A 69,537-nucleotide genomic window follows, 5' to 3' on the forward strand; every position below is an offset into this window, starting at 1 on the left:
CCGGATGATTGTTGTCATGCCAGCCATAGCGTGCATATATGAGCTGCACGGTCACCACTGTTCTATGCAAATCAGGTTTAGAGCAGTATATTTCGGCGATTGCTGGATTTGCAGGTCCTCGACACCAGCCCCCACCCAGAATAACTGGAGCGAGCCTGCCTACATCGCAATTGATGATCGTCCAACATCACTTACACGCATGGTCCTGGCATTCACTTACATGCATGGGTGAATGCCAGGACCATGCTCCTAATACGAGTTTTTTAACAGTCAAATTAAAAAGATTTTACTGTAGCTTCCATTGTAAAGAGAGCAAGCTGGCAGCAAGGTCAGGGGAAACTATTATCCAGTCAATCTTGCTGGCCTGTCATGTGCCTTTCCGGGGTTAATAATATTGGCCTCTTAGTGGGTTGCAAGCAAAAACTGTTGCATTTCTATGGTGGCCAGTGCTATCCATAGGTTCTGGGAGTGGGAATGCCTGGTATTTTGCTGTGTGAATCAGGACTGGGTTCCGTAAAGCCCCGGTGACTGTCTGAGGCTTGATGACTTAGGCCCATGTTCTATATTGGCCTTGGACCAGGTCCGTTCATATGATGAAGGGCAGTATAGGCCTCACTGTCGCTTCATTTTATTGAATTTTAAATTCCGACTTGAGAGGGAAAAAAAGAACTGGTTCTCAAACCCAAAACATGGATGTAATGAGAGGTTAACACTTCCTGTCCTCTTGCTACTTTTTTTGTTTGTACTACATGCAGCTAAAGGAAGGCTTGTGGCTCTGAGACGAATTTTTTGGACTTTCTATCTAATTTGCAAAATTTCTCACTGAGGGAAGTCGAGGGGTGCACCCCCTGAAATCTAGAAATTGCTTCTGCTGCAAGAATTGTAGGTGTTTAGGCCCGTAAGCTGAAAGTTATTTCTTTCCTTGAAATAATCCAAAGAGGTTAGCATTTTGTCTCATCTGCTTCCTTGCGATGGTGTCGCGGTTGTGCTACATTTCTTGTAAGGGCTATACAGACAGACTAGCCCACCGGTATACTGATTAGCTGAAATTACTGGGTGATTAATATGATGCGCCTGCCCGGTACAACAGCCATGCCGAGTGGTTAGCCTTCTTTTCGTGTCTGCCAGACAAAATGAAGCAGCAGCTTCGCAAATTGAAGCACTCCTGCTGGCAGCAGAGGACTGAAGAATGTCGAGAGCCCAAGTGGCATGCAAGTTCAGGCATTAACAAACTGCTTCTGTTTGCCATTGGCACTGCCTGCTATTCTTTGTTTAACTATCTCTTCTCTTGGGATGGCCCGAGATGGTAAGATTAGATATCACCAAATGGGATTTTCAAGAATGTTACTGCAACCGAGCTGGAAACCATTCAAAGCCACATCCTTTCTATTGGGGAAAAAAAAAGAAATTAAACTGCAGGAAAGGAAAGGCGCAGTGTCACACATTTTGGTGGACACTTGAACTGGAAGGCGGGTGAAGAGAGAGGTGATGTAGTGCAGGGTTGTGAAACAGTTTTGACCACCTGGGAATCTTTAATGTGCACTGAATTTGCACAGCACACAGATGCCTTTGCGTTTTGCCTCCATCGAAATGCAGCCACTACAGTCTGGTTCAAACCATGGTACTCCGGAGAAATAGCAGGGCAAGACAACAACTCAGCCACCTCAACGGCTTCATGTTTTTGGATTAAGGTTGGCATCTTTTGGCTGAGTGTGTGATGTGATGCAGGTAAGAACACTGGGGACCTTGGTTGAATACCACAGTTTGCCTCTTGTGTTGGTTGACTGCAGCGAGTCCACATCATCGCAAATGAATATGCTGAAGATTGCTACAGTGTATCTTGAAAATTCTTTTGTTCATTTGAGCAGCTGTGTCCACAAACAACAGTCCAACTTCCATAGAAAAATAATATGACAAAAATAGCAGCAGCTGTGCATGCGTTCCACTTGATGGAAATGCAGAATACAGGTTATATAGTCCATGTCAGGATGTGGTGATGGTACCTAGAGTTATCTGCTTTATGCCAGAGCATTGCGGTTCTAATTCCGGCCTTGCTGCAATTGTCCACCGGTTTAAAAGATGCAAGTGTTTATGGCATGAAATAACCAGGCCTAGGGTGTAGCATGACCCTGGCAACAAGATACCACAAACATGCCTTCTTACCAAAGCAGGATTTGGCCACCCTAGTGTAGTAATTGACCACCTCCCATATAAATGAATCAATAAACCCCAGGCCCTCAGTCCCTAAGCTGCTGCCGGATCTGCAAAGCAAAGGAGGTTACTAAGAATCTCTAGATCAAGACAGGCCATCACTGGAAACTGAATCCTGCAACATTTGACACTGGACCCTTATCCAATGAAATTAGGACAGAGGACTGCATGGGGTTCTTGATGAGTAAAGACATAGCTGGCAACACAGGAATTCTACAGCATATGAGAGGGTGGCAGTGACCTTAAGAAGGAGGCATAAATTGAAGGCGGCACACCCTCACATGCTTACATCAAGCCATAATGATCAGATAGTTGAAAGCTTCTACAAATATGTGGAATCAGCAATCGGTAAGGTAAAAATCAGTATGCTGTATGAATGAGCGACTCTAATGTAAAGGTTGGGCAGGAAGACAGCATGCAGAAGAAGGGGGGGAGTTGCTAGTAAAGTAATAAAATTATGAGATCTAAGATGCAGTCTGTATACAACTGGTGCATCCCTGCAATGCACACCAATTGGACTGAAACTTTGAGATCAACAGAATGGCTTGAAAAGAAACTGAACACAGTGCAGTGAGTAATTGAATATAAAATGATAGGTGCAACATAAAAGGGCAGTGTTATCTTGAAAATACTAGTCAACATTCTGCGCGACACAGAAAACGGAGTTGGGCAGTGCATGCAATGCCTGTAACAGGTACGCATCCATGTTCAATTGCCAGAGCTTGCACACAGGAAATGAAGAAACAAGCAGGGACACAAGAGAATTGGTTGCTGCAACGTAGTTAGTTCACACGTAAAGATAGCTTGGCCACACAAGTACACCATATCGATAAGCAGAGGCCTCGTTTTGAGCATTTGACTTGAATCGACCAGTGACCGTCATGAACCATTTAATCACGAGCCCTTAAACTAGTTTTTGATCGCAGTCCATACTCATGCTCAACCTAAAGCACAAAGTACTTTAAGTAGAACAGCAGCTTTGATTTCAGCTACGATTGGGTACGATTTGTCGACATTCATCCTCTTTTACGAACCGTCTACAGGATGCACAGTTCTAAAAAGCCCCATGTGTGCCTCACACCATGAACATAAAACATTGTATATTAGCAGCCCCTGGGCGACTAGCTCACATGCCAGTCAAAATGTCAGCGATGACCTCATTCATAAGTTTGAAATGACAAGATTTACCAATGTGGAACACTAGTGGCATACACCATATTTCCTTCATACTAAGCACCCTTTTTCGTCATGATTGCAATGCTGAAAGTGAGGAAAGAGTGCTTAGACGCTAAGAAAAATCTATCTCGTGTCAACATATTTACGACATATTTTAGTATTTGGCAAAAATCTTTGAAAACAAGATCCCAGTTCGCTTGTACTTTTAAGCTGAGGTGGACAACCCTCTTTAATCTCGTTCCGACTTCCGTTATGACTGTCAAACAGCTGGCATTGAATGAAGCAACACTAGCCCTCAATGTCAGCGATATGTGTCGAGCTTCACCGAATGGCAAAATGTTTTGTGAGGTGTTGCTTATGTTTGCGACAATATGGTACATCAAGACTTTCAAACAATGTTGAATTAAAGTGAAAGGCACACAAACTACATTATCATCATCATCAGCCGGACTATGCCCACTGCAGTGCAAAGGCCTCTCCCATATTACTCCAATTAACCCGGTCCTGTGGTAGCTGTACTGACTACACCCCGTAGTAACAAGAATGATGGCAATACGTGTGCATTTTCAATGCACAGTGGACGGCAACACTTTCCACAGTCTTGAGCTGTATGCTCGACCAAACCTACAGACTTAAGACAGAATGTAACCCACAGGCGTACTGCAAATCCAGCATTCTGTCACAGTTTGGGCTGATTTGGCATTAGGCCGCCCGATCAAAGAAAAGCCGCAAGGTTGTCACACATGCACATCCCTCGTGCACAAAAATCTTCGTTCTTTTATTCTCTTTCCAAAAGCACTGGCTCCTTCCGCCACCACCACCGGGGGTGTGGTGCACAGGTGTGTTCCGAGGTCAACCGGCCACGGTTCCTATACACACGTGCTGGGCTGACACAGAAAGTGGGGCTCTTTTTACTCATGTTCACTGTCTTTGGTCACACGGCGGCGGCCACCAACCGCTAGGGTAAAGAACCCTACTGCTGGGGGAATGGGTCGGCCAGTTGGGTGACCTTGGGGAACCGTGTCCGAGACACCCCCGGTGGCAGCTGCTCCAGCTGTTCCTGCGCCCACAGCAGCAGACGCAGCAGCACTGACAGCTGCGGCCGTGGATTCTGCTCATCCAGGAGCGCTGCGTTGACCTCGCTGGCCACCTTCTGTCGTTGCGACGGGTGCAGCAGATCCCCGAAGGGACTCGACTGGGGCTCCTCGAAAGCCAGCAGTGCCAGCGTCCGCTCCAGCTCAGACAGCACCTGCTTGCAACGCACGTGGGAGTCACGTGAAGGAAAGAACGGTTATGTTCTGTCTTATACCTCTGTCACACGAGCAGATTTAATGTCATTCGAATCGAATGTAATTCGGTTTCTTTCGGTGCTACACGGTAAAATACAATGTCATTCGCAAATGGTAGCGATTACGATCAGCTACAAAAAATGCTGCACAGAAGGAGCATCAGTGCGCATAAAAGGCGTTTGAAATCACTATGTAACATTTTAAAGCTGATCAAAACATTTCTGTACGATAATTCAAGCGAAAAACATTACTTTTGGCTGTGCTGTAGCACTTTAGCCATAAAAATCCAAGCCAAGTATCGAGTCACCCAGAAATCCGAAATATGTAAATAAACAATATGGCTGAACACAGCGGAGCGCGGATACACAGTGCGGAGACGCACGGAGACACGTAGAGCATGCAAGTGGCGTCCAAACTGTGAGGCGCTCAGTCAAAACTTTAAATAGTTCCGAGACAAACATACGTGGAGATGCGGTTACCAAGGAACACAGAGCCGAAAATGATCGTGAGTCGCTGCCATTACTGGACCACTGCTGTGACCGAGAGTAATGCCGTTCCGCGAGAGTCTGCAGTGCTAATAATTTTACACCTAAATTAACAGGTTTTAAAACAAAACTTTAGAAATATAATTTTTAAATTTCAATGTGCGCAGAATATGTTGTTGCGTTACTTGTTTCTGCTGCGTATCTGGCGTCAAGAGTACACATTCGGTTCGCGATCGAATGCGAATGAGTTCCCCAAACTCATTCGATGAAGAATGTCATTCGAACCTAATGACATTAAATTTTCTCGTGTAGCATGGGAATAATGACATTAGATGCTAATGTCATTCGATACGAATGACATTAACTTTGCTCGTGTGACAGGGGTATTAAACCCGCAGCTTAAACCTAGTAAAGTCGAACCTCGATATAACAAAGACCTACTTGCCAAGGAAAATTTCGTTAAATCACGAATTTCATTACGTCTGGGTTCCAATGTTTTCGCTGCCCAGTTAAAGTAAAAGGTTCGTGGAACACAGCTAATAGATAGGAACTTTTAAGTATGATTCAGAAAATAAGCAAAAAATTCAAGCAATAATAGCTCTTACAAGGGCACCAGATGTTCTTTTGTATATCAGGAGCATAATGAGTGTTAGTGAGCGAACACATAATTTTTCTCCGTATTTGCAAAGAGCGAGCACAGTGCCTAGTACTCAAAGCCGCCTCCAGATGTGGCCACTAGTATCATCATCATCCAATGTTTGCAAACAGAGACAAGAGTCCCTAGATCAGCTGGAACGCTTTCATATTATAGACTAGATTAGGCGTATGTTCGCACCGCCCAAGCAGGCACAGCTACCGTGGGTGCAGCAATCTTTTGCTCAGGCCTCACGTACGCGTACCGTATAGAGCCCACCTCCCAGTTTTGCTGCTGAGAACTTAAAAAAAAAAGTCGTTAGCGCTACCCTTCACATCGTCCCAGTCCATAGTGTATTTTTTGGCAGCGCGCCAAGATGCTGAGCAGCGAGAACATCACCGGTATGTCTCTTGGCATTAGCTCTAGTAGTGAAGTGAGGGGGGGGGGGGCAGCGAGCTTGGCAGAGTGCCAGCGGCCTTGAAAAGAGTGATCATGCAGCGAATGGGATGAGCGGCGTCCGCTACCACAAAATCACTGAACCGCGTGATAGCAGCAAACGCCTTTGAAGTGGAACGATGCTAAAAGGCTAAAAGCCGGAGTAATAATTGCGGGTGACCACGTGCCTTCTTTGATGATGGCTGGAAGGATAGCCGACTCGTAAAAAAAAAAAAAAAAAGATCAACTTTTTCCACATATTAAACCTTCCCCTCAAACTCTATTTTTCTTGAAAAAGAAAGAAAGTGGGTTCATTACACGTGTAAATATGGTACTTCCGGTCAGCACTTTGCTGTTCTGACTTGCCAGTAACATTATAGCATGATGCGTTCTAAGACTTCCGTACCGCGGGCTTTGTATGCACACAGCAGCGTGGCGGTATGCCCCCGTCAACATCATTTTGTTTCGCTCGCAGATTGCTGCCGGCAAAATTGGTGCGTAAAAGGTTTGGTTTGGTTTGTGGGGTTTAACGTCGCAAAGCGACTCAGACTATGAGAGACGCCATAGTGGAGGACACCGGAAATTTAGACCACCTGGGGTTCTTTAACGTGCACTGCCATCGCACAGCACACGGGCGCCTTGCTTTTCGCCTCCACTGACAAAAAAGCACGCGTAAGATGCGATGTGTCTGGACTGAAGTTCTAGCTCTCATTCAATTGTCAAGTTGGTTGCTCGTAGATACATGCAATATGCAAGAACTTTGGTTTGGTTAGTGGGGTTTAACGCCCAACGTCCCGAAGCAGCTCAGACTATGAGCAACGCTGCAGTGAAATATTCGGGAAATTTTGACCACCTGGAGTTTTTTAATGTGCACTGACATCGCACAGCACACGGGCGCATGGCTTTTTGGCTCAGTCGGCCGCCGAGGCCGGCCCGCATCCTTGGGCACAGTAGTCGAGCTCCCTAACCCCTGCGCAACCCTGGCGGGGCCTGCGAGGACTTCGTTAAATCGAATGTGCGGCATAAAATTACTTTGTTATATTATGAAGAAGAATACATAGTTTTAAATGGGGCAGAGATTGGGAAATTTTAGAAAATCCGTTACATCGCTAATTTCGCTACACTGAGATTCGTTATATCGAGGTTCGACTAAATACAGCTTAAGACCGTGGAACGTATCACCACCCAGTGTTTTTTCAATGCATGTGTATTGTCCTCACTGTCGTCTTCCTCTGTGTGAAGCTCAGGCACATGTGTCTATAAAGTTTATAATGAGGAGTGTGCTAAAAGGGGTTCCGTGACACATAGCAAGCATACCAAGGGGTGTGCTATGGCCTTCAATACACAAGAATGCATACTAGCAAGGAAAACATATTATCCAGACTGCCCATTCTGAAAAATGTAGCTGGTGAATGAGGTGCACAGACAACTATTGACAAAGTTTGTATACCAACTAGGATTTTCTGGCAGAATGTCTGAGCAGCTACTAATATAGTGATCAGGAATAGACTATATTCACAAAGTCATTGAAACTTTGGACACATCGCAGCTGTTCTCTCTTTGCTGCTGCGTTTCACTTATTGGCAAGTTGCGATCACGTGGTGAAGAGCTGCTCCCACCTGTGTAGCTGTGTCCTGGACACTTCTGTCTTTAGCAGTACCTGGCCAAGTATAAAGCATTGACAAAATGTGGCAAAAGTTCTCCATTGTTTTTAAAATGAGGAGCAGACTGAAGCAGTTAGAAGTTCATTACAAGAAGGCCCCGCATTTCGACCATACGGGACCCACAGCCCTAGTCTTACAGAGTACTGACAGAGTCACGCTACTTTAATTTGCATTCATTTGGAGTTTCTTGGAGAACGGCTTGATAGCATATCATTTGTCCGTTCAGTTTTTCAAGGGCTTACAAATACCTCCATGAGCACAAGAAAAGGCACCACAAGAAGGGTTCCACACCTGGGGGTTCTCCTCGCCGCACTCGCTGAGGTGGTCCTGTGCATAGGCGAGCGCCTCCTCAGTGCGGCCCTCGCGGATGAGCTCAATAAGGTGCTGCTGCCGCAGGTGGAACAGCAGGCACCGGTCGTTGTCCAGCAGCTCGGGCCGCAGACCGTTGAGCAGGGACACCGCTTCCAGCACACGGCCCTACATGCAAGGAGCCCTTCACTTCACCAAAGCGCAAGGCGTAGCTGGCCAAGAGGACAATTGGGAAAAATTTCATGACAGACTTATGAAGCTAGGGGTCTCAAACACTCTCACAGAATTGATTGAGGCTGCTGTTACCATTCAGCATCAAAGACTACTCAGATCTAAGATGGGGAAGAAAATTTTAGAGGTTGGGCTGTGAGCTTAAGCAGGAGCAGGTGCGCTCAAAACATATGCCGCGTCAAATAAAGGTCAAGATTAAAATCCCTCTGCTACCCTGAAACATGCACCTTGCCTTTCACGAAGGGAGACATAAAGACAAGGCAGAGGCATTTCAAGCGAGGTATACAGGTCAACAGAAAGTCCTATATATGCGCGCTGCAGTATAAGAGAGCAAACCAGCACACGCAGGCATGATGGTTAGGGAAGACAGAACCCTGGTGGCGTGCTGCACAGTCCGTGACGTCGAGACAGTAGAAACTGAGGTAATGGCCATAGCCTTGGCAGTCAGGCAAGGTCGGATCAAGGTGGTCATCAGCGACTCAAAAATGCTGCAAGAAATTACGAATCGGGGAGGGAGATGAAGACGGCCATCCATATATTAAACAAAGGGAAGACAGAATCCACAGAACTAGTTTTGGTCGTTTGGGCACCAGCTCACCAAGGACTTGGAGGAAATGAGGAAGCTCATTCGGTCGCCCAAGGTCTCGCTCACCGGTCGACCGCTCGACCCTTCCACAATACCAAAGTTGTAAACAGCCTAGAGGATAGGATATGCGTGCACACCAGGAAATCACACTACTGCAGATTGAATCAACAAATTTATCCGCTGCTGGACAGAACGCTAAATAAGAAAGAGGAGGTTATGTGGAAGGAGGAAATTACAGACTGAGTTTTTTCCCAAGACAGTACTCCACAGCAAATAGCATCCTCAAGTTTTTAGGTCAAAGCGCAAACTTTTTCACGAGGCAGCAACCTTGATCCACATGGAGTGGACATGTCTGACTCAGTAACATAGCTCACATACTCTAGAGTCCTGGTAGGCTTTGCTATGCAGCCCAGACCGTAACGTCGAGCAGGACATAATCCTTCAAGCCCTTGCTGCTGCTATGTCCCAAGGGATTCCGGCCGATAAGGGAGATGAACTTCTTTCCTGGTGTCCATCGACTGGTGTCTCAATAAAGTTGCTTTTCTCTCTCCCGGAATCTGCTTGTAATCAAATCACTGAGTACAGGTGCATTCAGTATAACTCAGCACATACAAAACATGACCTTTGTGCAAAAGACTTTTACTCGGTCATGCTCCTTATAAGTTTCCTGTGTGTTTGCCAAAATTACTGCTCTTACCATATCTAAACCAAGTTTCTGTATTGTCATGTAGATTGTGTCATGTAGATTGTGTTACTCGTAATTGTTTTTCTTCTTGAACCTGACTTCCTACAATCCGCTGAATGTACAGGACAAACATCTGGTGATGGTTACTAAGGAGGAGAGGCCTTAGGTGTCTTGCACTCCCTTTAACCTATCCCTTCTGGGTTCACATTGTTAATAATGCAAACGATAAGAGACAAGGAATATTGAGGTCAATGTCATCTTGTAAAACTTGGCTCTTCTCTGGCTATGCCGGAAGGTATTAGAAAAAGAGGCAGTATACGCCAACACCGCAGAAAAGGATACACACATGTGCTTCATAGCTTGTTTCTTACCCTTTTCTAGATAAAAGGGTAACCCCCCCTCCCTTCCATATATATTTTTTTTAACCACAGTTCTGTTACAGAAAGGTAAACTAATATAAAATGGACAATACTACAGCGCAGTGTCACTAATCAGGCACCTGGATCAATAGGTCGAAAAAGTGCTTTAATTGCTGGACAAGTGGTGCCATTTCTTGATAGATCTGCCATCAAATTTTTTGAAGTCCTTGCACTGAGCACCCGTTGCTGCAAAAAAGTGTCCATCATTGGCAGAGGTGTATGAAGCCTCGGTGTAAGAAAGAAAAGTGGAAAGAGGGAACCGAGAAAGAAAGAGGCAAAGCGGAAAAAAAAAAAGCATTTCCTTTCTGGTTTTCCCGCACCGAGAAGCAACGGTGATCCACAGTATGGTGGCTGTAGGGGGTAGTGTGACGGACGAGGGTATGCGTGCCTTGCTCAGGAGAGTGCGAAACCGCGATTAAAATTCGCGGAGCCTCTAGAGACGCTGCAGTGCGGCTGGTGTGCCACGGATGGCCACAGATGATGTGCGGCCAGGCCGCCAGGTCAGCCTGGCACAGTTGCCTTCGACGCCCACATGCGTTGTGTTTCACTCCGTGTCTCTTGTTCTCGCTAAGATACTCTGCTGGGCGAGTTAGTAAACATCCATTTTTAATAAAAAACGGCGCGAACAGGAAGACACAAGACAAGATAAAAGGAAGCTATAGGACAAGCGCTGACTCACAACTCAGCCTCAGCTTTTAATCCAAGGCCCAGACAAACACAAAAGCGACAAAAACGAAGCTTTCGCCTATTTGACCAGGTTAGAATTTTGTATCGGCACAAAGAAAAGTTGGCGAGAGAACTGGTTGAAGCATATTTTATTTCAAGAGACATCAAGTGCATCAGACTGCTCTAGAGGTTTCTTTTTTTAGTGACTTTTTGTTTAGCAGATGAACCCAGGAATGATTTACGCGAAAGCTTTGTTTTCGTCACATTTGTTTTTTCTGGGCCTTGGATTAAAGGCTGAGGCTGAGTTGTGAGTCAGCACTTGTCCTGTAGCTTCTTTTTACCTTGTCTTGTGTCTTCCTGTTCGCGCTGTTTTTTATTAACGATGGATCTTGTTCTCGCGTTTCTGTGGTGCTGGAATTTTTATTTATTGCAGTGATGTAGTATATGCGAAGAGCTTGTCATGGCTTCGAAAGCACGAACGTGCTTTGTACCGGGATGCAAAAGTGGATACTGATCTCGTTCACTGAAGGCTTTCCTTTTTCGAGCCCCGATGGAAGCAGCGCGGCGAGAACTGTGGGCTCAAAATATAAAGAGAGCCGACAAGGAGCTCGCTTCAGATTGTGTAGTATGTGAGCGCCACTTCAAGAAGAAGTTTATAGAGGACTTTTAAGCATGTGATCTGCGGAAGGGTGGTTGAAATTTGACGCGATCGGCCCCACCTGAAAGACGACGCTGCTCTCATGGTATTTCCGGATGCGCCCAAGTATTTTACAAAGAAACCCCGACCAAATGCAAAAAGAGAAACTTCTGTGAACAAAAAGCACCCCCATCAAAACGAAGGAAAGTGCACACAGCAGCCGCGCATATGCCAAGCCAGCATGACGCTGGCGTTTCTATCGCAGCCGTTCCAGCTGCACGGGACGACAATTTGTAAGAAGCAGAGATACAGTATTTTTATGAAAATCTTAACTTCCATGTCAGCTGCTGGAACAAGCTTCGCTTGACGACCTGACACTGTTTGCTTCGCTGTTTGTGAGCAGGATGGAGAGGAAACCGTACATGTGCTGCTGCGGCTGATCAAGTTTTACTGGCAAAGCAACCAGATGGGCTTCATACTTTGCTCTGCTTTTGTGCGAGGCAAACTGTACTCGGAGTGCGTTGCCACGTCATCAGCCAAGATGCAAGTGGTCGTTGATGAAACACATTCGCTTGTAATGTGTACAGGCAGTGGGATGACGCCGTTTTCTATCAACGGGGCCTTTAACGTTGTAGCGTTAAAAGGTAACTGTACATGCAGAACACAGGAACATGATTTAGCTGACAGAAAGCAAACGGGCTAAGCGAAAGCACAAAACCCTGCCCGCATCAGTGCGAAACACGCTGCCACCGCCGACGCTAACACACCTGCGTCCTGTAGCGCCATCTGTCATCGTCATCGCTACTCTAAGCAGCTCCTCAACGCCGGCCGTCGCACTACCCCCTACAGCCACCATTCACCCTCCGAAATTTGCAGGATATTTTGTGACCACATCAACTGCAAACTTTGTGAATCCTCGTGAATGCAAACATTTAACACACACTATGTCTAAGGCACATAGCTACTAAACCTATATGAAAAGCCAGAAGAATAACTTTGTAGTCCACTGCACAGATATAACAGAGACGTTACCTCTTGAAGACAGTCACGGATGCGGATACGTTCATCGAGCGTGTCTAGTGGCACGGGTGGGACCACGCCAGCTTCAAGCCGAAACTTGTCGGCAGCTTCCTTGAAGCCCTCAGTGACCAGGTAGTCCATGATGATCCGGTTCAGGTCACCACGATGCAAGTGAACCTTGTCAAGCCTCTCCAGCCACTCGGCACGGCATGTCTCCTCTGCGTTTGGACCCGTCTTGTCACCAGACCCTGCGTGTACGTGCCTCGTATGTAGTCACTGCTAGTGCAGCGAGAGTAGCTGCAGTCATTCGGTCCCAACAATCACACCTCAACCAGAGAAACACAGACAAAGTAATTCCATACCACACAGTTGTTTGTAGCTTGTTTGAGTGCACTCTAGCTGAAAGTGCTTTTATGTATTAACAGCAAAATTTTATTGTTGCTGCAGAAGAAAAATGTATTTTGGTGTTGTCCCACAAGTCAGTTGCTGAAATGTCCTAGGGTATAAGAGGACACATCTGCTCTATCCACTTATAACAATACTGGGCAACCAGGTAACAAGGTAGGAAAGGAAAAACCTTTTTGAACTTATTTCTAAATTTTTTGCTACCAAGGACATCTCCAGTAGTGAACCTTGCCACATGATACAAACCCTCTATTATATTCTCGCAGCTGTTTCTTTTCTAAATATCACAAGTCTACAGAAAGACTTGGTGCTTAATTTAATGCTTTAAACAGATTGTGACATTTGTGTTCTACTCTGTAAGAAAATGCTTCTTTCCAGACAGCTAACGTGTCCTGTTCAGTATCGATTTGAATGATTTTTTTTTTTTATAATGAACGATGCACAACACACCCTCTCAAGGGTAAAGAGCATCACTACTAAAATGGCACATGATTGTAAAAAGCCAGTCGTAGTAATTATGCTATTAGCCAGCACGCTATCCAGCTGAGAAAGATACACAATGAACCTGTCAGCCGAGTGCTGGGTAGCCTTGTAACCTGATGTGACGAATGTGATCCCATGCGGTGATGGGACTAAATTAAATTTAGGGGGAGGAGGGTAATGTCACCTTTTAGTGACTTCTGATATATTATAACCACATAGAACTCGGGAACGAAGTGGCAACACACCTCTCAAAAGAGGCCCTCCAGTCAAATGTGTCGACCGGGTATCATGACATAATGGTTAGTACCATTAAACCTGCTGGCATGATATTGTGGGGACATGCTAGCTAAGGGGACTGCCACATATTGAGCAGATCAGATTAACTGAGATGTCAGGACATCCAGTCGAAGCCATTCGCTGGAGGGCCTTGGGCTAAGACGAGCGCATTGCCACTTAGTTCAGAAGTACCTGACAAGAGTTGTTCGGTTTAACGATCCAAAGCGACTTCGGCTATGAGAAACGCCGTGGTGGAGAGGTCCGGAAATTTCGACCACCTAGGGTTCTTTAACATGTACTGACATCGCACAGTACCCGGCCGCCTTGTTTTTCACCTCCATCGAAAAGCGGCCGCCGCGGCTGGGATTCAATCCCACATCCTTCGGTTCAGCGTTCATGTGAGCGTTCAAGAGCCCTAACCCATAAGCCACCGCAGCGGGGCCCGAAAAGAGTTGTGGCATCCTGACTGGTATGTAAACGACCGTGTATTCACATATGCTCAGACTTGTACTAAAGCTGTTTGTATGTGAGCCTCTACTATGCACCCTGCCCTCCTGCTACTTTTGATTCAACCGGAAACTTTATTTATAAAGGTAAAACCGAACGGATTTTGAAATTACCACGCATAGTAGCTGGTTATGGACAGAAAATAAAGCAACTAACTGAATCCGCTTTTCAGAAGAGTAAGAAAAAAATATTGCAGCAAGAAAATATCTCGCAGACGTGGCTAGCTATATCGCGAATTTCGCTATTATGGGAACACCCTGCAATATTTTTTCGGCGGTTCTGAGCTACTGAGTCTATTCTGAAAGGCCGGGCCAAGCAAGGTCAGAAAAATGAAAAAAAGGAGTGAAGACATACAACACCGCTTCATAATGTTTCCACAGAGTACCGACGCTACCATTAGTGACGACGTCCAAGACCCTAACCAAGCGTTCAGAGTCCGTTTGAGCTAGCACGGGAGCTAAATTTACCAAGGTCCCGTAACTCGAAGCTTCGAGTAGGCGACCCAGCGATAGCCCGTGCAATCTACAAACGGGGCTGGAAGCAAAAGTTTAAGTCGCAGTTGTAACGGAAACCCAGCACAGCTAAGAAGAGCTTGAACACAGCCGGTTCTACTACATAAAGTGTGTGTGCGCAACGAAATTGCTTACGGACACGTTCATTTTGGGCGGCTTTAGGACTGCTTGCTCATCACGACCAACATGATGTGCACTCAGCTGTGGACGACGAATGCGGGAGGCATCGCATGTTCGGTTCACATTTACAGAAACTTACTCGATTTGCTAAGAGGCGCTGTGCTTTGACTCATGGTTACAGCCCTGTTACAGCTCAGCTGGTTCAGCTGCTTGACGCTGTGCGAAAAGTTGTGCGACAGTCGATCCGCTGCGTTCAGTTCCGTTGGCTCCAGCCCCTCAAAGTTACACAACGCGATGTAGGTAACTCGCACAACACTCAGCCACCTTCACAGACACCATAGCAGTACATCCAAAAGAAAAGCTGCCGTTCAACCACAATTACAGGCAAAATACACGGACTGCGCGACCAACACACAAACCGCACTTGCAAGAAAAGCACACAAACAGCAGCAGCACCTGTCCCAGAATTCCACACTCCTTTGGCGAGAGCAAGATGGCGGTTACGGTGTGCTGCTGCGACATGTCTGCAGACCATTTCGTCAAAGCTTAACGCTCGGCGGGCTGCCGTGGTCTTCGTTTCGCCATGGCCAGCGAAAAGTAAGCCTGCGCCTTTGCGCCCGTGCGTCCAGCGCATCGTTCTCGCTTCGTCTTCCGGGTTTGTAGAGCATTTGATCGGCGCTTCGCCTGGAGATCGCGGAAAGAGCGGAATAGATGCAGATCGCTGATCATCACTTCGCTCTCCCGAAGGAAAACGCGGTGACTGGTAGGAGCTGGGAGAAAGTCAGCGTTGTTCGCCCGCGCCGTGTCCACGACGCTATCTAGCGGTTTGGGCGGCGGCGGCCGCCGCGGTCCCGTTTCGACGGACCCGAAAGGCACTCCACGCCAGCTGGGCGCGGTGCCTTGAATTGGACCGGCAGTGAGCGTGAGAAACTGTCCCGTTGGTCGTCCTTGTGCTTGGATCGCTTCGATCACGGCGGCAAACGTCGACAGAGGTTTCCGTGCCAATATGCGAGCCACCACGGGGGGCTCGTTCGTGTTTCTGCTCTCCGCGTTGCACTTGTTGTTTACTTTATGTTCGGAGTGTGCCTCACTCATTGCGCTTGTAAGGAGACGTGCTCTGACAACCAACTTGCCCCATGAGCTGTCGTTGCTTTAGAATGAAAAAGCGTGCCACAACGGGACGCCTAGATCGTTGCGTTGCTTCGTTTCGGCGACGGTTCTTTCGGAGCGTCGAACGCGCGGCCCGGGCCAGAGGGCACGCTTGTTCGGGTCCCCTCGCATTGTAGAGTTGTAGACTTCGCAAAGGAGTCGTGAGAGTGATACACACAGTACGCCGTGATTCGACGTCCGGCCAGACGAGTGCAGTTTCGTTTGCAACTATATCCGCATGTGAATGCAGAGTTCTGGCGAATTTTAGATATCTTATTCGTCACTTACCTATCTTCAAGATTGACTGTGGATTCCGAAGTCATGCGTTCGCCCCTTGAGACCAACCTTTCGCACTTGCCTTCTTGTGGTGCCTTTTCGGAAGGCTTGAAGTAAAGCAGTGCGCGAGTATGCATGTGAGTGAATATACAACTACACGCCGAACTAAAGGGCCATTTGGATAGCGTATGCTCCTTTTATTTAATGGAGGGCTCTCCACAAGCATGAGATTTTGGTAGATCTGGATCTTTAAAATGTTGATCGAGGTAAATGCAGTGGTGACCCACTTTTTTCCCAGCAGTGCAGCCTAATGTGCAACAGCACATTCATTTTACACGTTGCTCCCCCCATCATGGGAAGCTACACTGCGGTGCTTCACATGAAAATTAGGGCATTGTTAATCCCATCTGGCTAATGTGGCTAACGCACATCCTACTACAGCCAAACTTGACATGATAGCAGTAGTTAATAAATGCACTAGGAAAAAAAATGCATGACTGCAATTTCCAACTATGTTACTACATTTTTAATGCACAGAAAGTCTTCATCCAGTGCAATACAAGGGTATGCTCGATGCTTGTCAAGGCTTTTTCACTCGTGTCGAACAAGTGTTGATTGTCGTGGCCATAATAGCTCTGTCCAGATTTGCTGAGGTCTAGTGTCATGGTGATGAGCAAAAAACGGTGACACTGAAGTCTCTATAAGAGTAGCTGATTCATTACACTCTTCACCAAAACTGAGCAGCTGCAGAGTTTGATTGTTAATTAGTCCACATTTGTGCTTATGGACTACTGCACAAAAAGTACACATAAGCAGGGGTCGCTCAAAATGCGGAGGCATGTTTCCACACAACCAGAAAGCATTGAAATGCGCATTCATTGTGTCTGTGGAAGTGGCAGGAATGGGGCTACCTAGCTGTACCAAGGCTAAGCGAAATTAAATTTTTAAAATTTTATTGATGACATGCTCTATGTTTCGAGGCTAAGTGACATTTGGCAAACTCCTTTGGTTGCCGTTAAATGTGATACATTTGCTGTGCTGCTAAATAACCACAACTTGAAACTACTCATGCGAGGGGCACGTTATTGTGCTTGCAAGCAGTGAGTCAGTGTCGCTGAGTAGTTTACGGTGTGCCTGGCACTGGTCCAGTGTTGACTGCAGGGCATGTGATGACTGGAGGGGATTGTGTAACCCAGTAGCGGCAGTGCGTGGAAGCCTTTCAATCTCGTGGAACCCAATATGGGAAGCCTTACAGCAGATCGACCCATTGAAGCTTCCATAATTTGTTGGTTGCTCTTCTATGACAGCAGAGTACGAGGCAGGAAATCTGACTGCCCAGCCTTTTCTGGTGGAGTGTGTTTGTATTCTCCTGGTCAGTGTGGGCTTCTCCCTTTGTCCTTACCCATTAGCTTTGCTCGCTGACGAAGATTGGTACTGACGGCATGATTAGCTTTTGTCATAGTAGCACATTATAGCTTTGTGTTTGAAGCTGTAAACAGTATGGGCATGAAAAAAGGTCACTGAATAGTTTAGAGCATAGTTTTGATGGAAGATGGCATGCTGACAGTCAGCTAACCATGCACATCTGGTTTCTCAGTGAATGAAAGCTCAGGGACGTGAGAAGTAGCTGAATTCTTTTGAGGGCACATAAGCAGTAACCGTGGTGCTGAATAATTGAGATCGGAAAGAGTGTTTCACCTTTATTGCTGTTGGTGTTTTATATCATAATAATTGATAACTCCTTACATGACTAATTTTCTGTCATCTTGATTCCACACATGGTGTTGAATAGGTGAGACATGAAAGAAAATTCCATCATTATTGCCATTGATGTTTGATATCTTAATAATGGATTTGTCTAATTTTTTTGTCACCTTGATTTTACATGCTCATTTTAACGCAGTATCGCATTGAAGTATTAATTATTGATTATCTTGATTCCATTTTTAGTGGCTATGAGGTGTGTGCATGGTTGGCAATCTGTAATGCATTCCTTTTCTTTACATGGCTTCCATGCAAGTGTGTGGGAAAGACAGCATTAGTTTTGCCCCCTACATTGTTCAAGTTGTCTGTAAATCTTCATTTATTTATTTAAATTGTGCCATTTGGTATAGCTGGGCTGTAAACTATTTTGTATCATTGGCACACACAAGTGTGAATGGGTCAGATTGGCAAAGCTTGTCACTGCCAGAAGGGAAGAGAGGATTGAGAAATAGTTACGGAGGTGGTTTACTTGAGTGCCGCTTGATTTATGCACAGCTTCGTGCAGTCAAGACTGTGGGCAAAATAGTCGGCTGTGGTGCTCATTTGACATTGCGCCATGATCTGTGCATCCTGATATGGGACCTCCTGTATCATTTCACAAGTGACAGGCCGAAAATTTTCAAATGCCTCTGCTAGCTGGTGTTAGCCTTTGCAACGTCTGCACGTACCACCTTCATTGAAGCATTTTCACTTGAGTTTGGTTGCTATTTGTGTACGAGACCTGTTTCAATAGCACGCCTTAGCAACACTTACATGACACGATTCTAAGGGCACCACATTTTAGCACAGATATGTCTTGCTACTCTCTTTTTACACTCTTTACACTCTCTCTCCCTCTCTCTACACTCTATCTTTTACACTCTTTGCACTCTATATTCAAATGGCCTCTTGTTTTTAGACTGGGAGAATTTTCCTTTAACCGCATATTCCTGTGCAGCTCTCTGTGGAGTTGGGTTGAAGCATTTTGTGCCTGCTTCTACTTCTATCCATTAGTTGAAGGGGAGTGTGTTGACTTATTCGTCTTCTCTGTTCGTGTCCGTGCAGGGTGGAATGGGTGGAGATTATCGAGCCCCGCACCAAGGAACACATGTACGCCAATCTGACAACTGGCGAGTGCGTCTGGGATCCACCCATTGGCGTCAAAATGTGAGTGGGTGGAATACTTCTTATGGCTGGAGCAGTAGCTGCTGGGAATGAGGGAGTTTAAGCTGCTTGCTAATCCGCATTTACATTTTCTTGCGGAGTAAGAATGTGACCCACTTGGTGGTGGTTCATTTCAGACACTGCGGCAATGAGGTACAGTTGGTTATTTGAATTTGTTAAATGCTGCTAGCATACACAGAGAAGTGAACACAATCAACAGCATGAAACATGCTTCACATTGCCATTATCTTGGGCTTTCTCTTGTGTGCAGCACAGCAGCAGTGCATATAAAAGTTAACTTCTTTACTTCTTTTGCTTATTTGAAGAATGCATATGGTTCACAATTTTGTGTACGGCCACAAATACCCTTTGGGCAAAGCAACATTGATGTCGCTAAGGAAGCTACATGGGAGGCAGTAATGCTTTAAAGTAGGCTATACTGTTCAGTATGTGGTAGACATCTGGATGCAAATGAAAAATGTGCTTAAACCTCAAAATGAGAGTAGGTACAGGAGAGAAGATGAAACAAAAGGTGGCGCCTCTTTTGTTATGCCTTCTGACCTGCCCCCCCCTCACTGTTCCTCTCATTCCATCACGTAGTGAGAAACCGCAGTCAACTGGGGTTAATTTGAATTTCTCTGTGCCGCACAAAGTTGCTTGATTCATTTGAAGTTTGAAGTGTTGATGCCAGCCTGTGTTTATACTTTTAAGCCTTAAGCCAGATTTGTGAATTAAAACTGAAACATATACTGAAAAATTCCTTTTTTATGGTTTTTATTATGCAGGTCTGTCTTCTTAATAATGTAGGCACGCTATTTCATTCCATGCCTGATGTCATGAAAAAAAGAAGCATATTGTAAACTGCTTGGAATTATAACTATGAAATTATGGAATACAACAACTGCAATAATAATAATAATAATAATCCTTTTTTATAGCCCTTTATTTTTAATGGTTAAATTTTTTACCACACCTGAGCATACATTGCTTGTCGGTGGGTAGACAGGCAGGACCCAGTAGGGACATCACAGTCCAAAAAGTGTTGCACAAAGAAGTAATCAGAATAGGAGCCAACACTGATGTGAAACAAACTTTTGGATACAAAAAGCAAGAGCAGCAATAACAAGCAAAACAAAGCACTTTTACAATGCTATCAGTGAACACAGGAGGGACATAAATACAAAAGCGGAAACTGAATTTGGAATACCATTATGAATTATTTTCTTATCAATTTAGAGCCTTCAAGGTTTTGCAAAAAGCACTATCATTTTGACAGTTTGTTATAAAGATGTAGCACATATTTGTTTCTAATTATTTTCCAATAATTGCTGTACACTCTTGGAGTATATCTTTCTGTTGCTCTTAATTAATATGCTCTCTCTGTTGACCACTGCCCTGCATTTACTGTCAGTGTTTTGTATTTTCCTTGTAAAATGAATGTTCATAAGAAGGCTGCAGAAAGAAGAGAGATTGGTTTATATTGAATAACAGAGCAACTGTAACTGACAGGGTCACAGGGACAATAGTGTGAAGTGTGATGTGAAATACTAACGAACAATGGCATTTTTATGGATTGTTCATTAGTTTCTAGGGTCTCGCGTATACTGTCTCCAGACTATGCTCACTATCTTTTACATATGTTTCAGTACACATTTTTTTATGAGGAAAGCACTTTCATTGATGTGGTCCAGTGTTTCTGTGGGGATGTGACATGTATGCTTAGTAACTGAATAGTTGCACCGAGCATGTAGTTGCAGAGACTTGGATTTTAAAACAATTCTTGGTTACATGTAAAAGGAGGAAAACTATAAACCATCTGCAAAACACCAGGGTATAAAAATGTGCTGGAAAATTGGGGAGCAAAGTGAAAGTTTAAAACGTGTTTTGAGTTTGTAGAGCGCCATCAGGAAACAGGACACGGACCAGTCAAATGTTGACTGAACGAAAGGGTCTATTCTTCCTGCCTCCAAGTACCAACACTAGAGCTGAGCTTTCCCAGCACACAGTACTCTTCCCTTCTTCTTTTGCGCTACTCTCATTGTCTAGAAAGGGCGAGCGAGGAGCAAAGCGACGAGTGATAAGTGTGTCGGGAAGTGGAGAGATAGTGGTAGAGAGATGAGCGGGCATGAAAAAAGAGGCATCGTCGCGGAAATAATAAGCAGGCTTCAGCCATCGATATCTATGATATACGAGGCGGGATGCCAGTCCAGAACACGAAACAACCTTAAGTAGTAAGGCTGAAGAGAGCAGTGGTGCTGCAGAGAAACATAGGTAGCATTCTTGAGGTCCGATGAGATGCAAGTTTGATGAGTCGGTCCAGGGTGCGGCGGTTCTGGTCGATAGCTGTGGAACACTGCACAAAGAAGTTGTATGTAGTCGCTCGGATGAGGGGCGAAGAATTCAGTAAGGAGGAGTAAGGAGGTTAAGTAAACGAGCTCGGCCGTGAAACAGTTGAGGCCGTGTTCGAAGGTGCAGTGTATGCCCAATAAGATGGTAGGCAGGCCCTGAACCCACTGCGTGGCCGACTTACGGACGGTGAGTGCTTCCTTGAGGTGGCGGTGGAACGTTTCGACCAGTCTGTTGGTTGCTACAAGCTCACTGCAAATAAAAGGAGTGGATTGCACATTTGGCATTGGTTTCAGTGTGACAAAAGGGAACCGTATGTTTTTATGGCAATGCAGCAAGCTGACGGATGACAACCAGTGGTGGGAACTGTTTGACCAGAACACCTCCCGGTTCTACTACTACAATGCCAGCAGCCAGCTGACCGTGTGGCACCGGCCCAAGAACTGCGACATCATCCCCCTCGCCAAGTTGCAGGTGGGTGCCCCACCTCTATTTGTTGCTGGGAGCTTGTTGCCTCCACTCAACTGCCACAAGACTAGAGTTTTATCAGAATAAGTAATGCTGACATTCTAAAAGATAATTCTGGCATTGATTCCCTGTAGTTGTTCAGCTTGGCTATTAATTATTTTAGCGTGGCCTTTGAAAAAGAATGAAAAAGACGCCTTCTTTTCACTGGGGAACAGTGAGAGCTCAACATTTGTTTTTTTTTTTGTAGGCTTTCATATGAAAGTATCTGGCTCTCCTTACATCATACATTTAGTAATAAGGGGCAGTGCTGGCAGCACTGTGTAGTGTGCATCCAGTTTTCTTGTGAACTCTTGGGCTTATGGTTGCACACACGCATGGCCACTTTTCCTACTGTCTTGAAAGGGTGGGTGTTAGTAGATTACTGGGAAATTGTAGCAGTTAGAAAAGGGTGACTGCAATGACTCGTGCACAAATGGTCTGCATTCCATTAGTACCTTGTATGCCATGGTAGAACTTTTTCTCTGTTCCTTGTGTGCCTTAGGTGATGCACACGCCGTTTATGGTGCCACACCGTGCTAGGTGTCTCTTGAGTAGTGCGGGTGTTGCAAAGTGGCTCCATCTATGGTCGCTTTCGGGGAACTGTGCCCACCGCAACAGCTGCGAGCGACGCAGTACGCCAACCCCATTGGCAGAGGCCACCACCTCTAGTTGAGACATCCCAGTGTCCAGTGCACCCTTCTGCCTGGTTCATTTCATGCACTGTTTTTCTGCTTTCATTTTTGCAAAAAGAAGAAAAAAAAAATACCTTTTGTGCATTCTTGTTATTTCTCTGTCCTGCACGCTCTTTGTTCAGTGTGTGCAGACCCTAGTTGGGGTCTTGGGAATGGAATAATTGTTATTTTTTTAATTTGTTTGCACTGCTTATTGGTTGCCCTGAAAAGGCCAGAGCACATCAAGTGATAGCACAGGTGCATGAAGCTGGGAATGAAAAGGGGAGAGGGTCTCAGGGGCTGGCTGTTGAGATGCTCTCTGATTGAACCTTGTTGCTCCCATGAGCCATGTTCCTCTAGTGTTAGTGAGTAAAGATGGTACTGCACGAGAAGGTTAAAAATAACTAGGGCTGTTTATGTTACTATTTAATTGTTGCATGTGAGTACCAAACACCATTCATCTTTTGTAAATTGATAATGCTGCTGAAAGGATAGCAGTAATTTAGTTTAGAGCAGAATATTTTCAAAGCAATATACTTTATATTCCTTCGTAGAAGGACAGGATGTCATGCAAATACCTAACTTGATTTAATCTATATTTCTACTGGGTAATTAAATCGGCTCTTAGCAAGCCTTGTGCTTCGACTTATTTTTGCGCATTGGCTATCATGGCATCAATGAAGGAAAAACATAAAACCCTCTTTAGGCCAGTACAATTTGGTGTTTGAACCCTAAGGAATTACCAGCTTTATGTACATTTTGTATGTAACTTGTAACTCTCAGGAGCAAAAGTAAGAGACCTGCTGTCACCATGTGCTGAACCGTCACAAACTGTGAGCTAGCACCCACCGACAAAGCAGTCTCGAGTTTGAAACCGGTGCAGTGGCCGGTTGAGCGCTTCGTCAGATAACCTCTGTACCGGTCTCAGCTCTAGGGACGCTTTAGGTGGCATGTGCCTGCAGTTCGTTATGGTTCAGCACACAGCGACAGGGGTATCTTACTTTTGCTCCCAATAGCACTGGGTAACTCTGAGGGGTGTCAGATAGTATGAATAACAATATCCAGCCTTACCAATTTCCTCTCAATGGCTGCTAGAGCTCTTTTCGATGCTTCGAAGCAGCCCAGTTTAGTGCAGTGTTCCGGCACTGTTAACACCCTGTAGCCTTCATTACATTGTAGTCCCAGCCACAGCTTTGCATATTGGGTCAACAGCACTGTGCCTTTTCTGGTCACCACACACGAATGTTGCATGCACAAGCAAGTTAATGTTGTTGCTGTGCTGCATCCGTATGGGGAAGATTGGGAAGAGAGGGTTTCCCCAGCTGCCTCTGGCTTGTCTCTTGTTTTTGAATGCCGTGCGCTGGGGGGCTTGCGGTGGGTGTTTCAGACGTTGAAAGAGAGCACAGAGCTCGAAGAGCAGGTCTTGAGGGCGCCGGTTAGGAAAGAGTCCGTGGGAACACAGACCAGAGTAAGTGGCTCCTTGGTTCTCTTATGTTTCTTCTTTTGCCCCCTTTTCTGTTCCGTTTCTCTTGGTAGCCTTTGCTGGTGATAGGGGGGTACCTCAGTGGATGCTTTACCTTCTGGTGCTAGGGTTTCGTTCAGAACTGCTACCAGTCATTTGTTTTTGATGAGTTATACTTAGTTCACCATATAAATAATCAGTATTTACCATCTTTATGGCCAGAGAGGGTTAGCTAGGACAAGAGCATGGTCTGTGACAAGTTGACGTTGTTTTGAAGCTGACAACTCCAACAAACTTGTGGATAATGGTTAACACAAGCCAGTCTAATTTTACCTAAATGGTGAGGTATCTGTATCCATAGCGTGTTGATTGCAATTGTGGTGTCAAATAACATGCCCAAGTGCTTTCTCTTGTGAGCCAGACAGAGTTGCTTTTCTTCACCTTTGGCACATTATTCATGTGCAAGAAGCGAGTTGTCGTAATTGTGACCAGCGGGAGAGAATTATAAGATTGAGCAGGTTGAGGGCATTGTGTTTCTAACTGTAAATACATTTCACTAATGAGGTGATGGGCTGCGCTGTCCAAGAATCATGACCTAATGAACCATGAAGGCAGCACATATTGAGGCATCCCCACACATACATGCAAGAAGCTGCTCCTTTGCTCAGACAGTGTGGTTATGTTTTGCTCTGCTGGTTTCTTTTTTCATTTTTTTTTAAATTTCTCACTTCTTTTCTCTTTCTTTTCTCATTCTGCCTAATTTTTGCATGAAGTGTCATGGTTTTGATTCTTGCCTGCCTTGTTTGTGGAGTTTGCACACCTTGAGGTCTGACGGCACATAGATTGCTCGTAATTCATTTCATTTGCTGGGTTCTGTAATATGATCTCAAAGGCAGCGACTGGCAATACAGAAATCTGATTTCTGTGGCTTGCTGTCCCTTGGGAACTCAGGATACCTTTTAATTTGAATCTCCGCCATTTTTAATTTGAATTTGTAAAGGGGTGAATTACAGCCTTGTGGAAGCATACCAGGAAAGTATATAACTGGTTTGCTCAGAATACAAAATCTAGGCTTAAAGTGAACAAATTTGAATTGTTTTTTTCATATGGAATTGCACTGGGCTGTCATTGGGTGTCTGATGTTCTGACATGAGAAACGAAAGCAACTTTGTTCTAAAGTTGCATGAGTAACTCCATTGGCAACAGAAGGTCCACTTGGAACTGGGTTGGACAGAGACCACAATTAATTTGGTGTCATTTTCATAGGTCACTGATAGCAGCGGAGGTTAAAAGTGTAAGTATGGTTGGTTCTTTTTCTATCTGTTGTCCAGTCTACCTGATGAGTCCTGTTTGATTGCGGCTATTGAGTATTTACAGCAGCACATTAACAGAAATATAGAGTTCTCTGTTTGAGTAATCCACTGTTCAGGAGCAGGTACCTGTTATTAATTATGAGATTTATAGAACAATCCATTTCAGTAGTACTAACACAGGTTTGAGCAGAGCGCTGTACAGGGTCATCACTTCTTTAGTGAACACAAATATACCATATATTGAATACAGTGAAATCTCGGTTAGATTTTCGGCATAATATATTTCTTTTCTTTTTTTAATTCCCTGCCGACACCCTGTGAGAGGTAATGCATTTTGACACAGCTAATATGATTGTATTTCTCTGTTGATGTGGATAATATTGTCGCGAAAATGTATGAAAAAACTTACATAGCTAATTTCACCTCCAAAGCCCTGTATACATGGAATCGGCAGAGTCGGGTCGACTAAGTCTGTCGAGTAAAAAAAACAGTTGTCGGGTTCATGTATACGCAGTCGGGTCGAACAAAATAGGTGCGGAGCGGGTCGCGTTAACTCGCTTGCAGGGGGTAGGTTAACTCGCTTGACCCGCTTGTCTGAAAGCATGTAGACGCTGTCGAGTCAGGGAGTCGAGTTATGGTGAACTCTGGGATCAAAAAGTCTCAGGAGCGGCGAGGAGCGTCAGCAAAGTCAAATGCTTTTTAGTCCTCATCAATGATAAAAAATAATAAATGAAGCTCTTGATAGTAAAAGGCAACGGAATCAATTATGAGTAGGAAACTTGCGCAATACTGCGATCTGGACGCTACCCGCCGCTGTGATACTTACTCGCTAGAAAGCGAGTTCATATAGACATCAACCGGGTCGAGTAATGGTGTCCTCGCTTACTCGACGCCTACTCAACCCGGTGCTGTCGAGTCTATGTACGCAGGGCTCAAGAGGCAGCGAAAACATATTAGCATAAGGAAGTAGTAACCGCAGTAATTATAGCGGTAATGGCCAATTATTCAGTATTTGCTCACATAATGACCACCCCCCTACCCCACACACACATTTTTGCCTTTGAGATTTTACTTTGTTTTGAAATTGTTGGCAGAGTGCCAAGTTCCAGATGGTCTTAGCGACTTTGTCATGAGTCCATAGCTAAGCGATGAAACTGTGGACTCATCTCTAGAGTTCCAGAAGAGCATGTTTCTGCACATCGCGAAACAAAATGTGCTACGTAGAGTATTTCAAACCGCTTTAATAAAGTTACGTTCTGTGTCAAGTATGTTTCATTCGCAATGTTTTAGGGTCTGTTTTGGATAAAACTGAGAGCTTCGAGTATAATAACTCAATTGTCCTCGAGAATCGTATCAACAAAATTCTGCTGTACTTGGTAACTGATGGGCAGACATTCTTGTGTTTGCAAAGCACTATCGCACTCAGGATGAGTTAGTCCGTGACAGCACTTCTTCAGGTGTTCCGCATGGCGTAGCTCATACTGAGCGCGACAGTACGTAATATGGACATTGGCATCATGTGACACTCTGCAAACCTTCTAATTCATCACATATTCCGGTGGTCACCTTTGGGCCAGTATTGATGCTACTCAGTATGTTGAACAAAAGTGTAGTCACTCTGGGATAGCTTTGTGTTGCGACTTAAAAACGTATGTCTGTACACTGCTAGCATGTCAAAGTATTCAAGGAAGATTGCTGCTCCTGGGTAATAACGGCCCATGGCTTCAAGCCCGAGTAGATGGTAGTCGCTTATCAGTGGCATAATTTGGTTGGTGTTCAATTAGCCCTGGCAACATTGTATGGTCTTTGAGGGAAGTCGGTCGTTTTGCTACCTCCTTCACTTCTGCCGCATAAAGCTGTGCTCACCCGACACCAGGGTGCCTCCCAGGCTCCTACCGCTTTTATCTCAAACCTCGTGTTGCTGGACGAATGCTGCAGGTGCGGGAGGAGCCCACAACATGCACTGTCTCCACCCAAACCAGCCCCGCCCCATCGCCAAGGCAACATCGCAAGGTAGGGGACGTCTGACTGAACGTTTAGCAGATATTCTTCAATGGAGAAATTTTCAGTAAATGTCAGCAATCCTGCGTTATTGAGATGAATGCATAGCTTTCCGTTGTGGTGGCCCCCAAAAGTAAAAAGCTAGAAAAAGATGAAAAAAAAAAGTTCACCTCAAGTGTAAGCAACCGTTCATCAGGACTTCCCTCTGTTGTTTGTGAAGCTTTCCATTTCACAGTGCCGTTAATATGCACAGCAGATTGGGCACAGACAATGTCTTCAGAGTTGGATCGTTTGTGAACATTGTATTACACCATTTTTGCATTTTTATTTTTTGGCTTTGCTAACTATGACACTGTCTCGTGTTATAAAAAAAAAGGCTGGGAAGTGCCAGTACTCTTCAGTTAGTACTAATAAATATGTTTCACCACAAACAGTATGCTGTAGCCCACAAAAGGTGTCGTGGCAAAGTGCAAGCACTGCTTGACAAGAGTGGTTCTGCATAGCTTTAGATCTCTTAGACTTCTGGAATTTTAGGACAACACATAGATTGATGAGAGGCCGAAAGAATTGGTCGAGTGAGCGAGTGAAGAAGCCTTATTGAACAAAATGTCCAGCGTCGGGCTGAGATCCGTAGTACAGGAATCCCATTGGTGAGGCTTTATTGACAGATTAACTGTTGGCGAGTGTCAGTTGTAGCAAATCGTTTCCACTGCATCCTCCGCTTGGCCTTGTATATGCAGCGGGAGGCATCACTGCGGTGTGGCGCCCAGCTGCCTTTGCACCACTACATCCTGGAGCAGGCCAAGCTGTTGGGCTATCGACTGGACCTCTTTGAAGATGGCTCCTCCTCGTCGGCCTCCTCGGCTGCCGGCGACTGGGGTCACGACAATGACGACGAGGAGGACTTTGCCGACGACGAGGCCATGAGCGCCCCTTCGTCACCCTCCTCCTCCCAGGATGAGGGAGACGCTCACGACGGGGCTGTCAGCCGTTTCTCAGGTGAGGACCCATGTGCACGTTTGAGGTGGTAGTTGTGCTGGTTGTAAGTGAATTCTTGACTCCCACATTCCGAGCATGACGAAATGTCTAGAGGCTTTATGTTCACTTTTTGGTTCGTTCGCTGCGTCGATCCTCTTGCAAAGTGGTACTGAAATTTGAGGTTCAGCATTTGGAATACACTCAACGGGTGCCATTTATATAGACACTTACACAATTATGAGTTACTCATAGTCTGCAGCATGAGGCCAATATTTATAATGAAAATGCACATTCACAGCTATCAACAGGGGATCAAAAGCATGCTGCAGCTATATGGTAACAATGAACTTATGCTGCAGAGATGGCCGCATTAAGTGATGCCTTGGAGCAGTGGAGAAAAGGGAACAAATGCTTTAACCACAACCTAAAAACTTGGATTTCAAAAGCAAGACTTAGAAGTGTAGTGCGATTGCGCACAGCTTTTCACCGCTCTGCACTTCCTCATTGGTGGGCTTCAGTAGACAGGGGTGGAAGTGCTATGCCAATTGCGCCATTCCTGCGCCAATCTGACCTATTGCGTCAAGTTGTGCTTTGGGCGTCACTGTCCTTTTGTTTTGGTATGGCATCACACTGTTAATACAAATATGTCCCTGAAATGCATCCGCATTCTGCTTCCTGCTGGTCATGTGCAGTTTCACAGCACTGAGCGCTTCGCCACAACGCTTCATCATGTTGTGCGGTAAAGCATCCTGAAAACGCAACGGGGCCATTAGAGGCATCAATACAACTGAGTTGCACTGCGAAAGGGTAGGGAGCTTTTAACATTTTGGCGAAATCCTTCAGCCTTGCCAGAAAGCAAAATGCTTGACAAAACTGGAAAGAACTCGTTTTCACTTAGGTTTCGTCTCAAATGCAGACAGCTGTCGTGCAAGTGTTCATCAGACAAAATTACTGCAGTGCTGTTATAGAAAATTGTTCGAGTCAGTTCGATAATTCGAACGTAAGGTTTATTTGAACATTTTTTTCGCTCCATATGAGGTCAAACTAAATAGAAATTACTGTAACAGGGAACAGAAAAATGTGCTTAGTAGTGTTTAATGCCGTCTGCCTGTTCCAAAGTGCTCCGAAATAGACCGTACATTGTTCCAAAAATGCTCTGGGACTTTGGCCTTTGTGCCCTTAGATTGCTGACACTCGGTGTGCGATGGGTGATTCCACGCACCATGCAGAATATAGGAAAGCGAATCTCTTCTGTTTGCCACAGTGTCGCACATGTTTTGTAAAACATGGAACCACTGTTATGCCTACAACATCTGGTGTCCAGATAGGCAAGTGCCGTCAGAGCCCGGTTGTGTTCATCCAATTGGGGTGGTGCTGCCACCTTCTAGGAGTCACAAGAAGTATTACATAGATAGATAGGGATGAGGGGGAAGGCAGGGATGTTAACTAGAAAGGCTTCCGTTTGGCTACCCTGCATTGGGCAAAAGGGACTAGATGATTGAAGAGGGTGAAAAAAGGGATGGGGAGCAATGTCACAATTTTACTCAAGCCTGTGGCTATCAGGTAACAAAACAGTGCCTTGTGTTTGCAGACAGCTGTCGTGCAAGTGTTCATCAGACAAAATTACTGCAGTGCTGTTATAGAAAATTGTTCGAGTCAGTTCGATAATTCGAACGTAAGGTTTATTTGAACATTTTTTTCGCTCCATATGAGGTCAAACTAAATAGAAATTACTGTAACAGGGAACAGAAAAATGTGCTTAGTAGTGTTTAATGCCGTCTGCCTGTTCCAAAGTGCTCCGAAATAGACCGTACATTGTTCCAAAAATGCTCTGGGACTTTGGCCTTTGTGCCCTTAGATTGCTGACACTCGGTGTGCGATGGGTGATTCCACGCACCATGCAGAATATAGGAAAGCGAATCTCTTCTGTTTGCCACAGTGTCGCACATGTTTTGTAAAACATGGAACCACTGTTATGCCTACAACATCTGGTGTCCAGATAGGCAAGTGCCGTCAGAGCCCGGTTGTGTTCATCCAATTGGGGTGGTTCTGCCACCTTCTAGGAGTCACAAGAAGTATTATAGATAGATAGGGATGAGGGGGAAGGCAGGGATGTTAACTAGAAAGGCTTCCGTTTGGCTACCCTGCATTGGGCAAAAGGGACTAGATGATTGAAGAGGGTGAAAAAAGGGATGAGGAGCAATGTCACAATTTTACTCAAGCCTGTGGCTATCAGGTAACAAAACAGTGCCTTGTGTGCCCTGAAGGCAGTCAGCTGTCTTGGCCACGGACCAAGGATCTTATCTGCCCTTAAGAAGCAACAATTCTGACGATCCAGCGCACAACGCAACTCATGCCTTTCACTCGCAAGTGCAGGGCATTCACAAAGATGATGCTCAACTGTCTCTTTACAGCCACAATTTTCACACGCAGGGCTGTCGGCGGTTTCAATCCGGGAAGCTTATTTGTTTGTGAAAGCAACATCGAGCCATTAATGGCACAGCAACGTTGCTCCTTGACATGCTGCCTAATCGGGAAGGCGAAGCCGCAGTCCAGGGTCCAGTGCCCTGAGGCATCGGTTGCAAAACTTCCCCGTGTTCCACAAGAAGCAATAGAAAACTTGCTTCTAAAACCATTTTGCTGAAAAAAAGAAAACTACCTAATTTTGTTCTTTGGCATGCTGCATGGTTTACAAGGATGCACTTTCATGCTGCTTTCAGTTTCTCTGCCCAATTGCAGTAGAGGTGTGCGAAAGTTGATTTTAATCTTTATTGGCATGCTCTCGCAAAGGCCCACAAATGCTTATTTCTGTCCTTGTTATTACTGATTTTAGTTTGCTTGTTACCAACACTCGTGGGGTATTAGTAAAATCTTGTTGTTACAAGAGACACTCGGTTATAAGAGACACTTCAAAACGGTTTGGTTGGTTTTCCTATGTTTGCCATGTTAGCAACATTACATACAAGAGACACTCTGTTACTAAGGGCAACTTCTGCAGGTCCCTAAAGTAAATTCTTCGCTATTTATAAGATACATCCAGGCACGCTCATGCAACACAGCTGACTTGTACCAACTCGTATGTGCGGCAGTTTAGATTTCCTTATATAAGTTCTGTTCCATATCAGTGTCCTGTTTTGTTGCAATATGTCAGGAATCAAGAAGGAGTGCCTCCTCTTGACTGGGAAGTCAAAATGTCCCTGTTGTTTCAGTCACACAGGAATGTGGCGACAGTGACTGAAACAGCAGGGACATTTTGACTTCCTAGTCAAGAGGAGCCACTCTGATTCCTGACATATTGCAACAAAACAGGACACTGATAGGGAACAGAATTTAGTGAAGGAAATCTAAAATGCCCCACATGCGAGTTGGTAAGAATTTTTGGTTACAAGAGACCTTACAAGAGAAATCTTTTTCGGGTCCCTTGAGCGTCTCTTGTAACGAGGTTTTACTGTATTGAGGTGTAGAGTTTATTCGTTTATTGCCGACCCTTAAGAGATATTATGAGTTGTTCAGATAGCTGGTAATGCGGCGTTATGGCAACGCGCATTGTTTCCTCGCTTTACTCTGGCAGCAATGCCTCTACAGACTTGGATTTGACTCCATACAATCTGAATCGGATGACTGCTGGTCTTCAGAGAATGATAGCTCATCTGCAGACAGCAGGCCACATTCTTTTAGTTCCAGCTTTGATCGTACTCTTGATAAATATTGGAACATTTTTGTGCTTCGGAGCGATGCCATAACCAAAACATTGTCTTACTCCTGTTGTTTGTTCAGAATTAGCAATAAAGGAAATTGACTGTATGAGAAGGGTTTTTTTTTTTTTTTTTCGATTCGACCATCGGATGGTTAAGGGGCACTGGGAAACACTTTCTGGCTAGTGTAGTCTGCTTGTTATAACTACGTCATTTGGTGGCATAACAACTATGCAAAGAGCGACACGCATGTCACAGAGTTACAGTGTTGAGTCTCTGTAGTCACCCTTGCCACTTCAATCCCTCTTGTGGCAGCTTGCGTGCCCTACCCAATTCTTGCATGCCATTGTGCAATGAGGGGAAACAAGCAGAGGCTGTTTGGTTCTCAGCAGAGAGCGACAATGGCAGCTGGACATCGGGCTCTCCCGTGGGCCACCCGGGATCCACCCAGCACGCTTCGCTACGGCGCGTGGGCCACTCACGGCCCGATGGCGGAAGCCTGCTGGAGAAGTCACAGGTACACTGCATTGACCCAGTAGGTGCAGCATTTAACTGCCGAGGCCAAGGTTGCTCATTCAGTATTAGCCACAGTTCCCGCAGTTTAATGAAGAAAGAAATACAACGGGACCTGTCCTGTTGCAGAACACCATGGGGTCAAAAGTAATCCAGAGCCCCCTGCTAGAGGAGGCTTCATAGTCCGCAATGTTAGCTTCGTACATGTATTTCTCAGGAAATTGGGGTGGTACCTCTGTGTAGCAAAGTGTGCAATGAAAGAATGGGTGTGGTAGAAGCGGTGCAGTCTCCTAGGCACTGTATCATTTATCGTTTAGTAAGATGAAGGGAATCTCCTAGTTCTTTTTTTTTTTGTGGAAAGCTGCTTGCCGTAGAACGTCTTTTGGCATGCATACCTTTTTGACTGTGTCCCCACAGCAGGCCAACTTCCTCCGGTCTTGCCAGCTTTGACTCAAACATGAAAGCCTGCTTTGTGAAGGGAATGCATTGACCGAGAAGGTGTGCGAGCTTTGCCAGTATTACAAGCCACGCACGAAATGGCATATAGGCTTGGTTGCTTGACATTTTGTGCCAGGTTTGATGCAGTTTCCTTCTTCTTCCTTGTCTCATGGAACATATTCACCAGGGGGTATTGGCCAGGGCTCAATGAGAGCAGCCAAAAGTAATCCATATACTGGATTAGTTTAATAAATCAGTGATGGATTTAGAAAACGAAATCTTATGTTTTAAGATTGTAGAATTGAATAAAAACAAAAACTACTCTGTGAAGTTTTTTACGTTACAGAGAAGGTGCACTGTTGGTGCCTCCGTGTGAATTGCATGAGCTGCATAAACGATTGCATGTACAGCTCCTGAAATTAACAATCTCCACATCTAGATTCGACCTCAGTCCCACTGATTTAGAAGAGGAGGAGCTTAATTATTCACTCTCATCATTTATGAGGCATGGTGTGGTGCGCAGTCATTCCAGGTGGCGGGCGGCTCCCGTGAGGCATCTCCCGCACTGCGACCACTGTCGGCCGAGCGCAAGCCCCCGTCGGAGAGCGACATTGTGCAGTACGCCCAGGACAACCTCAACAGGCACAAGCGGGGCCTGTTCCGACGCAAATTCTCCCTTCGGGACATGCTTTCCTGGTCCAAGGACCCCATCCGGCAGCCCATGATCATGACCACCGACAAGTCGCTCAAGCACGATGCCTGCCATCTCTTCAAACTCATACAGGTATAGTTGGCAAGCTTCGCCCCTGAGCAGTCATTTCTGGAAATGCTAGTCCAGGAACCGATAATCGTGGCATCTTGTTGTCAGGTTGCTACTTAGAGAAACATGTTGACGGTGGCAACTTGGCAGTCTAGAAATGGTGGTATCCTTCTGCTGCGACAATCGTTAGTGCCATTAACCTCCCGATCCGTGACAGTGGCATAGACATCTACACAACAGAGGAGTGTAAAGTGATTTATGTTGAATTCCTGTGGTAGATCTGGATCAAATTTTTCTGCTCTATTTGGAGCAGTCGTATTCCAAAGGCAGAATTCAAGCAAGAGTTGTCTGTTCCAGTAGCAGATTGGGATCTCGTGTCGATTCCGGATCACTCTGTGGAGTAGTGATATTTGCTCTACTAAAATCATGATTTGGCCAGAAACGCATATGACATTTTTCTTGTTTTCGCTTCTGCTCATTGCCACGACTGGCACATTCTCACTTCCTATCGTCGCTGCACGGTGGTCTGAGCAGCTGTGGATGACGTGAACACCTCGTCTTCTGCTTGCTGATATCCAAGGAGTGAACCTTCACTGCGATATTCTCGCAGAGAAAAATCTCGCATGGCTGGCTGCATTGAAATCAGCTGACAATCCTCCAAGCGAGGAAGGGGCAATTTCGCCGGCACGCATGCACTGCCATCAGGCCAATTGCAGTGGGCGGCTTGTGCAGCAATTAAAAAAAGGCAGCTGCAGTATACAACAGACTAACGCATACACGTCGACAGAACAGCAGCCGGGAAAAGTACCGCATGACCGTCAGCCATGAAGTAATGGCTGTTGTCAGAGGAGTTTGTTTACTATATAAGCTTTTTCTTTATGTTAGCCTTACAAGGCATGCCATGTGGGCTTGTGGGGGTTTAAAGTAAAGCCCGTTTAAAGGGGGAACGGTCTTCCGCTCCGCTCCTACTCCGCAGGTGCAGCGTCCTCGCTAGCGACCCGCGGAGGGGAACAAAGGACGGGCACGACACATAGTAAATACTCGAATCCTATTTATTGCACTTGCAAATAATACAGAGCATGCCGGCTAGCTATACATCAACAAGGTTTTCCTTGGAAGGGCAAGGCTACGTAAGAAGGACTTTTGACTCACCGGCTGAGGAATGGGGGTGCGATTTCGGCGGCGGACATTTGAACGCGCCGTGAATATGGCGGCCGGGATCTCCCGTGCGCGCCGCATTCTTCGGACGAAGCCATACCACGGCATTTGCCGCGGGAGGCGGCGAGAGCGTGCGGTATTTACCGGTCGCTTCGCCGTTGGGAACCAGAAGATGGGCGGTCGTGCACGACCGGTCCCTCCCGTGTGCGCAGCGTACTCCGTGCCCGCTATCCCCCAGCATTTGCCGGGAGAGGCGGCGGGAGACGACCGCTCTCGCTGCCGGCTGGATCCAGAATCTCCCTCTCGTGTTCTCGCGGGAGCCCGCGTAGACGTCTTGGTGGCGCACCCATCGCTGGTCTCCTTCCCCCAAGGGGAGGTATTTACCTCCTCTCCCAGCCGGCGCTGCCATGAAGCTCGTTGGGGTGGTGGTGGTCGGTCGCGTCGAAGGGGAGGAAACTGGTTTTCCACAGGCTATAAACATGGTTCTCAACGCTGTTCATGCATGCTCCTACAGGAGCAATGTGACAAAACCCTGCAACCAGCCATGACAACGTAGACATTCAAAGCATATTTTTTTCGCATTCGGATCTTTTAAATGGTTCCACACCACAACAGACATGAGGACAGCGTTTCTAAGCATTCTTTACATTATTTGCATTACGACGAGCAAGCCCCCGAATCACCGTTGGGAGGAAAAACTTGCATTCACTTCATTTGATATGCCACTGCACAAAACATAGCATCAGCAGCTTTTTGAAACAACACCTCTGCCACTTCAAGGATATGCTTTAGCTTCGATCCAAGATTTGATTATGCTTAATCAGAGATTCAAAAATTCATGCCATTCAATATGCTCGTTTTGGCAGCAGTAACAAACAGTATTATTTACACAGACTCTCTAAGTGTCTTGACAGCCCTTCACCACAAAAAAGCAGTTGCTCTACTACTTGGAGACATCATACATAATATAGCTGCAGCCTCTGCTTAAGGACATAACATTTTGTTGGGCCCTGAGTTTTGTCGGCATTGGAAGCAATGAGAGAGCGGATGTTAGCGCTGCTCAAGCCCATGACAAACAGATCAAGAACATAAATATTCCATACAGAGACTACATGGCACTACTGCGCTGTAAACTAAAGGAGGAATGGCAGTCTTCATGGTGTAGTGAGGTAAATAACAAACTGCAGTTGGTAAATCCGATTTTGGGGGAATGGAAATCATGCTATTATCAAGAACGCTTTATAGAAGTGATTTTATGTTGACTCCACATTGGCCACACACACTTCACGCATAATTTTTTATTGAGAAAAGAAAACAAACCATTGTGTGAAGAATGCGGAGAGCAACTCACCATAAACCATGTTCTACTTTCGTGCACAGCACTTGAAACACATAGGAAAAAGTATTTTACCACATTTTACAATGAGCACATTCCGTTCCATCCAGCATTGATTTTAGGTGAAAATGGTCTTTTTGATCTGTCATGTGGTTTTAGCTTTCTAAAGGAAGCAAATGTTTTAAAGAAACTATAGAATGAATACATATACTCCACTAAAATCAAGATATAACCTTGTGTCTGGCGCATGATAGCCTGAGCCGCTTGTGCACCATTAAACCCAATACAATTAAGTGCAGTACAAAAATATGCCCGCAACAGAGCGAAGGCAACCGAAGGTGGCGGCAGCCATTGCAAAGGGCTGGGCCATGAGAACCAGTTCTGCACGCTGATTGGCTTGCGTCCACTGGAGGTCATGCTCCTTCGGGAGCGGATGCATTCCAATGGAAATTTTGGAGGAAGAGATATCCACTGGAGTGATGTGCTCTGTTTGTGATCCAGCCAAGTGCTCGCAATCTGCCATCGGAATTCAACATTAGAAAGGCTAGGAAAGGGGTAGGTTAGCTCTTGCACTGTGCTGTATCTGTGCAGTGCTGAATGCTTTCACTGACCTTGTCACCATTTTCTCTTATTGCATAGGGCGATTGTCAGCTTTCTCTCTTGTTTGTGTGCTAACAGAGTTCAATCTGGCTGCAGCTGTTTCTTGCTGTGTAGGTTCTGTTGAATTCCAGCAAAAATTTCACTCATTTGCCCAATTCTGCTGGTTGTGTCTCAATCAGTAAAGTGGCTATTTCTTTGCTTTAGTTTGTGTCAGTGTATACACGGAAGTTTACACGAAGTCTCTCGCCACGGAATGGCATAGTGGCAGCTTCATAGCAGAGGGGTGTTGCTGTGTGCAGGCATACATGGGCGACCGCAAGTGGAAGGCGTCTGCGGAGCAGGTGTCGGTGGAGATTGCCACCCGGGGCTGGAGCCAGGCGGCCCTGCGGGACGAGCTGTACATGCAGATCTGCCGCCAGACAACGGACAACCCCCGTGCTGAAAGCTTGCTACGGGGCTGGGAGCTGATGGCCGTCTGTCTGGGCATCTTTCCCCCCTCGGCCACCTTCCGGCCCTACCTGGAGAGCTACGTCCAGCGGCACCGGTGGGTGTGGTCATGGTCTAATGGCAGCAGTTCCTGTGCTGGTTGGCATAGTGATATAATGCAAATCCAGTGCAAAGAAAAAAACATGCAAATGAAATTGATCCACAGAGACTGCTTGCGTGTTAGAATGTTAAAGCATTACATTGCTATGATACATGAATATGCATAATGTTTGTACGTTCTCTACACCTTACATGTTGCTAGAAAAGGGCCGAGTAATGCTACGTCGCACAGTGTATAGGAGTCATGACTACATAGTGTAGAGTGTTGTGCTTAAACATTCATAACTACACATGTCCATTTACATACGTTGTGGCACCGTGATCTGGCATGGCGACGTGATCTGAATTTCATGCCATGCGAATTTCTGTGCCATGGATGCTGCGAAATTTTCTACCTTGAATGACGCTGGCCAACCAGTCAGTGCCAGTTATGTTGAGTGCTAACTACCATCTGCCACCCACATGCTTGTGTTACGGTCCTTGAAAAGACTTGATAGTCCCCTGTCTCCGCACTCCTTCCTATGGAGAGGGGTGCCCGCTCTCGTAATGCATGTGGCTGTGGCACTGCATGATGTCAGAATGCGATCGGCTGCCTCGCCAACGGTGTTGCTCTCACCTGGCAATGCTGCCGGCGGTCATCGTTGCCGGTTTTGTGCGTGTTTTATTTTACTTGTCGCGGCTACAGCGCTTGAAACCACGCTTCTGATGTGTAGTTTTCTTAAAGTGCACTACTGTCGACAACAAAGCGAATGTTGAAGACGTAACCATTTCTGCAGCCAGCCCAGCAGAAAAAAAAAATTCTGTTCATTCACGTACAAACAGCGCCGACTACAGTACCAACTGCAGCGCATTGCCTGCTCTAACAAGATGCTTTGGAAAGTTAAAACCACACCTGACAACTACATGAACAACAAGAGATGTAGCTAGAAGCGAACACAAAATAATAAATTAATGAGAATGGAATCTTAGATGGTTTTTGAAGGAGTTTTTGTACTATCTATTGAAACTGGAAGCAAATGCCAAAAACAGTATTGGTGGTTTTCTTGCAGAAAATATAGCTGAAGGCCTGCGTGTTACATTAGAGAGCACGATTTCACTGTTCAAACTGACCTTTTGGCTTCAAGTATTTGCTAACAGCAAATCTGAGCCAAGATAAACTGGAAAATATATATTTGGAATAATAAGGCAATTCTCAGGCATCATTACCCAACTGCGAATCAATTTCTGATGCAGTAAATGCACTTGATGTTAGGAAGATAGTGAGAGACCGGAAAACGTGGCGTGACATGGTCTATAGGGTCACGAGTCGGACACGACTGAACGACTGAACTGAACTGAAATGCACTTGCATTCTGAAACCTTGCTAGCCCGAAATCTGGAGACTGCTCTTCACAGACTATAACCTCACTGCTGTCTGGGACTAAAATGCAGTCACAAAATCAACCTTTGATTGACATGATTGACAGGCTTATTGAAGGTGGAAATTTTTCTGGTGCAGAGGAAGCACTGACGACATGCGCGTCTAGTGACCACAGTACTTGCGTGGAAAGAAAAAGTCGCAGCGTGCTGACTTACTACATAGCTGGTTATGTTGCCAGAAAGACACTAAACATGACAGATTGTGTAAGGATAAAGACGGATAAGTTGTGTGGCGACAGCCACGGAGCTTCACAGTTTGTCGTCACATTTGATAACGGAGGCTCGATATATCCTTCTGGGACATTGAAAACCATTATCGTTACGATCGAAGACAGCTTTACAACATTTCTCAGTTGTTAATAAGCTTAATCGGATGAGTACTTTTGAACTTTGTACTTTCTTAGAAAAGACAGATTGGCTGTACAACCCAAGAGACATTATAAAATTTTGCATTCTTTTTTGGTTCCCTTTCTTCACGAAGTTGTTAAACAGTGACGAGGTAGAAAAGCAGGCAGGACTGAAGCTTCTGAAGCTTAAGAGCTGCAACTGATGCAGCTATTGAGACATGGCCTAAAGAATAGTGATCATTTTGTTTTCAATTGTCGATCTCATAGGGTGAATCATGTAGCAGTTGTGTATGTTGCAAATGATGTCGTATATAACCTTATATGTATACATTTATGAATCGCGTTTGTTGCTTTCAGCTTTATATAACCCCATTGCATACTTTTTTTTCTCTAGTCAATGTTACATATAATTGACGTATATAATTGTGCCGAATAAAAATTTTACTACTCCATCTTTGTATTACTGTGTAATCATTTCGTTTGGCGCACAGGTTGGAGAAAGAGTAGTAGTGGTAGAAGTGGAGTTTTACTAAATAAAAAGAAAGGAAGTAAAATATTGGTGCGGGCCGCAGTAACTGCCATTTATTCCTTGGATATCTGGTCTGCAGCCGTAAGAAATAAAGTTGATAGGATAGATAGCATAACATTAAAGATATATAGTAAAGGGTGCTCAAAGTGCTCCTCGGTATGCTGAAAGCTTCGGCGACGCTTGACTTTTTTTCACTATTTTCAACGCGGCGGATCACTTCCAATTTCGCAGCAAATGTCAGGGTCATCCGCTTCTTCGCGTTTGCAGCCATCACAACACCGACCACGCCGTGACAGGCTAAAATTCAGTCGCAAATATATGCTATAATCACACGTACACCGCATCTACACCACAGGTCATGACCCTCAGTAAGGGTTAACAGTATGAATAAATAAATAAATAAATGAATAAAAAGAACCACTACTGCGCATATGTCTTTCACAATCCCGTGCAGATGGGTTCGACTCCCATTTCAAATGTGCTTTGCAGGTCTTGCAAATTTGGCTGTGAGATGTGGTCTTGTGACGTTACACACATGCTTATGGAGAGAACTGGACAGACAGACTCATAGATACGTTACTTCAGGGCCTGCAGTATGTCAGCAGCCAACAGCACCTGCTAGGGGCATGCTCATCACATTTTGTACCATTGTTATACACACTGACAGCCTTTCTTGTAACAACGGGGCTAGTAAAACTTTCTGATTAAAAGAAGAAAAAAGAATATTCGACCAACACTTCGTTCCCTCTTCGAGTTATTTACCAATTCGTTCTCGCTCTACCATCTGGTCTGCTGACCGTCCTGGTTAGCTCAGTTGGTAGAGCGACTGCCCTGGAAAGGCAGTGGTCCCAAGTTGATTGAGGATTGAGTTGAGGATCTTTTTTTTTTTTTTTTTTTTTTTTTAACTATGAAGTTTTTGAAAAAGTTGTATAGCTTTCATGTAAAACTGATTGCTGGGCTATTTGGTGCACCTGAATTAAAAGGAAAGGTTCCACAGCGCTAACAAAAACGAATACACCTCGGTACCTCTTTTTAGCGGTGAAAGTCATCTAGTACTTTGTTTGATTACATACAAATGGTCTAAAGTGATATTCATATGTCTGCCGGTAGCGTGGAGGTGTTTTAGGGCATTTACTTTGTTAATTTTTTTTACGCATGTACAAAAAGTCTTCGTCCTTACTCGTTTTCAAGAAGTATAACCACTTGGAGTTCCATGCTCATCCTGTCCGTGTCTGTCTGTGTATTTGTCTTTGTTAGTGCTGTGGAACCTTTCTGTTTTGTTCACTGTATAGCTTTCTGTTGTAGCCATATGGCTGCACTTAGGTGGATGTCAGTGAGCAGTTACTTCCGGGATCAAATCCCAGCCTCGGCGGCCGCTTTTCGATGGAAGCGAAAAGCAAGGCGCCCGTATGCTGTGCGATGTCAGTGCACGTTAAAGAACCCCAGGTGGTCGAACATTCCGGAGTCCTCCACTACGGCGTCTCTCATAGCCTTAGTTGCTTTGGGACGTTAAGCCCCACAAACCAAACCAAACCAAACTTCCTTATTAAAGAAGAATGAACCACATGCCTCTTTTACAAGCACGAAGGGTAGGAACAATGCTCCAAAGATAACACAATCATGCCAACTAATTCACGAGGACTAGCTCTGATGTCTCACCTATGTCTGATTTCCAATATTAGGTTCTCCCAGAGTGTCAGTACAATCGTGTCCGCCTTTTGTGCAGGGACGATGTGGCGGTGGGTGCGTATGCGGGAGCCTGTGCGCAGCGGCTCGAGCGTGGTGCCCAGAGTGGGGCCAAGCGGGGTCTGCGGCGTCCCACAGCCGAGGAGGTGGCCCAGTCACGGGCGCACCTCTTCCGACCCTCTATGTTTGGCAGCCGGCTGGAGGAAGTGATGGCGCTTCAGTGCGACCGCTACCCTGACCGGTGCCTGCCCTGGGTGCAGACAACCCTCTCCGAGGCTGTGCTGCGGTTGCACGGTGCTCAGACTGAGGGCATCTTCCGGGTGCCCGGGGACATCGACGAGGTGGGTCGCCTTTTACCAAGTCCCCTTCACTGGCTAGGATCACTGCTTGTACCGCATTTTACGCTGAACTTCACTTTTTGCAAACACAAAGTTGTGCCTCAGAACATTACAGTGTGACAAGTTGGGAAAAAAAGATGCTGGAAAACTTTAGTGGGCACAAAAAAGCTGCCAAAACTGTGGGCATCACTGTGAACATTTGGGTGACGCTGGTCTGCTATTCGGATGGGAGCTGCATGAGAGCAACAGTCCGTACCATTGCTGGAGATGCTTTGTTGTACGCCCATTGTCAGGAACATCGAAGCATGGCTAAAGCCATCCACAACCTCTCTTTGTGGTGTGGCGCAGTAGCAATGGAGCCTCTTCGCATGCAGCGCTGCTATTTTCCATGTGCTGTTCAGTTTACAAACTGAACAGCACGTGGCAAATGCAAATGCACACTTTCGGTACACCAGTAGTAGTATTGTGGAAGAGCCATGTTGACGGAGGCAGGGGAAACGCCTTAGAAAAAATTGTTTAGCGATAAGGGTGTGTGAATATTAAATTTTTTTAATATGAATATGAGGGAAAAATGTCTTCGGATATTTGATCTGCGAAAATAACAATGGGAAATTAAAAGATAGCAAACACTGTTCATCTTTCTTTTTTTCAAAATTTACAAGATACTCCAATCACTTGCATAGAAGTGTATACTGTACTTAGAAAAATCCAGAATAAATTTTATACAGGATTCAATATACCAGTTTTTTGTACAGGAAGGACCTGCATGAAGCTTAGTGGAGCTGTCATATTAGTGTTGAATACAGTAAACCTTCATTAATACGGCCTTTAAAGGGCCAGTAAAGAATGTCAGATTAACCGAAAGCTCGAATGATCGAATGGGCCTGGAAAACTGTCGGAAATCATTTGCATCGCAGCAGTTTTATATGATGGACACCTGCACGATGGCTGTCGGCTTCTGAGATGAAACGAAAGTGAGAACGTTTTTCCTGGTTTCATCAAGTTCTTCGCTGCGCAAATTGTTGTGAAGGCCCTTCCCTCTTCACAAAACAGCCCCGCCGTGTTTCGAGGATGCTTCGCTGCATAGTCCACACGTCCAAGCATTGCAGTGAAGTGCCCAGTGCTGTGAAACAGTGGTGAGTTAGAAAATTTTAGTGTTTACGGGAATTTTAAATATTAGAAAAATCCAAATAGCAGCGTTTTTAATACGAATCAAATAATGTAGTCAAAATTTCGAATATTCACAGAGCCCTACTTAGCAAGTTTATCCTTGTGGTAATACCGCATTTACACGATTGTACGTCGACCTCCCCAAATCGCACGTAGCAAGTTTTTGCATTCCACACAGTCACTTCGTGCAATAAACTTGCACGATACATAATCTGCCATGCAGTGTATTAGCCAGTCATCGCTGTTTTCAGCCACATAACCGCGGTGCTCTGGAGATATTTGGTAGTTTGCTTTCAGCCAATGAGAGATTACCCAACTCAGTAAGTTTGTAAATGTTATCCTATGAAGTGTCAGCATCACATGCGTCCAGCAAGGAACTAACCGGCTCATTGCTCTCGACATTGCCTGATCTCGCTGCGCTTGCTAGATTGTAAAATGAAAGACAGCTCACTGCAATCGAAAATTGGGTGGGTGTACAGTGATTGCTAGATCCACAGGATTGTGTAACGATACGAAAAATGTTCTCCAATGGGTCCTGGCTCAAGTGCGATGCCATTAGATAATATAAAGCCCTGTGTACTCGGGAAGTATAGAATGCGAGGGTGTCACAAAGTGCGACCTAACTGAAGTTGACAAACTTGAGAATCCTGCACCATTTGCACGCACTCCCCAGCGTAATAAAAGCTGGAGAAAGTCCTTGATTTGCTGTGCATTGTTGAGGCCTGGACGCAGTGCTTGTGGTGTAAAGTGAGACGTCACGATCCTGATGAGACAGCTGACAGTTCTGAAAGAGTGAAAGCGAACTTTAGTGCAAACGTAAGATACCACATGGTACAATAACCAAAATTAAGTTGCTGTCACAATGTTACATTAAATAAGCATAGGGGCAAGAATGCAGTTACGTAGAAAAGTGAGAAATGAACACCGAGATCAGCATGCTAGGCAGTCATTAACAAATGCTATTGCTGTCAGTGCTATATTGTCACTTGGTGGTGACAACGCCGCAGGCTACAAATGAACAGACAGGTGGGTTTAGCATTGAAATGAACTCTTTATGGGCTGACTCCATGTGGGATGCGGACTTCTTTGCCGTCATTGACGTGTGTAAAGCCCCTCACAATGCATGATGGCTTGAAATGTAGCTCACACACAGCAGGTTTCGTCCAAAACCTTATCTTTTTGATGAAGGTTGCGTTCCCACTGCTTCCGTCGGTTCTCATCCTTTGGCACAGCGAAAAGTGGCAGCTGCTTGCCTTTCGTTCACTGGTATTCCGTTTTGTAAATGGGAGCGCGCTTTATTTGTTTTCATATGGCATCCTTGTATAAGTAATCGCGTCCTCTTAGGAATGAAATTTTAATTGCGTGCAAGAAGCATTTTTTTTATGCCAGTGGTATGTATCCGCTGAAAAGCTTTGGAAGGTAAGAGATACGCATTGTCCAACCACTGAAATATCACCCACTCAGTTGCTCGTGAGGCAGCGGAACTTTTAAGCTCTGAAGAGCTAGGCTACACTATAGAAACTAGGCCGAGAAGCTAGCTCTGAAGAAGCCAATGTCGTATTTTGGTTTTCATGCCATGTTTAGACTTGAGTTTTACGATGATGTGAGCTTTACAGTCACACAACTGGCTGTGCACAAAACGCAGTGTTCGGTGCAGGTGGTGCCAAACCAGTGCCATCGCACTCGTAAATAACAGTGCAAACAGATGCAAAACAATGTTAAAAGCTTTAAAAAAATGTTTTAGTGCTTTATTGTTATTGTATCTGCTCCCGGAGGACTGGACAGGCATGCTAACAAGGTTAGAATTTGCTGAGAAAAGTTTGGCAAGTTAATAGCACTTTTAAGACAGCAGTAACAGTCAATGCCAGCACACATTTGTTTATTCATTTCAGGCATGATCATCCCATGAAGAGTAAGAGCTTTTCTTTTGAGACGGAAGATGCCCTTGCAAAGCTGAAACTTGCGCTCTCTTCAAAACGAAGCTGCTGTGGGCTTCGTGAAAATTATTACGAAGTAAACTCATCCACCAGTGAGGCAATGGCCAATGTCTCGACCTCTTAGCCCACAAGTTAAAAAACATTCTTGTTTTGTATAATGCAGTGCTTTAGTAGAATCATTGGGTCAGTTCTGAAAATATGAGAAAAGCTTTCCGGCGAGCAACAGTTCATTTTTAATTTAATGACTAGCTTCCACTTTTTGAATAAACCGTTAGCCTGCTCACCTCTCATCTCATAACAGGCAAGGAGACCAGCATTCTTCAACGAAAATATACTGAATGAAATCTGTTCATCTTTTCGTACAAAGGCACCTATTTATAGCGCATGCCCATCATCGCTTCCCTCCTACCCCTCACTTGGACTGAAGAGCGTGTACGCACGTGCTGCTGGAGCCACCGCCACTGTCTGGCCGGCAGCGCCCGCTGCGCTTCTCCCCAGTAGCCTTGATGGCTCGCCACCAGGGGAGGCAAGGTGCTGGTGTCGCGTGGCGAAACTTACACTAACACCCACAAGTGCACTGTTGATGTGAATAAATAAGTAAAAGGTGGGCAAATCACGTGTACCTTGGCTCTATTCCGTGATTATTCTTGAGAGCAAGGCACAGAGCGGGAACGGGTGCCCTGGTGCAGGTCAATGCTTTGAAGGTGCGGCTGGACGAGTGGCAAGGGGTGGACTGTACGGGGGGTGACCCCCACGTGCCGGCATCCCTGCTCAAGCTATGGTACCGGGAGCTGCACGACCCACTCATTCCGGCCGCCCTGTACCAGGAGTGCGTGGACTGCTGTGGCGAGCCCCAGGCGGTACTGGCGCTGGTGCGGCGCATGCCGGAACTAAACCAGCGTGTCTTGGCCTACCTCATCCGCTTCCTGCAGGTGCGGTGCCAGATACCAATGCCCAGACTCTGCACGATCGCACAACTGGTCGCATGAAAGCGGCTTCTTTCACTTTGCCAGCTTTAAAAAGCAAGAGACAAGTGTGGGGTGTGTCTTTGGGGCCCCACACTGAATGGGGGGCCGTCTGTGAGAAATGGGAAGTGCTTTTGGAGAAACCCATTGTGCTGGCTCAGTGGCTGTCGTATAGAGCTGCAGAGTGTATAGTTGTGAATTCGAACCCCACATTTATATGAAGGCAAAATTCAAAAGCGCGCAGATTTTGAGCGCTGTTCAGATCTGAAGATGACAAAAAAAAAAGGGCGCAGGAGTGCAGTGTGAACAGTAATTGTTAGTAATGTGGTACTTGCTGAAAATGATCTCAGGTCTGGTATGTTGCGCCAGAAAGGTGTTAGCCTGGATGTGGCAGAGTTTTACCTGGAAACACAAATGTCTCCCCTCAGCAGTCTGCCATCAGTCTGAATTCTAAAATGGGTGCTGCACTGGCTGCATTGTGAGCACAGCATTGCCAGCATGTACTCGGAGAAGTTAATACTGCTGCCACACACTGAAGTGCACATTGAAAAAAAAAAACGTTTTTTAGATGAGGCGTCCGTGTGCTGTGCGATGTCAGCGCACATTAAAGATCCCCAGGTGGTCGAAATTACTCCGTAGCCCTCCACTACGGCTCCTCTTTCTCTCTTTCCACTTTAACTCCCACCTTCATCCCTTCCCTTACGACGCGGTTCAGGTGTCCACAGATACAAGTGTGACAGATACTGCGCCTTTCCCTTCCTGTGAACCAATTATTATTAGATGAGGACTGGGCCAATTCAATACCGCTTGCAATTATTCTTCCTTCTTGTTGGCATGTTCTATGTTGCTGGATAACCAAGACACGCGTAAGGAACGTTTACTAAGCGCTTGACTGACAAAGTCAGTAGCAGAGAAGAAGGTTATGTAAAAGTTGTACAGATAGCTGGGCAGTTGCTGTTAGTGCCTTGTGGCATTAACATTACTGGCATACAATGGCCCCAGATCCACTGCACTGGCATGGACGCACAGGCAGCTAGGAGAGCGGGAGAAGAGGAGCAACGCAGTGCTACATGTGAGAGGGAGTACAGAGCACAATGTAGAGGGCGAGGTTCTGCGAAGATGAGACGCTATGGCACAATGCAGCAGTGCAGCTGTACTGATGGCATAGCATGGAAAGTGGCAGGCAGCATGTTACACAGTACAGTGCAGCAATTATCGCTCAGTTGTCGCAGTACTGTGGATATTGCAAACGCGTGGCAGTTTTGATAAATCAAAAGGTCCTTATGATCGGTTGGCAAGGCTGACAGTCAGCTCTCAAAATTGTGTGTTGCTAGCCGAGACTGGGCTGCACTATTCTCGTGGCCCAGTTGCAGACTTGCTGTGCTGTATTATGAACACATTCAGTACTCGCTTTTAGAGCATGAATCTTGGCAATCATTATATAGCGGCAGCCGATATGTGGCTGTGTCGGTGTGCCATTCCTAACCCTGTCCTTTCACTGTGTCACTTCTTGCATTGCGATTGACTTAACTCCTCTGGCGAGCTCCCCGCAGTACAGCTCCCTCTACTGTCTACACATTGTTATGGCTGGCACCGTAGCAAGCATGGTCCACTCTGTGATTTGCAGGTGTTTGCTGCACCCGAGAACGCCGCTCTGACCAAGATGGACGCCAGCAACCTGGCTATGGTGATGGCGCCCAACTGCCTGCGCTGCACATCGGACGATCCGCGAGTCATCTTTGACAACACACGCAAGGAGATGGCCTTTGTGCGAACCCTCATTCAGACGCTAGACACCAGCTTCATGGAGGGTGTCCTATGACCCCCGCTACTGCCGACGCGTGCCAAACTCAGCTGCCCTGAGCGACGGCAGTGCAGATGCCTGGGCTAGTGCATATTGCATGCGCGATGCAAGCTGGTGCAATGCAGCCGTGAGGCAATGAAAGATCGAAGCAGCCCGAGGTGACAGCATGAAAGCTGCGAGCTTGGTTGCAGTGGAGGTAGTAACGTAGGAAGCTGACCGACGCTCTGCCACTGAGTCTTGGCTGAGCTCACATAGCAGCTTTGCATGTGAGCAGCATGCCTCCTTAATTTATTTCAAATAACTTTAGTCTCAAAGACATGGCGTTATTTGAAATTGACTGAGCACTGTACGTCTAATCATTGCAGCCACTTTCTGGTGAGCTTGATGTGCAAGAACAACCAGTGGTACAGAGCTAGGGTCACGTCAGGGTACTCAAGGGGACCCATTTGCTAACCCAGTTGCTAACTGACATCTCCACGGGGACGTCGGTTGTAATCTACAGTGCTGGCCTGGAATATGAAACTCATTTGTTTAACTGTTAATACTGTTATGGTCATTTGAATAGCATGAGGTGGTGGCACTGCTTTTATTGCTTGGCAATGCTTCGAGGCGAGGACGAGCACTGGTTTCATTCCTTACACGCTGCACGACTGCATCGCACTAGTTTGCGCTGGTGGTGTGTCTGTTGAAGCACACGGGGCTTGGGACCACCTGATGCTGTGGGCGCTAGAATATCCCTCTCGCTGGCTTTGCCATCTTCAGGGATTGTGGAGAAATGGCTGCGGCTCGCACTTTGTTTGGATATGCTCGTAATGTACCGAACATGCATATCTGATGCTGGAGTGCTGCTCACAATGCCTCACACCAAAACCCTGTGTCATATGGGCACTTTCAAGCACCCATCTACAAATACAACTTCTAAGCGGTGGCAGTTGTGTTTGTAAATGGTTTTGTGAAAGGCTGACACAGGCATCAGACAGCACTGCCAGCTTGAACATCCACAGTTTGTTGCTAGCTGTGATTGCTGCTTGGCGCTTACATCACGGGCAACCTACCAGCGTGTCACATTGTGTTTTTTTATTTTTCAGTTTTGTTTCATACGTTTGGTAGATGCTGATGCACCCAGCACAACACAGCTGCATAATCCACTGGTACTGCGTGGGCTGTGTGGCTTGTTTGGTTTTTTCCCGGCCTTTATATCATCCTGTGTTTAACAGCTGTGAGATGCATTGCAAGACATCCCTCAGCCAGTCTCGGTGGGGTCGAGAAAAGCAAAAGAAAAAGGAATGGCAGTCTGAAAATGAGCTACTACTCAGTTATCACTCCCCTCTTTATGACCGCCAAACTGCGCATTATAAGTGCAGAGTAATGGAGTTGAAGAAACTCTACTCACAATGCATGTAATTTAAACTAGTTCAATTTTTGAGACTGTAGCGTGCCACCATTTGTTTGGCTCTAGGTGTTGTTGTTTTTTTTTTTTTTTTTTTTGCTTTTTTTATGGGACTGTCTCAGATTGTTTTGGAAATGAAGTCATTTTTGGTGTGATGTATAGAAGCCAGGTGGTGTGGCTTGTTGTAGACTCATACTGGGTGACTGGTAGCCTTGCATTTACTGTACTTGATACAGCTGTCGGCTTGCTGGAAGGAAATGTTTCCGGCCCAACAGCTCACTAGCAGTTTTCTCAAATTATCACCACTGTCGTGCCACCAATTTCACTATAACGTGCAAGCGTTGGATCGTGCCTACGTCGTGGGCCTGTGATGGGCCGCTGGCGATGATCGCCTTGTAGGCTGTTGTTTCAACTCCGGTGTTTTTTCGCTCACAGGCGGCGTGTCGATAGTGGCCGTGTTTTGCTTTGTCGCGGCAGAGCTGTTGTTAGTTAGACCTTGTAGCGCCTACCTACTATTCCGTCACGTCACCGGGGCTTGTGCAATTTTGGGGGCATGGTCACGAGGGAGGGACTAGGCAGCACAGTTCTTCACAATGTTGCCTCACAAATGTTCTCGTGTAGGCTAGCTTGTTTTTTTCTTTCTAACTGGGCAGTAAAAGTGCACATCCACTGTGTACAGAACTACAGCTTCGAGCTGGATGTACCTCCCGATTACTTAATTTTGTTATCCACGTCCTGGAGAAATACGCTCTATGATGCTTTCTCTTTGTCCTTGTCAAAATGATGCTGACGAGGTTTATCCCGAGGTTGTGTGTTACTGGAGATTGCGGCAGGTTGAAAGGAAATGGACATTGGGAATAGCGGAAGCCTTGTGGCCGATAGGGAGGAACATGTACATTAAGTGCGATTTCCATTTGTTGCGTTACATTGCTTCCACACGAGGAGCTCCGCAGGTTTTTTCTCTTTCTTGTCTCACCCACTCACAGTTTTGCCACAGATTGTTCACAGCTTTGCTTCGACAAAGCAGTAGTAATCAGCTTCGTTTTGTGAGTGTCTTCTTAGGAGCGAGAGGGGAAAGCGAAAGGGATTAAATAGTTGTCTAAAATCCCTGCCCTGGCAACTGTAGTTTGCTGGCGGAAAAATATAGTACAAGGTGTTCATTTCCTCTGCAGTGTCAGCGCACTTCAGAGAATCCCAAATAATGTAACAAAATTTTAACCAGTTGTTCTCAATTTATGTGCTGCATACGAAGTAGTCAGTACGTTACCAGCTTTGCAAAAGGAATTTTCTTTTTTCAATATATTAGTCAGATTTTGAAGAGGTCTTATGCTCTTCCACTCTTGCTGCTTAAATGAGGCTTCGTCGAGAGCAGTGGAAAATTTTCCTAGTTCATGCCACTGTCGTGCACAGCCGTGCAGGAAAATCTTCCAAATTATGCAAGGTACCAAGGTCAACGCAATCATTTTGCTGCTATTTTTGACACATTGGTTCTGGCTGAAAAAATTAGCTTACAAGAACCTTCATCCTACTCCAGTTTTTGTGCACAGTGCTTACATTATATTTTAATATAAAAACATTTTTCTCAGCTTAGGCTGCGAGAGAGCTTAATTCTGCTGGTCTCCATCTGTTAAACTGTTTGTATTAATGCTGCATCTGTTTTAAACAATGTGCAATTATGCAAGCACCAGCCCCCAGGAAAGCAGGTCTCGGACGCTGCAGCCACCACAGGGCTAGGGTTAAATGTTGATACACAGCGGTTGCCACATCATATAAAGTGGCTTTAATGTCTTGTTAATGCCTGTGTTGGTATGACTCACCCACGGTGCTGTTTGTATAGTCTTTTTCTGAGTTAACTGTTTGGACGGAACTATTATTTCAGTGTCGTACTGGTTTTTCTTCTTTTGCACCATTTTAGCTTTATTGGCACAAAGGAGAGGACTGCCTCACATTTCTTTTTTTCTCCAGGCGAGAGAATGGTGCAGTTTGTCTTGCACAGCAAAGACAAGGCAGTTATTTAACACACCTTGTACAGCCACCATATAAGTTACATCACCCTAGTGTATACCTAATTTGTTACATGAAAATCGGTGCGCCTAGGTACTGCGTGATAGCGGTCAGTTGTGTGCTGCTCCAGATAGACATGGACGCGGACTCGGAGCTTGTTGCAGCACTAGCTATCTTCTTTTTATTGGTGTGATAGTTGTTATTTTTGTCTCGTTTTTGTCCTGTCCTTCGAAAGTGGGTCTGCTTCCAATACCATTGGGTTAGCTGTTTATGAATGCTAGACAAGTGCTTTATTCTTTCCTGCTGCCAGCTACAGTAATCATGAGTTGCTGGTGCTGTAGGCAGCAAAAATCAGTGTTTTATAGTGATACCTTTAGATGGCTAGTTACTTGACTTGTTTTTTTTTTACCAAGTTGTCGTTCTTTTGAATTGCTGTTTTATTGAAGGGGGATAACTCTTTACGCACAAGCAGGTTTTAAAATGTGTTACTTAGTTCTATTTTGAATTGCTGTTTTATTGAAGGGGGATAACTCTTTACGCACAAGCAGGTTTTAAAATGTGTTACTTAGTTCTATTTATGTTTAAAAAGTCTCGCTGGCATTGAATACAAAGCATGTAGTTTTTACCCTTACGTGCCGTGTAGTTGCTTATCTAGATACTTACTTTTGTTATTTATTTCATCAGAGTGCCCTTTGACACAGCAGTCCTCAACAGTTAGCTGCTACAAATTGTATGCATTTCGGATGGGCGATTTTTTGCAAACGTAATTATGTTTGCAGCACAACATTACAGAGAGAAACATAGTGTGGGTTATTTCACTCCATGTTATTAGCAAGAAGTCTTCCTTTCTGCTATCATTTTCTTTGCGCACTGACCGAGTGGGCCCAGACTGCCATGGCTGTTTGTAGTCATTGCAAGCACTGAAGGTTTTGCTGCTGCTAACGCAGCACTGCTGTGCGAAGTTAGTTTTGAACAGAGAGGCAACATTGTGGATCTATTTCGATGCTGCCTAGTGTCACCCTCACTGCGCTCACACATCTATGTGCTACCACGATGGTAGAACTTGCATTGTTGAACAGAGTGCCCATCTTGAGTGTGTATAAAGACGTGAATGGGGTGTGTTTGCTAATGGCACCACATGATGGCGCTTTTGATGCATATGATGGCAGAGTTCTCCTGTTCTCTTTGACCACATTGAATTGTGGTGCTGCTTTTTAAACTGACATGCCCGGTGTAAGGGAATATGGCAATGACACACGAGCTCAGTGTCATTCCCTTGCATGCCAAATGCAGAAGCTTGTGCAGAACTGACCTTAAATTAACTATTACCCCGTACTGGCCACACCAGAACATTTGGCATGATACGTCAGGCTGGGGATGTTCACTCTGACTAACCCACTTCACTGTACTTCACCCATGCATTCAAAGACAGAGACGGGCTCGGTGCACACTATGTTGGTGTGGTTATTAAATGATTTTCAAGCAGTTTTCCCGGTGCAGGCAAATCAAACGGATGTCATCTCACCAGCACTTGCCACAGAGCCACCTGACGCATCTAATGTGTCCCACTCTCATTTGCATGACTGAGAATTTGCCAATTGGATTGAAGCATAAGGAGCAACATTTGGCTCAAAGACTGGCATATGTAAGTGCTACTTGGGAACCATGCGAGCATAATGCTGAACTGCTCGGCATTGCGTTCTATACCAGTGCCACCACGTGGCATTTTGAAATGGAGAATGTGTAGCTCTTCCAGTATTATTATGAGAGGTGTTAGAACCTGAAACTGATGCCTGTGTGGAGGAACAGATGTCAGTTATCTCATCTGTGCTGACTTGAGAACGCTGTAAGGAGAGTAGTGGGAAGTGCTGGCGTGTTGAATTGGCATGCCCCTTCTGGACACATGCATGTCTGTAGTGTCTTCAGGCTACATCATTTCCGTGTTGATACTTACTACTGAGAAAAAAATGAAGAACCTGTCCTCAGAGATAGGGGTTATTGTCTCAGTTCTGGGTGAACTCCAGCCGAGTTGACACCTGTTCGTTTTTGATGAACATATGCCACGTCGAACAACTAACATGACACCAGATGTGTTCCTCAGTGTTCTGGCTGTCATTGCATTCATTGAAGTGTTTCATTAGTTGCTTTGCTGCTGTATAAAAATAGTGGATGCTTGCTAGGGAAGGGTGTACATTTTTGCAAGACCCCGTCGAGAAGGAGCACTTTTCATCTGTTGAAATTGGAATGTCGAAGTTGTGTTGTCATTTCCTGCAGCCTCCTGTCTTGTGGGAATCATTTTCCATCATCGTCTTGATGTCGGCATCATCTTACCAATTCGCTGGTACCGATTTCTTGCTGTAAGTTAAAGCTTGTCTGACTGCAACTAGCTGAATACCTTTGATCATCAACTTGTTGTTGTGCCATTTTGTGTAAAATTGTGTGCAAAGTTATGTGACATTGAGCAGCTACAGCTTTTTATGTTGATGCACGTGGTTGCTAAAGTTATGCTGCAGTTAGTTGCTGTAGCACGTTTATAAAACTTAATGGCAGTAACTGTTTCGCCAGAGTTTTCCAGCGGACACTATCACTCAGACAGCTCATCATTATATTGCACAGATAATGCAACGTAGCTGGGGAACGACTCCCACAAGACAAGTGCCACAATTTGTCGGCGAACCAGTCTTGGTTGAATGGGCATTGCCCAGGGCTAGTGCATTGGCGGCAGTGTATGCTTACTGTTGTGCCTGTGACGGGGTCGTGCTTCTCATCTACAGTGGTGTCAGCCACAAGTGTTCACAGAACCCATGGGGGTCGGCTGTGCCAAGTTTGATCAGTTTAGCTTGTGGTAGCGGCTTAGCGGCCTGATCACTTAGTGAACAGATGCTCTGATGCCTTTTTGCCCCTCCTCGAGTAAAGTTCTAGTCCTGTTGTGTCCCGATGTTTCAGTTTTTTAGAGCGCTTTTTTTTTTTTATCATTATGGAGGAAGAAGGGGGCTTTGCATTGCGCGGCATCGTTCTTATGGTATATGCTGTTATAGAGCCTGCTTAAAAATACTCTAGCAAAGGCAATTCATCAATGTATGTATTTATTCCATATGACAATACAATGTACAGTCTGTTTTAGTGACAATAAAGAGAGTCTGCAAATCATTCTAAATGCCTGTGTTGTGTCTGAAATCAGTGAAAGTTGAATCCGGCTAAAAGGCGCCTCGAAACTAGTGGAGTGGGGGTGGCCACGGCAACACAAATTTGGTGAGTCATTTAGCATTAGTGTGGGTGGGTAACGAAGCGATATAAAGGAGTGAAAAAGAAAAGAAAAATGGAGGGGGTTACCCCGCTAAAAGCCCGCAGCGGTGCCTTACAAGAAGGAATCGAAGTTTTTTCATAATCAGTCTTAGACAGCCCGCGCAGAGCCAGCTCGTGGCCTTTTTCCTCGTCCACGTACGGCGTAGCAACAGGTTCAGGGAAAAGGTAGGAAGGCTGCTTCAAACACAGCACGTGAGACAGCGTGCAACAGGAGCACCAAACTGCTCCGGAAGGGTGCGCGAAATAAAGTAAACATCGTATGCGTACGCATGGGACGAGCGAGATCCGATATCCTCACGGAATCTGGACGATCCCATTGCGCTCCTGAAGGGAGGGGGCGGCAGCCAGAAGTGGCCAGTCCTCATCCTCCCTCCCTCCCCTCAGGCGGAGAGGCGCTGGTGAGCGCAGCCCGAGCAACGAGGAATGCCGGGAAGTTGTCTGGCCGCACAGCAGCCGAGTGATCATCGTTCCCAGCCATAGCGTAGTACTGGAGGTTCGAAAAGTTTTCTTTGGTTTCGTCGAAGCCGTCGGCGAGAATGTAATGATCGTTCCTGACCAGCACGCATCTGACGAGCATGGAAGGAGACGTGAATGGTAGGTGCACCGACGTTGGTTGGCAAACTGCTGCGAAGCAGTCGTCCCTCCAACTCGGAAAGTGTTGAGGGCACTTTCCACTGCGTCCCCGCCGATGGGTTGACAGTGTTTAGGGGTTCTCCGGACCGCACGAAACCGACTGCCGAGCCCCGGCAGTCGTTGTGGACTGCGTCGGAGTGTTGTGTCCAGCGGCGAACGGCTGGGACGTCTTTGACTGCTGTCACGATGACCCCGATTCCTCTGTCTCGTCTCGCAGGAACCAAGACACTGGTCTTCAGGAGCGAATGCTTCACTTCGACAACGGTGAGTGCAGCTCGGAGTCTGGGACGCCTTTGGCGGGCCCAGCGGACGTTCGCGGGCCTAAACGCGTCGTTGACGTTCTCGGCGGCGCCATGTATAGCGTAGCTAGCCAACGCGATCGTGCTCTCGGCCACCATCGCTGCTGGCTTCGTGTTGTGAAGGGCTCTCTCGCGTTTCGCTTATGCAGGCGGATGGCGAACCCCCGCGAAAACGCCAGCGGACCTCGGAGGATTTCATCTCCTTTTGCAAGTTCATCCTCGAGTACGAGAACTACGAGAGCATCAAGCAGGAAGAACTGCGAGAGAAGGCGGCCAGCCCTTCAGACAGCTCGGCGGACAGTGTCGACAGCGTCAAGCAAGAAGACGGCGAACAAGGTGGGTTCGGTGTTTCATTCTCCAAACTTGTGGGACGCCGAATGCCTTGTGATCGAACTCGAGCTTACCGGCTTTCTGCCACGGTGTGTCTGAGGCACTAGCCCTGAACCGTGGTGTCAACCACCGGTATATTAGGGCCCGATGCTTGTGTTCAGTGCCCTCGGCTTGAGAAGTCTCAATGGCGGATGTGGTTTCACGTTAACTAGACGTGCTGATTGCTGCATCATGCCTTTCGGTGACGAGTTGGTAGGGTTTAGCTGTCGACGCTCCCTCGACGTAGGCGCTTGACCAAGCCTGGGCGTCTGAGAGCGGACTGCCGCTTGACTGCCGCCGAACGTCAGCATAAACCGCTTCCAAACTCTATTTGTGCTAAAACAGGTAGCAAATAAACGTTACAGTGATAGTAATCACTGGCTGCGATAACGCAGTAGTGGCCGGTGCCAACGTTGCGAAGCCGTACACGAGCTCTGGCCTTTGTCGGTTGTTGTAAGCTTTTACCGGAGATTGGAGCCTCGGTCATCGAAAAGGGCAACGTTACGACGTACAAGTTCCAGTCAATATGATTTTAGCGTATGCACTTTCAGACGCCAAGCCGTCCAGACGTGGCACTATGTTGTGAAACGTGAACCCACTGTTCGGTGTAGGTTTTGTTTCGAGGGTAGACAAGTCTCAATCATATCCACGATTTAAACAGAAAGTTGCAGAAGCTGCTCCTGATTGAGAACGTGCTGTGAATCACAACCCTATTCTGTGACAATCAGCTGATGTCTGCAATTTCTGAACGGTTCTTGAATCGGGGGGAGAAAAGGCTAGGCTCTGTCCTTCAGAGGCCTGTGAAAGGGATGTGTGGAGACTTGGAGCTATTCTTGGACACAAGATATCAGCTGTACACATTCTGTCAATTCAGGATACCATTCTGAAGTAGACAAGAATGCTTGGCCTGAGAGGATGCTTTTTAGTGAGGATGTTGATCCTGCTCAACGCAAGAACTCGCTACTGCAGCTTCTTCTGAATGCAAAATGCCTCTGTGCTGATGTTGTTCCCGCATAAGGGAGCATCTGCAATCTTGTGTTACCTGATTCCATGCTGCCCAACGTGAGCGGTACATTGGCAGTGCAAGAATGTGTCTTGGCATACACGAAGCAAGAGATGTGTCCGCTTCGGTCTTCGCTTTGAATGACAGGCTTATGCTGCTTAAGCATTAACCTGCCTAGCATCACTGCACATCCAGTGCCTACTATTGAATTGTTTTGTTAGTAAGGACAAGAGCAGCAAAACCTTGTCGCTATAGGTTGAAATAAGCCTGCTGTCTTAGGTTGCGTGACTTAGAGGGACCAGCAGCACACCTCCTTCACGGTTGTGTTATGAATGGGTAGAGTGAACTGATATATTTTTTGAACTCTCATGATCCGGCCTCACAGTATATATTGACTGACCCCCCCCCCCCCCCCCCCCCACCTCCCTGTCTTTAGTGCCTTATTTACTTGTGTTTCCATAATTGAAAGGGGTTCCGAAAACTTTATGCAACTCTGGTTGTTTACCAAACCTTCCTGTTCACTTTTTAAATGTCGTTTCCACTTCCCATCCACCAAAGTGCCCAGCTCGCATCATTTCAACTCCTCAGGTGCACTATGTCTGCAGTGTTTGCAGAATCTTTGATTTCCTTCTGGGATGTTGTCATGCCCCAAACACTCAGTAAACATCTTTGTTAGCCCTGTGGAAGCTTTCTTTTTAGTTCAAATGCCCAAACTAGCCCTACAATTGGTTTTACTTGAACGCTCAATAACATGCAGTCAGTAACAGGCTCTGACGACACTCATAGAGGGGAATCTATCTGGTATCTATTGTTATTCCAGCACTGCACTTCTGCAGCTACTCAGCAAAACTTTTTTCCACTAATGCACTCTTCACCCGATATTAATTCTTTTTTTTTTTTTTTTTCTTGTTCAAGTTGTACTGCGAGCTTTTCTGTGAGAGTTCAGGTTCTTCCAGTTAATGTTTTCCACGTTGGTAACGTAGCATTTGAACAGCCACAAAAACGCCTTTGCGCTGAGATTTAAGTGTACTCCAAGTGATCAAAACAAACCCAGAGCAATCTACTGCTAAATGCGTTGTAGCCATTGTAGCCCAGCTAGGCTGCATCCAATTCACGAGCTTGTGATGTTGCTGACTGTCAATGAGAGCTAGCAGGGAACTACAATGTCTTAACTATGCTGCGGTATTCCATGTGCTGCTGTGTTCTGTGAAACATGTTGTATCTTCTGTGATCTGTGTACCAACATCTGTCTATCTTCCCTACACAGAGATGGCTGCATCATAGGAGTCCTGGCAGATCTGTGTACCAACATCTGTCATCTTCCCTACACAGAGATGGCTGCATCATAGGAGTCCTAGCAGCGTCATTATTCAGTTTAGTTTTGCAGAGCAAGGCAGTTACTTCCCATAGTTGGGAGCGGCGGCACACACTGCACACACAATAAAGCCGCACACCCGTGCCACGAGTTGGGTGAATTGGGTGCAGCGCTGACACGCAGGCCGCATGGTAGAGTACAGTCTCTGACAAAAGTGTAGAGCTCAGGGAGTCTGCTCCCGGATCTCTTCATGTTACGAAGCTTATTTGTCCTACCCCCTCCAATGAAAAGGACCTCCACTAATGCTAAATCAGCGCCACTACACGGCTCAAAAGCAGGCTGCAAGGGTTCTACACTTCTGACAAAGGCTGTACATTTCTGCAAACAAGATTTCATTTCGAGGAAGACTACTCGTGCACATTGTTTCATTATTCAGTGAGGACACAGGTCACACTGTCGCTGTTTCAAGTGAGGCATGTACAGACAGCACACCAACTTGCATAGAGCACATGAGGTGTGCTTGGCAGTGCAAAGGAAACAACACATGGTCTTTGGAAACAGTGCTTGTTCACAATAGTCACATACAAGGAAGCCGCATATAAACAAACACCAATTTCTTTTGCTGCACCAATTGTCGGAATGTCACTTTTGTTGCGTTGCGCCTTGTCGACTCTTAAACCTTAACAACTTTGGTGAAGCTCGAACAATAATTACATAAACACACGCGCAAGGCGCCATATATACCTTACAGGAGCGTTGTACAATGACTGTGCCTTCTGGGCACAAGCACAGTCCACAAGATAGAGCTGCTGTTTTCACATGAGCTGTGAGTGACATTGGCCTGAGAGGTACAAGAGGAGAGTGCATAGGTGGGACAATGTGACAGCCAGTCCGTCGGCTTTTTTTTTTTTTTACGCATGCTCATAGCTCTCAAGCTACCGGCTGAAAACGTCTCAACTTCAGTTACCTGGTTTTGTTGAAGTCACTGTGGCTTCTGCCACCAGGGTTGACAAGGCGAAGTAGCGGCGAGTGGTGCGATGTCTTGGTGCAATCCACGCCCCTCTCTGGTCCTTTGCAGGAGGGGGCCCCATGTCCGATGTTCCGGCAGCATTGGCGGATGATGACTCGTATGACCTGATCACGTGCTTCTGCCTGAAGCCTTTTGCCGGGCGGCCCATGATTGAGTGTTCCGAGTGCCTCACCTGGATCCACCTGTCCTGTGCGAAGATTCGGCGCACCAACATTCCCGATGAGTTCACCTGCCAGCGCTGCCGCGAGGCCAAGCACACAACGCGGCGCTCGCAGCGAATACGAGCTGGCGGGACAACACCCCCCCAGAGGCGGCGGCCATCGACGTGACGCCAGTGTGACTACCGTGGTGTGCGTGGCGGTGCGCCGGACTCTCGACTGTGTGGGAGGGTACATGTGCCGACACTCTAGTCCCTGGGCCTTTGTGGCGCAGCCGCTGTACAGACTTGCGGTGTGTCTCGGGGCGTGTTCCTCCCCTCCCCCGAGGGCAGGCCTCTCTGCGGGGTGGGGGTGCATGTGTATGTGTGCGTGTCAAGAAGCTGAGATAAAAAAGAGCTTAGCTGTTTGCACACCACCGACTTACCTGAACAGTCTCCTCGGTCGGGAAGGTGCACTGCCTCAAATTTGAGCCGGTGCGTCTGGTTGGGCTAACTACCATTCAGTTTTCATTTCGAGCAGGTCAGCTGACGAGCGGCAACCATCACTTGCCAGGTTTAAGTTGTGAATGTGTGCTTATCGACCTTGCCTTTTTATAGGTTCTGCCTCCAGACAGACATGCCCTCCAAGGGTATGGCTCTGACTGGCAGTTTTAGTGACCAGCAGACTTGCTTGGAAGCACCAACAAGGCAATAATTCTAGTTAGCTCGTTAGCTGCTTGTTCCTAAATAGTGGTGCAAAAGTCGCGCTAAATGCGTTTTTTTTTTTACTTTATCAAAAGGCAAAAGTGCTATAAAAGCTCCGGTGTGCTGTGACACTGTCTTCTGTGCTTGGTTCTGTCTATTTTAGCCACATTCCTGCATTTACATTTTATTCAGCTCTTTTTCATTGGACACTGGAAAGCAAACAATGGCGGTTGTGGTTTTTAGTATTCCGCACAAAATGACAGCAAAATAGAAGCGTACAAGGTTGCTTGGCTGTTGTTAAATGTAGAGCTCTTTACCAGCTTGTTGCAAGCTTAGATTGCACATACTACAGCTACCTTCTCCGTTTGATACACTGAAAACTTGCTGCATGCAATAACTTTCCTAAAACAGCCTATTTTACACCTGTTTTAAATTTGCAAAGCCAGCCCTGTTACATTTGCTCAAATGAAATAGTGCAGTGTCTATGGTTCCTTACACGTTTTTTTAATGACCGACGAGCATTGCAGATTGGAAACTTTGGAAAAGTCGGCTTTTGACATGGAGGTACAATAAGTTTACTTGACCTATATTGCATCTCGTAACTTATTTGCAGTGAAATGGAAGCTATGAATGTGAAGCAATGGCTTGCAGTCCTATGTGGTTGGCTTATAAAGGATGGCACACTTGTGAAAGTAATTGCCTCACTACCTTGGGCCTCCACTCCACTGCAAGCGAGTTTTGAGGCAGAGCACACAGGGGTGATTGGTAGGAACTTAACTGTGACGAATGGGTAGATGTGCTGAGCACTTTTTTGCACTATTTTTTGCAGGTATAGCGGAGTTCAGTTGCCTGCACTATGTGGCATCTTTCCGCTTGCTGAAGCCATGATAAGCTGCGCTAAGCTTATTTAGATGTCTTAAAAGCATGGCGGTCAATGGTATCACACAACTTTTGAGAAAAGACCACCGAATCTTGCATCTTGGATCGCATCTCCTACGTTTTTCAGCGTGTCAGGAAAAAGAAACTGCACTTGTGTGGCTGGAATTTTGAACCTTTTTGGCGACTTGGAGAATGAAACTTCTGTTGAATGCGCACACAGTGTTTGCATATGGCACTGAAAGCAGGCATGACAGGTGAATGAAACTCTGAACGTGATATAAGTGGACTGGCCTTTGTAGAGGTCCATATTCCAAGTTTACGTTGTTTTCAGAAGTGTCGTTCCTGCTGCCCTCGAGTCATCAGACTGGTGGAAACGCCGGAAGTGGTCGCGACATCCAGTTCCGTTGTTTCCATCAGTCAGATGGCTTCAGGTCAGGAGTGACGACTACTGAAAACTATGCAAACTCATAATATATACCCAACAATATGTCAATAGGTACCAAAAAGGTTGTTTTGCTTTAGCCTCATAACTGGGGGCTGAGAATTGAACTGGAACTGCTAGTATTTTATGCACGTTAACAGGTCCAGTATGACGTGAGGATACTAGTCCTCATGAACTGCTTTATCAAGAAAAAGTTGCAAAGTTGCCAGATAATACTGGTAACACCATTGAAGTGTGGAGAAAATTGGCCATTTATATAAGTTGCCAACGAATGGATTGCACTGCCGCCGGAGTTTAAACAAAAACACTCCTGTGGAACGAAATGAGGTAAGTTTGTGGCGTCACTGCCTCGGGTGAAAAACGCTAGGCCTAAGGCCTCCGGAACGCCGACTTGAAGCGGAGGGTTGTAGCAGACACAGATGCTTGTTGGTGCTTTCGAGGAACTGGTACGATGTGCCGGTGAGCGAGGTAATGGGCTCTTTGCTAAAGAGATCACGTAACACTCGAATGAAATGCGCACAGGAAAAGATGGCGCGTCCCTCAGGCCTAACCAAAGAACAATGCACCCAACACACTCAGTTCTGTTGGTGCGCGGAACAGTTTGTTTTGTATTGCGAAACACAAGCTTGGGACGTTTTTTCGATCATTCATGACTGTAGAGCGTCCTCAGACACAAGAAGTTAAAAAAAAAAATTAATCGCAGGCGTCCATACCATCCATACTTACCGGACACCAATTAGGGCGATTTTGGCAGCGCAGTCGCGCAGTTTCGAACTCTCAGGTCGCTTTCGGGTCATTTTTTTAGACTTAAATCCAACGTATGTATAGCAGTTGTCATAAGTACTGCATACAAAAAGGAACGATCTAGTGGACGTACTTCGTTGAGGCATAGCTAAGGATTTCAGTTACAAATCAGGCTTAAATCTTTGAAGCGCGCGCCGCACGATCAGTTCAAAAACAAAGTGCACACGATTCCGTGACGACGTAGAGTGACCCGATGAGACGTCACAGTGAATTGGCCAATGACATCTGAGCCGCGCGCGCCTGAATGCTGGGCAGCCGCGAACCACGAACACACGAACTTCCGAATAGAACGCGTTGAATGGTCGGTGTCTTTGTTGTGTCTGGCAATAGTAGCAAGTTTTCAGCTCGCATGTGAGGGGTCCGAGACTCCGATTGAGCGCAGTCTTGTTTGGGCGAGGACTATTTGTAAAGAGAAAAAAGTCGAGGTTTTCAGATCAAACTCCGTGCAGTATAAAGCAATGGCGATGCTTCGTAACACCCGTCTCATGAAAGAACTTGACATGTTGAACTCACAGCTGCCGCCTGGCATCGTGTGTAACCCTGTCGCCGACATGTTGGACAGCTTCGAAGCAGGTAAGTGTCTTCAGTGAAACTTCAGAGCAAGAAAATGACAGGATAGGGAGGAGCCTCTTTGTATGTTAGCGTGTGAGGGTCTGCTTTTCCGCAGCATCTATGTGATGTCAGCTTCGGTTTCGATCATTGCAGCCATCGCCGGGATTAGCGGAACACCGTACGAAGGTGGAACCTTCAAGCTCAACATCCGCATACCTGAAAGGTACGATGTGCCGGTTATGGCGCTGTCATTTCAAATTTTGCGGGTGCAATTTAATCGCCCATATTTATACTTTAATCGTGCTTTGCATGCTTTTCTAGGCCTCTAACGGAACCTTGTCTGTAAGGGCATGAACGAAGAAATGTCATCGAAGAAGCTCAAATACGTTCTGCGCCTTTAGCTCTCTGCCAAGAAAACAGCGTCGTGTTTGAACTCAGTGAGCTAGCTTTCTCAAGATAATTCTGAACTTTCCTCAAAGCCACGAACGTCACGAAACGTTGGTGGCTCAGTAGGTGTGGTATTGGCGAATGGTGTCGTGCTTTAATTCACTGCACCTTTAAACTGCTGAGCATAAAAAAAAAAAAAAAGAAAAAAGTTATTATTATTTTTTTTTTTTGCACACTGCATGCCTACAGCTGTAAATGTCAGTTTTCCTGGTCATTTATGAAGGCATGAGTTGCTGTAGCCTCTCATGCTTTCATGGTTACACAGCGGTGATTCAGTTTGACAACTGTGACTGGAAACTATACCTTTGGCATTCACTCGACTGCTTCCACTGAAGCCATTGACAGTGCTCTGTGGCACACAGAGTCAACAGCATGATCTGATGCACAGAGACTGTTGGAGGTGCATTTCATGGTGACGGCTAATAATAGGAATAGCGTAATGCGCGAGTGGAGACAGTGAAATGGACAGAATGAGCGCCAGTCTTAAGTAATTCTTTTACACATGCTGGCAGCAATTGCGCACATGTGCTGAGGCATATACTTAACAATCGAACATTGTTGTAATCGTGAGGGTTCTGATGTAAAGTCGAGAAGGAAAAACAACCTACAGGACACCCATGAGAAACTATTAGATGGTGCCCATGTACCATGCAATGTCAGCACACGGTATGGAACCTCACATGGTTCCGGAGCCTTCCACTACGGTGTTCCTGGTAGCTCGAATTTCTTTGGGTGTTGAAACCCTACAAGCCATTAGCAGTAGTAAATCACTTCATTTTTATTTGTAGTCGTGTCTTTCCAGTAAACCCGTTTTGCTACTCTCTATGATGTCTACACTATGCAGGTACCCATTTGAGGCCCCTGTCGCAGTGTTCAAGACACCGGTGTACCATCCTAACGTGGATTCCACAGGTCGCATCTGCCTGGATGTACTCCAGATGCCGCCCAAGGTATGCGCTAGGCTAATCATTGAAGGCTTCCATATTCAGTTGTTCACAAACTAAACACAAATAAGTATGCTTGTGTGCGGAAATCCTGGTGCACTAAAGGATACTGGGGACAATTATGACAGACGAGAAGTGGACAGGACGACTGTCATCCACTTTCTTGTCTCCGTCCTACCTCGTCGTTTTGTTCTTTGCAACACTGGATTACATCACTTTTTTTTTTTTCTTATGTTCGCTAGAGAGAAATTTGTTGCTAAGAACATAGGATTTACTAGTGCCCCATGCTCTTCCCTCCACTCAATTTAAACTCAATACCAAAAAAGGACTCTACTCACAGTTAGAAAGTGAATGGTAGTTTAGCTTGGCCTCAGAGATTCGTTACTAAACTTTGCGTACACAGTGATGCCTGTATTTAATTTCCTGGCCTGTGAAGGCTTTGTTTTCTGTGAAAATATCCGCTGTCATTAGAACACAAAAGCCTATTGGTGCAAGCTAAGTTTAGTTTGAGCGGGTCTTTAATGCACTCACATCACATGGCTTAAATTAAAACCCCTCAGTTACACCGTTCTTCATCATTGATAGTATTTATTTGGCACAGAGGAACGGATTGATTCTTTACTCTTCACCTAGCTTGTCTTGCAGATGGTGCTTTGTTTTGCATGATTTTAATTTCACGTTCACAAATAAATGAAATTAAATTTTGTTGCAAAGAGATCAGCGTTTAGTTTCTAAATCATATACATGTTGTGTCAGGCTGTTAATGTGGATTTGGCTGAAGTGGGTAGGAGAGCCAAATTTTCTTTGTTTTGTTTCGAACAAATGGTGCATATTGTTTAGTAAACATAGACCACTACGTGCAACTTGTCTGCACCAAACATTTTTGCTGTACTTCAGTGGGGGTACTGCATTTTGCCATACTGTTACTCATTGTACTCGGTATTATTACTCATCAAATAATATAAGGTTTGTTTTGTGCTATTGCAGCTAATATGATTAGTGCACATCTCTTTCCAACATCATCTAAGGCTAGTGGCCTGATGTAGACATGGTACTGTGATTTTTATTTCCTTTTTTTTTTTAAGGCGAAAGCATTTAATGCCTCATCGTCGTCGACAGAAGGTCGTCGGCAGAGGTGTCATGCTTTCGAGAGCGAGAGTTCAAAATAAATTAACCTTGTCTCCACTGGGAATCGATCCTTGGATCCCCAGCCCAAAGCTTTACCAACTGCGCCACGGCCCGGATCGCAAATCGCTCTTCATAATTCCCCTTGTCTATCGTGAGATAGCAAGATTCCGCAAGTGACAGATACTGCGCCTTTAATTTCCTGTAAACGAATTGTAGAACGCCGGTGAACTTTGATGCGTTCAATGAAATGCTGGTTGTGGTCGACAAGGGGCGCGCGATGTACCGCCACGGCATGTCATGACGTCACCAAGCGATTCATGCATATACGAAGCTGACCTCCGCCGGGCGTACGATCCTGTCGCCATTGTGCTTGCTAGTCATGGTTTCCAGCATCTGATTGCATAAAAACAGGCACCTGCACTGATCGGACAATTCTAAATAAAATCTTTGGCCGTTATTCCAGCAAAGTCATCACAAAAGCGGCCACTTTAGATGGAAAGCTCTTTGTTGCGCTGGGAAACTGAGTTGGGTAGTTAAAATCCGCTGCTCAATCCCTTTAATAGCCAGTTAGCTTGCTGCATGTTTGTGTCTTGCTTTTTCTGTCATGTCGGGTGTCTGGATGGCTGCAGAAGTAGCAGTGTAGAGTGACTAGCACCATCCTTTCTCCAAATTGAAAATGCAAATTCGGCAGCATCTCGTGTGTTGGCCCGCCCACCCTGTGGTGTGTTGAGTTGTGAGAATGTGCTTGTTTGTTTGTTTGCCTGCTGCCGTGAGAATGGAATAAGTGAGCAAGTACATCGCGAAACGGCTGTTGCATTGTGTGATGCCTTGTGGTGTGGTGCAGGGTCGCTGGCGTCCATCCCTGAACCTGAAGGTCGTCCTGATGTCACTGCAAACCCTGCTTGCACAGCCCAACCCAGATGATCCTCTGGTGCCAGAACTGGTGAGCGCATTTGTAACTTATGCGGGTGGGCAGGTGTCTTTGTAGTGGCGGTGGTTGCGTATATTGTTGGATCCTCCCATGGCATGGAGTAGTCGGAAACTGTTTTAGTGCAGGGGTGCCGGCGGGTTATTCACGCTACCAAGGTGACCATGGGGGAAAATAATGGAGAAAGTAGCAGCTGACAAAGGGGAGAGTAAGAATAGCCTTGATAAAACATGGGAACCTCTGATGGTTGTCGGCTAACGCATTTCGGCAACTGCAGTTGTGAGTTGGTGGAATCTTTACCAGTGCCATACATGCCAACCCCTCTGATACTCCAAGGAGACATCCGATGTTTCACTGAACTTTCCCATTGAATGACCACTGCCTTACCCTTATGCCCGAGCAACAATGGTTTTTGCAAAACTGGCACCACGCAACCTGCATCTGAATTGTAATCGTCAGCATCACTGTCAACGTCCACACTAGTACCATCAGCATCATTAGCCTTTGCAGCCGAAGAAAATCAAGTCAAGCCAAGGCCAGAGTACCTAAGCCTGGTTGCATTTCGTGTTTTTGATTACAGCTGCTTGTGCATATGTTTATGGTTGGCTAGGCCGCGTGCTTTGTGCGATGCAGAGTGTAAAGTTGGAATTCTCGTGTGCTTGAAGTTATGGAGCTGTCAACACCCAGTAAAGTGTATTTTCAGAAGTTTTAGCGGCTTTATATTTCTCAATTTCAGCGCTTCGTAGCATCGTGCAAATATTGTGTGCAATGTGTGGAAGTGACATCAGTGTGTCTCACTGCTGCAAAGGTGATTTGAAACTGAAACTAGAACTGAATTTCACTTGTCAGTGTGAAACACAACCTGCCAGCCTATGCTGCTGGTGAAGGGCCATCAATCTGGGCCATGCTCTGAGCAAAACTCCGATGGATTTTTGAAGCTAGCAAAGTCTGCTGCTGCAAAACCTGTGCAAACGGACTCATTGGTCCCTGCCTAAAAATTTGGGCTACCCATCCCCTCAGTTGGTGCTAGAGATAAGGATTTTGTTGTATGCCCCAATTTGCTCAGTAATAGGTAAAAAATGGCTGAGTATTGCAGCTTGGAAAGTAACATGTGAGGTGCATGGCTTGAAAGACGAAAATGCATTTTTTTGCTGCAGAAGCTGTTATTTTTTTGTTAGGCTTAGAATTTGGTTGTCCCCTGTAACTTTAGCATGTCATTTCTGTAACGCACATTATCATCATTATCATAATATGTGCTGGGTGGCGACTTAACTGGATGCACGCTCCTTTCCTTTCACTGCTGTGGGTCGAGCAGGGTGTCTAGCAACCGGGAATTGTCGGGGAAATTTTATGCACCTGGAAAAATCTGAAATGTCAGGCGAACCATTAAAAATTTCGCCAAGTCAGGGAGAATGACACCATATATTCTGCAGTGAATTTTCATTTTAAGCTGGCGCACAGCAAATACGTTATTCGCACAGATTTTTCTTTTCTTATGTGCGTGTGCTGTGTCGCCAGCGTGCGGCCGCTATTGCAATGTGAGGCGCAATATATTCCTTTGACGCCAACACATGGCTGAGCTGTCACAATAGAAGAGTCAATACGCATATGAGGTGGGTGCTGAATAAAATATGCGGAAGCGCTGCGTGAGAGCAGTACGCGACAAAAAAAGCCAGAAAGCGATCGGCGAGCGGTGCTCATACTGGATTAAATTGGCTTGGCTTTTTGCGGGGTGGGTGGCTCATGTGCTCTGAGGCTGACACTAAAGTCCCTTAGATTAGTTTTTAAAATCTAGGGATTTAGCTGGCATCAGTGCGCATTTAATTTTCTGTAAGCTTTTGACGAAGTTCTTAACAGTCACTGACACCGATGACAGCCTTTTCACTATTGTAAATTGCAGAATATGATTAGTAAATAGCTTTTTGTTGCGAGTTGTCTATGCACATTATCGTCAGCAGCTACATTTTTTAGTCTCTTCACTCGTCAGGGAATTCGACCTGAAATAATCAGGGAAAACCTGGAAAAGTCTGGGATTTTTGAAAACAGTGGTTTGCTAGACACCCTGGTTGAAATTCGACAGTCATATTCTTAACTTTCTTTATTAACACCCACCCTCTTTTCAGGCCGACCAGTTCAAGTACCAGCGAGACATGTTCAACCAGCTGGCTGCCGAGCACACCAGGCGTCACGCCATGGGCTGATCGGGCTTCGAGATCCTGCTTTCTTTTCTCCCTTTTTTGCAGTGCTGCTGGATATGTTCCGAGTTAGCTGTGGTTGAACCTAATAACTAGTTATTTTGTTAGGCTTCATTAAGTGACGCGAAATATTTGGACCTGTGGCCTGTTCCATCTGTCTATCAAGCATACCCTTGTCTTTTTTTTTTCCTGTTACATTGCTCGACAGCTGTCTATCCGTTGTGTGCATTGCCATGTTGTATTTTTGCTAATGCCGCAGTGCTAGAGAGCAGACTTGGTCGAAAGAAATGCCGTGGCCTTGTGAACTCAACATGTACCGGTTTCTGGCCAAGCAGTTTTTGTTTATATTCTAGTCATTGTAGACAGCAACATAGTTTAAAATCAAAGCAAGAAAGGCCCGGTCACACCAGTGAAAATTCTTCCATGTTCACTTGTGTCCTAGCTGTGATATTGCGAGTGTTGGTCCATTACAGTGCTTAAGAGGAGTTCTTTGTCTTACATTACATCACATGCTAAACCATCGGGCTGTTTGTCTTTGTCGCTAGATTTAAGGCATTTTCTGGTGAAGTTATTTGCATTTTCATTATTTGCTTACCACATGACCAATCTTGGAGGCCTCATATGCAGTGTATATTCATTAACACATCAGTTTTATCTGGAGGTAGTGGCTTACGAAGCCAGCGTTTAAAAAAACTGAAATTTTATGGCAAATTTCATATTGTTCCGAGTTTTCCTAAATTAATCTTAGAATCCATTGTCTTGCATTGTTTTTGAAATCTAGGTACTATGCAAGCTTTAATCTAGTCCACATATTTTGACCGGTGATCATAGTAATTGCAGCTGTAAACATTCTGAGGCCATTGAAAGGACCAAATGTTTGTGGCACAAAGAAACTCTGTGGAGCTTCACTGACCAGTGCCTTGTATAGCTCGAACAATCGCCAACAGCACATTTGCCCTTTCATGTGAGCCTTGCCCATTGTGAGGCACTTGCAAAGCCTGCTGCTACTTTGAAAGCAACGAGTAGGTATTTTTTATATGCTGTCATTAAAACACTTGTGTAATTTGCTTGTGGTGAGCTATTTTCTGCATATTATTGCACAGGATGTCATTGTAACGTGATACCTCACGTGTACAGTCGAGCCTCAACAATGAATGCTGGTTACTGTAATACTACTATATCGAAAATATTTTTGCAATTCTTAATTTATATATCAAATGTAGTTTGCCATAAAACAGGCATACCGAACTGTTAAGCACCTAGCTGTGATGGCACGTGTATTTGCACCATAGTTTGCTCTTTATCTCACGCTTTCCAGCAGCAACTTCAACATTAGGTAACCAGACGGTTAGCGCTTGTTGACAGTGCCCCAGAACTGGTGGCATAGTCTGTTATAGACTTCCGGTATCCATCCTGTGCTTGCATCA

General features: G+C 45.7%; 4 protein-coding genes across 7 annotated transcripts; 3 read left to right on the forward strand and 1 right to left on the reverse strand.

The window, feature by feature from the left end:
- Positions 1–4,137: 4,137 nt before the first annotated feature.
- LOC146181502 (glucose-induced degradation protein 8 homolog) lies at positions 4,138–15,216 on the reverse strand. Of its 2 annotated transcripts, none has more exons than XM_084576561.1 (4): positions 14,890–15,216; positions 12,460–12,695; positions 8,186–8,371; positions 4,138–4,639 (listed from the first exon to the last, which is right to left on the reverse strand). In XM_084576561.1, the coding sequence occupies exons 1-4, from the start codon at positions 14,921–14,923 to the stop codon at positions 4,361–4,363; spliced, it is 735 nt and encodes a 244-aa protein (XP_084432687.1). In that variant the 5' UTR covers positions 14,924–15,216; the 3' UTR covers positions 4,138–4,360. The 2 variants fall into 2 exon arrangements, with proteins under 2 accessions (XP_084432687.1, XP_084432688.1); XM_084576562.1 differs by having other exon boundaries at positions 4,138–4,636; positions 14,890–15,215.
- A 17-nt stretch (positions 15,217–15,233) lies between these two features.
- LOC146181503 (rho GTPase-activating protein 39-like) lies at positions 15,234–54,159 on the forward strand. 3 transcript variants are annotated; one of them, XR_014700213.1, is made up of 13 exons: positions 15,234–15,347; positions 18,984–19,085; positions 21,764–21,902; positions 23,994–24,074; positions 27,320–27,394; positions 28,123–28,381; positions 32,445–32,572; positions 33,530–33,790; positions 37,160–37,404; positions 41,428–41,728; positions 45,522–45,764; positions 47,425–51,467; positions 51,544–54,159. XR_014700213.1 is itself a non-coding variant. In XM_084576559.1 (12 exons), the coding sequence occupies exons 1-12, from the start codon at positions 15,334–15,336 to the stop codon at positions 47,617–47,619; spliced, it is 2,043 nt and encodes a 680-aa protein (XP_084432685.1). In that variant the 5' UTR covers positions 15,234–15,333; the 3' UTR covers positions 47,620–51,509. The 3 variants fall into 3 exon arrangements, 2 of the variants coding, with proteins under 2 accessions (XP_084432685.1, XP_084432686.1); XM_084576559.1 differs by lacking the exon at positions 51,544–54,159 and having other exon boundaries at positions 47,425–51,509; XM_084576560.1 differs by lacking the exon at positions 51,544–54,159 and having other exon boundaries at positions 32,448–32,572; positions 47,425–51,509.
- A 540-nt stretch (positions 54,160–54,699) lies between these two features.
- LOC146181504 (PHD finger protein 23-like) lies at positions 54,700–59,920 on the forward strand. Its single transcript, XM_084576563.1, has 4 exons — positions 54,700–54,895; positions 55,152–55,198; positions 55,383–55,569; positions 58,999–59,920. Exons 1-4 carry the CDS (start codon positions 54,877–54,879, stop codon positions 59,277–59,279), a joined length of 534 nt encoding a protein of 177 aa, XP_084432689.1. The 5' UTR covers positions 54,700–54,876; the 3' UTR covers positions 59,280–59,920.
- A 2,217-nt stretch (positions 59,921–62,137) lies between these two features.
- Positions 62,138–69,177, forward strand: LOC146181505 (ubiquitin-conjugating enzyme E2 T-like). The gene is made up of 5 exons (XM_084576564.1): positions 62,138–62,489; positions 62,622–62,691; positions 63,760–63,865; positions 65,832–65,930; positions 68,039–69,177. Exons 1-5 carry the CDS (start codon positions 62,375–62,377, stop codon positions 68,114–68,116), a joined length of 468 nt encoding a protein of 155 aa, XP_084432690.1. The 5' UTR covers positions 62,138–62,374; the 3' UTR covers positions 68,117–69,177.
- Positions 69,178–69,537: the final 360 nt, after the last annotated feature.

This window comes from Amblyomma maculatum, chromosome 8 (genome assembly GCF_055883805.1).
Source record: "Amblyomma maculatum isolate TAMU_Amacu chromosome 8, ASM5588380v1, whole genome shotgun sequence".
Lineage (NCBI taxonomy): Eukaryota > Metazoa > Arthropoda > Arachnida > Ixodida > Ixodidae > Amblyomma > Amblyomma maculatum.

Excerpts from the sequence above, each read along its gene's own strand:
- LOC146181502 (XM_084576561.1), bottom strand. The coding sequence starts at position 14,923 with ATGAGTCAAAGCACAGCGCCTCTTAGCAAATCGA. Across the intron at positions 8,372-12,459 it reads TCCGTGACTGTCTTCAAGAG|GGCCGTGTGCTGGAAGCGGT; the intron begins GTAACGTCTCTG and ends CCTTGCATGTAG. Across the intron at positions 4,640-8,185 it reads GCGGCGAGGAGAACCCCCAG|CAGGTGCTGTCTGAGCTGGA; the intron begins GTGTGGAACCCT and ends GTGCGTTGCAAG.
- LOC146181503 (XM_084576559.1), top strand. Across the intron at positions 19,086-21,763 it reads CCACCCATTGGCGTCAAAAT|CAAGCTGACGGATGACAACC; the intron begins GTGAGTGGGTGG and ends ATGGCAATGCAG. Across the intron at positions 24,075-27,319 it reads CCGTGGGAACACAGACCAGA|GTGCGGGAGGAGCCCACAAC; the intron begins GTAAGTGGCTCC and ends CGAATGCTGCAG.
- LOC146181504 (XM_084576563.1), top strand. Across the intron at positions 55,199-55,382 it reads AATGCTTCACTTCGACAACG|GCGGATGGCGAACCCCCGCG; the intron begins GTGAGTGCAGCT and ends TCGCTTATGCAG. Across the intron at positions 55,570-58,998 it reads GCAAGAAGACGGCGAACAAG|GAGGGGGCCCCATGTCCGAT; the intron begins GTGGGTTCGGTG and ends GGTCCTTTGCAG.
- LOC146181505 (XM_084576564.1), top strand. The coding sequence starts at position 62,375 with ATGGCGATGCTTCGTAACACCCGTCTCATGAAAGAACTTGACATGTTG. Across the intron at positions 62,490-62,621 it reads GTTGGACAGCTTCGAAGCAG|CCATCGCCGGGATTAGCGGA; the intron begins GTAAGTGTCTTC and ends CGATCATTGCAG. Across the intron at positions 62,692-63,759 it reads AACATCCGCATACCTGAAAG|GTACCCATTTGAGGCCCCTG; the intron begins GTACGATGTGCC and ends TACACTATGCAG.